The sequence below is a fragment of the Stegostoma tigrinum genome, chromosome 12 (genome assembly GCF_030684315.1).
Source record: "Stegostoma tigrinum isolate sSteTig4 chromosome 12, sSteTig4.hap1, whole genome shotgun sequence".
NCBI classification, from domain to species: Eukaryota; Metazoa; Chordata; class Chondrichthyes; order Orectolobiformes; family Stegostomatidae; genus Stegostoma; species Stegostoma tigrinum.
The window spans coordinates 80931406-81003494 of NC_081365.1; the positions used below are offsets into that span (position 1 = coordinate 80931406).

Here is a 72089-nt window from a genome sequence, read left to right on the forward strand (position 1 = left end):
ACAATAAAGCCATATTTATGAAGATAATAAAATGTGAGGCTGGACGAACACAGCAGGCCAAGCAGCATCTCAGGAGCACAAAAGCTGACGTTTCGGGCCCAGACCCTTCATCAGTTGCTCTGATGAAGGGTCTGGGCCTGAAACGTCAGCTTTTGTGCTCCTGAGATGCTGCTTGGCCTGCTGTGTTCATCCAGCCTCACATTTTATTATCTTGGAATTCTCCAGCATCTGCAGTTCCCTTTATCTCAGCCATATTTATGAAGGTGTTTTTTAATGCAAATTTGTGTGTTGTCAAACTGGTCGTGTTTGATTTCAGCAGAAAGACTGTAACTGAAGCAGGTGAGGAATGTTTGAACTGAAATTCAGCCTGAGGGCAGGCAGGAGCTTTCACACAGAATGTAGAACTCTGACTCTCTCAAAACGAGGAGTCGAGCCAGTCTCAAACTGTAGCTTGCTCAAACAAATCCAGCAACTTCTTTTTAATTGGTTCGAATGAAATAACAAGGAAATAACTTCCACAAGGAAGTTAAGTGGCGAAAAGAAAATCTTTTCCGGGATGATGGTAAAGTTCAAAGTTCGAATTCTGTGTCTAGTTTGATTTCTCTGCTGATGAAGGGTCTAGGCCCGAAACGTCAGCTTTTGTGCTCCTGAGATGCTGCTTGGCCTGCTGTGTTCATCCAGCCTCACATTTTATTATCTTGATTTCTCTGCTGATGTCTCTCCCTAATGATTCTGAAGCCAAGGGCGTGGATAATTTGTGAGCGCGGACTCTGCGGTTTACAAGGTCAGAAATCACACTACACCAGGTTGTAGTCCAACAGGTTTATTTAAAACTCAAGCGTTCTGCATGTTACTCCTTTTTCAGGTATTAGTCGCAACAATCATTTCCAGTATACAGCTGAGCTTCTGTATGCTGTCTGTGCATCAAGCTGAAACAGGCCAAGGTCGACTTTGGGGCAGCAGACAGGATCACAAATTCTAGTATTTCAATAATTCTGGTGTAACTATGTTTTGTCTCCGTGCCAGAGTTTTCAATTTGTTTAAATGGATGAGACTATGTTCTTTGTAACTCAGATCCGATTATTGTTTAATAAACAGCGTACTACACTGCAAATATTAAATTGGCAGATATGACGCAGTGGGCAACAGAACGAAATTGGCAGATATGATGTAGTGAGCATCACTGAGACACATGGCTGCAAGGGGATCAGGATTGGGAGCTGAATATCCAAGGATATACATCCTTTCGAAAAGATAGGAAGGTGGGTGGAGGGGGTGGGGTTGCCTTAACAGTAAGGAATGAAATTAAATCAATAGTATGAAACAAAGTAGGGTCAGATGGTATCGAATCTGTGTGGGTAGAGTTGGAGTTATGTACAGTAGTCAGGAGCTGTGGCGCAGGAGATAGAAAAGGTGTGTAAGAAAGGCAAAGTTACAGTGATCATGGGGGATTTCAATATGAAGGTGGACTGGGAAAATCAGGTTGGTAATTGATCTCAAAACAAAGAATCTGTGGGATGTCTATGAGATGGCTTTTTGGAGCAGCTTGTGGTGGAGCTCACAAGGGGATAGGCAATATTGGATTTAGTCTTGTGTAACAAGGCAGATTTGAAAAGAGGGCTTCAAGTGAAGGAACCCTTAGAAGGCAGTGATCATAATATGATTGAATTTACCGTATAATTTGAGAGGGGGAAGATAAAATCAGAGGTAATGATATTATAACTGAATAAAAGCAACGACAGAGGCATGGGAGTGTAGCTGGGCAGAATTGACTGGGAGAAGACCCCAGCAGGAAAGACAGTGGAACAGCAATGGCAGGATTTTCTAGGAGTAATTCAGGAGACACAGCAAGAATTTATCCCTAGGTAGAAGAAGCATGGTACAAGGACAATGAGGCAACTATGGCTGATTAGGGAATTAGGGACAGGATAAAAGCAAAAGAGACAGCATATAATGTGGTGAAGGGCAGTGGAAAACCATAGGACTGGGAAGCTTACAAAGACCAACAGAAGGCAACAAAAAAAGAAATGAGGGAGGAAATGTATGGGTGGCACAGTGGCTCAGTGGTTAGCACTGCTGCCTCATAGCACCAGGGACCCAGGTTCAATTCCACCCTCAAGCAACTGTCTGTGTGGAGTCTGCACATCCTCTCTGTGCCTGCGTGGGTTTCCTCCAGGTGCTCCGGTTTCCTCCCACAGTCCAAAGATGTGCAGGCTAGGTGGATAGACCACACTAAATTGCCCTAAGTATATGGGTCGGTGTGGACTTGTTTGGCCAAAGGGCCTGTTCCCACACTGTACGTATTCAATGTAAAGAGTCTATTCTATGTAAGGAATTAAATGTGAGGGTAAGCAGCCAATAATATAAAGGAGGATTGTAAGAGCTTCTGTAGATATATATAAAGGGCTAAAGAGAGGCAAAAGTGGACGTTAGACCACTGGAAAATGACACTGGAGAGATAATAGTGGGGAACTAGAAAATGGCTGAGGAAATGAATAATTACTTTGCATCAGTCTTCACAGCGGAAGATACGAGTAATATCCCAAAACTTCAAGACAGTCAGGGGGGAGAGCTGGGTATGGTGGTCATCATCAAGGAGAAGGTGCTAGGAAAAACTGAATGACCTGAAGGTGGATAAATCATCGGGACTTGATTGACCACACCCCAGAACTCTTAAGGAGATAGCTGAAGAGACAGTGGAGGTGTTAGCAGTGATCTTTCAGGATTTGCTAGAGTCAGGGAGGGTCGCAGAAGACAGGCAAATCACTAATGTGACATGCCTCTTTAAAAAGGGAGCAAGGCAAAAGACTGAAAATTACAGGCCTATTAGCCTAACATAAAGTGGGCAAGATTTTAGAGTCCATTACGAAAGATTAGATTTCTGAATACTTGGAAGTGCATGGTAAAATAGGCAAAGTGAGCATGGCTGAACAAAGGGGAGGTCATGCCTGACAAATGTGTTAGAATTCTTTGAGGAAGTAACAAGCAGGGTAGACCAAGGAGAGCCAATGGATGTTATCTACTTGGACTTCCAAAAGGCCTTTGACAAGGTGCTGCACAGAAGGCTACTGAGTAAGATAAGGGCCTATGGTGTTAGAGGCAAGGTGCTAGAAGGTTGGCTGTCTAGCAGAAAGCAGAGAGTGTGGTTAAAAGGGTCTTTCTCAGGATGACAGCCAGTGGCAACTGATGTTCTACAAGAGTCAGTGTTGGGACCGCAACTTTTCACTTTATATATTAATGATCTAGATGAAGGGACTGAGAGAATTCTGGCTAAGTTTGCTGACAATACAAAGATAGGTGGAGGGACAGGTAGTACTGAAAAGGCAGGGAGGCTGCAGAAGGATTTGGACAGTTCAGGAGAATGGGCAAAAAACTGGCAGATGGAATACAACATGGGAAAGTGTGAGGTCATGCACTTTGGCAGGAGGAATAAAACATGGACTACTTTTTAAATGGGGAGAAAATTCAGAAGTATAAAGTGCAAAGAGACTTGCGAGTTCTAATCCACGATTCTCTCAAGGTAAACTTGCAGGTAGAATCGGTAGATAGGGAGGCAACTGCGACTTGAATATAAAAACAGGGATGTACTTCTGAGGCTCTATTTGGCTCTAGTTAGTCCACATTTGGAGTATTGTGTACAGTTTTGGGCCCCATATCTCAGGAGGGATGTACTGCCCCGGTGCTGTTCACAAGAATGGTCCCAGGAATGAAAAGCTTAACATATGAAGAACGTTTGAGGACTCTGGGTCTATACTCAATAGAGTTTAGGAGGATGAGGGGGGATCTAATTGAAACTTAAAGAATACTGAATATCCTGGACAGAGTGGATGTTGGGAAGATTTCCATTGGTAGGAGAGGCACGACCCAAGGGCACAGCCTTAGAGTAAAGGGAAGATTTTTTGGATAAGGAGAAACTTCTTCAGCCAGCGAGTGGTGAATCTATGAGATTCATTGCCAAAGAAGGCTGAGGAGGCCACGTCATTGAGTAATTTTAACATTGAGATAGATAGGTTCTTGACTGTCAAGGGGATCAAGGGTTATGGGGGAAAAAGCAGGAGAATAGGGTTGAGAAATTTATCAGCCATGATTGAATGGCAGAGCAGACTCGATGGGCTGAATGTCCTAATTTCTGCTCCTATGTCTTATGGCATTCTAAATTGAAGGTAGAACCAGCACTGCACTACAAAAAGACATAGGCTAATGTAATTGTGGATGTACAGCATTGGCTGGTCTTCCCTGTTTTTGCAGCAGTTGGAAGTCAGTCTGAAAACCCTAATCCTGTCAGAAAATCAGTTCATCTTCAGACTCAATCTTAGACCCCAATTCATTTTACCAATCATTCCTGATCTCAGCATTGCCAGTCATCACCATGTGAAAACGTATGGAAAACATGAGGTTGAAACGTATGACTTTGTTGTAGTACATTCATGTCTCTCTCTGTCCAGCCAGTAATGATCTCTTGAAATGCTTTTAATTGCAAGTGTCCAAAATGCATTGGAATCGTCTTGATCCCAAAATGTAATCTGCAGAAAGTCAAAATTCAGGTGATTGAGGGCTTTCCATCTCATATTTCCACAAACACTAACTGCTCAGATTATTTTTAGTACATTTTGTAAATGCTGCATGAACTGGAACTATCTAATTCAACTCTCTCTTCAGTTGTAGAGTCATAGATTCATAGAGATTTACAGCTCGGAAACACACCTTCAGTCTAACTCACCCACGCCAACCAGATACCTTAAATTAATCTAGCCCCATCTTCCAACATTTGGCTCATATCCCTCTAAACGCCATACTCTGGGGTAAAGACCTTGAGTTCTTACCTAGTCCATGTCCCTCATGCCTTTATAAACTTGTATAAAGTCACCCTTGAGCCTTGGATGCTACAGGGAAAATAGCCCCAGCCTCTCCCTGTAGCTCAAATCCTACAGCCCTGGCAATATCCTTGTAACTGGAATCTCTACGGTGTGAAAGCAGGCCATTCAGCCCATTGACTCTGCACCAACTCTACGAAGGTCATCTCACCCAGTCCAACCACGCCCCCAATAAACCTGCATTTCTTATGGCTGGTCCACCTAGCCTGCACGTCTTTGAACTGTGGGAGGAAACCGGAGCACCCGGAGGAAACCCACGCAGACATGGGGAGAATGTGCAAACTCCAAACTCTTTTTGAGTGCGAGCAGCAGCGGAGGTAAGACGGACCCGGAAGACTGCAGCTAAGGTAAAGCAGTTTATTTTTAAAATTACTTACCGGTAGTGGGCAGCGGTGTTTTTCCTCTTTCAGAGAAGGAGCGGGAGCAGCAGAGGAAGTGACGAGGACCAGAGGGGCAGCCGGGAAGGAAAGCAGTGACCATATAGCAAGGCGGCTAAACCCGAGACTCTACAACTGTAGAGTCTCCCACCCGCCCTCCTCCTCTAACCTAGTTAATAAGGTAAGGTTCATTCTAAACTTTCTCTATTGAATATAAGTTTGTTATTAATTTGTTATTATTACTTGACGTAAGCTTTCTGCTTTAGTATTGAGTGGGTGTTCAGATAAGTGGGGTATGGATGCTAGGGCAGTTGCTTGCTCCTCCTGCAGAATGTGGCAGCTGGGAGATGTGGCACACGTCTCCGCTGGCTACATCTGCGGGAAGTGCACCCAACTACAGCTCCTTGAAAACCGTGTTAGGGAAATGGAGCTGGAGCTGGATGAACTACGGATCATTCGGGAGGCAGAGGGGGTAATTGAGAGGAGTTATCAGGAGTTGGTCACTCCTAAGGCTCAGGACAAGGATAGATGGGTTACAGTTAGGGGGAGGAAAGGGGACAGACAGACAGTGCAGAGATCCCCTGTGGGCATTCCCCTCAGCAATAAGTATACCGTTTTGGATACTGCTGGGGGGGATGACCTACCAGAGGAAAGCCATAGTAGTCAGTTCTCTGGCACTGAGCCTGACACTGTGGCAAAGAAGGGAAGGGGGCAGAATAGAAAAGTACTCGTGGTAGGGGACTCGATAGTTAGGGGAATCGACAGGAGATTTTGTGGGCAAGATCGGGATTCCTGGAAGGTATGTTGCCTCCCTGGTGCCAAGGTCCGGGACGTCTCCGATCGGGTGTATAAGGTTCTAAAAGGGGAGGGCGAACAGCCAGAAATCGTGTTACATATTGGCACAAATGATATAGCCAGAAATAGGATTGAGGATATAAAAAGTGATTTCAGGGCGTTAGGATGGAAGCTGCAGAGCAGGACGAACAGAGTAGTGTTCTCTGGTTTACTACCGGTGCCACGAGATAGCGAGGTGAGGAACAGGGAGCGGGCGCAGCTGAACACGTGGCTACGCAGCTGGTGTAGGAGGGAGGGCTTCAGATATGTAGATAATTGGGATGCCTTCTGGGGAAGGTGGGACCTGTACAAGAAGGACGGGTTGCATCTGAACTGGAAGGGGACCAATGTCCTGGGTGGAAGGTTTGCTCGAGTAGTTCGAGAGGGTTTAAACTAGTATGGCAGGGGGGTGGGAACCTGAGCTGTATACCAGAGGTGAGCGTTGATGCAGGTGAGGCAGTAGCAAGAGGTAGACCAGCTAGTGGGAAGGATTTTCCTGGGAAGGAACCAAGGGATCGGTTAAAGTGTGTTTGCTTTAATGCAAGGAGTATCAGGAATAAAAGTGATGAACTTAGAGCATGGATCAGTACCTGGTGCTATGATGTTGTGGCCATAACAGAGACATGGGTTTCTCATGGGCAGGAATGGTTGCTGGATCTTCCAGGGTTTAGAACATTTAAAAAGAATAGGGAGGGGGGAAAAAGAGGAGGGGGTGTAGCACTACTAATCAGAGAGGGTATCACAGCTACAGAAGCTTCCATTGTCGAGGAAGATCTGCCTACTGAGTCAGTGTGGGTGGAAATTGGGAACAGCAAGGGAGTAGTCACCTCGTTAGGGGTTTACTACAGGCCCCCCAATAGCAGCAGGGAGATTGAAGAAAGCGTAGGTCGACAGATTTTGGAAAAGTGTGGACGCAGTAGGGTTGTTGTAATGGGTGACTTTAACTTTCCTAATATTGATTGGAACCTCCTTCGAGCAGAAGATTTGAATGGAGCTGTTTTTGTAAGGTGTGTTCAGGAGGGTTTCCTAACGCAGTACGTTGACAGGCCGACGAGGGGAGAGGCCATTCTAGACTTGGTGCTCGGAAACGAGCCGGGGCAGGTATCAGATCTTGTGGTGGGAGAGCATTTTGGTGATAGCGACCATAACTGCCTCACATTCTACATAGCTATGGAGAAGGAGAGGATTAGGCAAAATGGGAGGATATTTAATTGGGGAAGGGGAAACTATGATGCGATTAGACATGAGTTAGGAAGCATGGACTGGGAGCAGTTGTTCCATGGTAAGGGAACTATAGACATGTGGAGACTGTTTAAGGAACAGTTGTTGGGAGTGATGAGTAAATATGTCCCTCTGAGACAGGCAAGAAGGGGTAAGATTAAGGAACCTTGGATGACGAGAGCGGTGGAGCTTCTAGTGAAAAGGAAGAAGGTAGCTTACATAAGGTGGAGGAAGCTAGGGTCAAGTTCAGCTAGAGAGGATTACATGCAGGCAAGGAAGGAGCTCAAAAATGGTCTGAGGAGAGCCAGGAGGGGGCACGAGAAAGGCTTGGCAGAAGGAATCCGGGAAAACACAAAGGCATTTTACACTTACGTGAGGAATAAGAGAATGATCAAAGAAAGAGTAGGGCCGATCAGGGAGAGCATAGGGAACTTGTGTGTGGAGCCTGAGGAGGTAGGGAAAGCCTTAAATGAGTTTTTTGCTTCTGTCTTTACGAAAGAAACGAACTTTGTAGTGAATGAAACCTTTGAAGAGCAGGTGTGCATGCTGGAATGGATAGAGATAGACGAAGCTGATCTGCTGAAAATTTTGTCAAACATTAAGATTGACAAGTCGCCAGGCCCGGACCAGATTTGCCCTCGGCTGCTTTGGGAAGTGAGAAATGCAATTGCTTCGCCACTTGCGAAGATCTTTGCATCCTCGCTCTCCACTGGAGTTCTACCTGAGGACTGGAGAGAGGCAAATGTAATTCCTCTCTTCAAGAAAGGAAATAGGGAAATCCCCGGCAATTATAGACCGGTAAGTCTCACGTCTGTCGTCTGCAAGGTGTTAGAAAGGATTCTGAGGGATAAGATTTATGACCATCTGGAAGAGCATGGCTTGATCAAATACAGTCAACACGGCTTTGTGAGGGGTAGGTCATGCCTTACAAACCTTATCGAGTTTTTTGAGGATGTGACTAGAAAAGTTGATGAGGGTCGAGCTGTGGATGTGGTGTATATGGACTTCAGTAAGGCATTTGATAAGGTTCCCCATGGTAGGCTCATTCAGAAGGTCAGGAGGAATGGGATTCAGGGGAACTTAGCTGCTTGGATACAGAATTGGCTGGCCAACAGAAGACAGCGAGTGGTAGTAGAAGGAAAATATTCTGCCTGGAAGTCAGTGGTGAGTGGAGTTCCACAGGGCTCTGTCCTTGGGCCTCTACTGTTTGTAATTTTTATTAATGACTTGGACGAGGGAATTGAAGGATGGGTCAGCAAGTTTGCAGACGACACAAAGGTCGGAGGTGTCGTTGACAGTGTAGAGGGCTGTTGTAGGCTGCAGCGGGACATTGACAGGATGCAGAGATGGGCTGAGAGGTGGCAGATGGAGTTCAACCTGGATAAATGCGAGGTGATGCATTTTGGAAGGTCGAATTTGAAAGCTGAGTACAGGATTAAGGATAGGATTCTTGGCAGCGTGGAGGAACAGAGGGATCTTGGTGTGCAGATACATAGATCCCTTAAAATGGCCACCCAAGTGGACAGGGTTGTTAAGAAAGCAATATGGTGTTTTGGCTTTCATTAACAGGGGGATTGAGTTTAAGATTCGTGAGATCTTGTTGCAGCTCTATAAAACTTTGGTTAGACCGCACTTGGAATACTGCGTCCAGTTCTGGGCGCCCTATTATAGGAAAGATGTGGATGCTTTGGAGAGGGTTCAGAGGAGGTTTACCAGGATGCTGCCTGGACTGGAGGGCTTATCTTATGAAGAGGGGTTGACTGAGCTCGGTCTCTTCTCATTGGAGAGAAGGAGGAGGAGAGGGGACCTAATTGAGGTATACAAGATAATGAGAGGCATAGATAGAGTTGATAGCCAGAGACTATTTCCCAGGGCAGAAATGGCTAGCACGAGGGGGTCATAGTTTTAAGCTGGTTGGTGGAAAGTGTAGAGGGGATGTCAGAGGCAGGTTCTTTACGCAGAGAGTTGTGAGAGCATGGAATGCGTTGCCAGCAGCAGTTGTGGAAGCAAGGTCATTGGGGTCATTTAAGAGACTGCTGGACATGTATATGGTCACAGAAATTTGAGGGTGCATACATGAGGATCAATGGTCGGCACAACATTGTGGGCTGAAGTGCCTGTTCTGTGCTGTACTGTTCTATGTTCTATGTTCCACACAGGCAGTCGCCTAAGTGTGGATTTAAACTGGGGCCCCTGGCATTGAGGCAGCAGTGCTAACCACTGAGCCACTGTGCCGCCCTCTAGTTTTGGGCTCCTCCGCCCTAAGAAAAAGGCCTCGAATATTCACCCTATCCATGCCTCTCTCAGGATTTTATTAACCTCTATAAGGTCACCCCTCAGCCTCTGACAGTTCAGAGAGCAACTATCTCAATAAGGGGTCCAGCAATCTCTTCTCGAACTTGTCACAAAGTTCTGGGAAAAGTCTGATCAGGTCGCAGGGATTTATGTACCTTTATGCTTTTGAAGGTGTCAGTACCTCCTCTTTGTAATTTGGACTGTTTTCAAGACACCAGTATTTATGTCATCAAGTTACCTAGCTTCAATGTCTTTCACCACAGTAAATGCTGATGTGAAATATTCATTTAGTATCTCACCCATCTCCTGTGGTTCCACACATAGATGACCACGTTGACCTTTAAGGGGCACTATTCTCTCCCTACTTACTATTTTCCCCTAAATGTTTTTATAGAAACTCTTTGGATTCTCCTTAACTCTGTTTGCCAAAGCTATCTCATACCCCTTTTTGTCCTTCTTAAAAGTATAGCCATACTGCCCTTTATACTTCTCTCGGCATTCATTCAACTTCAACTACATATACCTGACATATATCTCCTTCTGTTTCTTGACCAGAGCGTCAATTTCTTGAGTCATCCACCATTCCCTACACTTGCCAACCTTGCCCTTCACATCATTGTATTCTCATTTTTAAATGCTTCCCACTTCCCAACTCCTCCTTCACCTGTAAATAGCCTCCCTCAATCAACTTTTGAAAGTTCCTTTCTAATGCCATCAAAATTGACCTTAATCCAATTTATAACTTTATCTTTTAGATCGGGTCTATTCTTTTCCATAGCTAGTTTAAAACTAATAGAATTATGTTCACTTACCCCAAAGTGCTCGTCTGCTGACACCTCAGTCATTGCCCTGCCTTATTTCCCAACAGAAGGTAAAACATTGCACCTTCTCTAGTAGGTCCATCCACATATTGATTATGAAAGAATTTTTGTGTACATCCTTAACAAATTCCTCTCCATCCAAGCCCTTAACACTATGACAGTCCTAATCTGTGTTTGGAAATTTAAAATCGCCTTACATTACAACGTATTATTCTTACAGATATCTGATATCTCCTTGCATATTTTCTTCTCAATCTCCCGCTGACTGTTGCAGGACCTATATACCGATTCCAACAAGGTGATCATCCCTTTCTTATTTTTCAGTTCTACCAGTACAACTTCAGTGGATAAAATCCCAGGAATATGCTCTAAGTACAGCTGTGATGTTATCTCCGACCAAAAGCGCTACTCCTTATTCCTTCTTGTTTCCCTGTCTATCATTTTCTATCACCCCTATATCCCAGAATATTACACTTCCAGTCTTGTCAACCCCTGAGCCACATTTCTCAAAGTTGTGATATCCCAGTCCCATGTTCTCAACATAGAGTCATAGAGATCTACAACATGGAAACAAACCCTTCAGCCCTCCTACATTAATCCAGTCCCGTTTGCCAGCATTTAGCCATATCCCTTTAAACACCTTCTATTGACTACCCATCCAAACACATTTCGAATGTTGTAAATGTACCAGCCGCCACCATCTCCTTTGGCAGCTCATTCCATTCATGTAACACTCTCTACATGAAAAACTTGCTCCTTGGATCCCTTTCAAATCTTTCTCCTCTCACCTGAAATCTATACCTTCTTGTTGTGGACTCCAATAGTGTAACATGACCTTCCAATACCTACACTCAATGCACTGACCAATAAAGGCAAGCATTCCAAATGCCGCCTTCATTACGTTGTCTACCCATAACTCTGCTTTCAAGAAACTATGAACCTGCATGCCAGAGTCCCCTTTTGTTCGATAACACTCCCCAGGACCTTACAATTACTTGTATAAGTTCTCCCCTGATTTGTCCTACCCAAATACAGCACGTCACATTCATCTAAATTAAACTCCATCTGCCACCCATTGCCCATTTGCCCATCTGATCAAGGTAACCTTCTTCGCCGCCCACTACACCACCAATTTTGGTGTCATCTTCTAACTCTGTAACCATACTTCCTATTTTCACATCCAAATCATTTGTATATAAATGACAAAAAGCGGTGGACCTGCTGGTCACGGGCCTCTGATCCCAAAAGCAACGCTCCACTACCATGTTCTGTCTCCTACCTTCGAGCCAATTTTATATCCAAATGGCTAGATCTCCTTGTATTCCATGTAATCTAACCTTGCTAATCAGCCTACCATGCAGAACCTTGTCAATGCCTTACTGAAGTCCATAGAAACTTCCACTGCTCTGCCTTCATCAATTTTCTTCATTACTTTTTCAAAAAACTCAATCAAGTTAGTGAGACACTATTTCCCATCCACAAAGCCATGTTGATGATCCATAATCAGTCCTTGACTTTCCAAATACATGTAAATCCTGTCCCTCAAAATCCCCTCCAACAGCTTACCCATCACTGATGCTAAGCCCATGGTCTATAGTTCCCTTGCTTTTCCTTACCACCTTTCTTAAATAATGGCACTGTGTTAGCCAACCTCCGGTCTTCTAGTACCCTCCCCCCATTGTGGCTATCGATGATACAGACGTCTCAGCAAGGGGCCTAACAATCCGTTTCCTAGCTTCCACTAAGTTCTAGGTATACCTGATGAGGCCCCAGAGATTTATCCACATTTATGCTTGTTCTAAGTGCATCTGGTTTAGATTAGATTCCCTACAGCATGGAAACAGGCTCTTGAGCCCAACAAGTCAACACCGCCCCTTGAAGCATCCCACGCGGACCACTCCCCCTGTCACCCACACACCCCTGAACACTACGGGCAATTTAGCATGGCCGATCCACCTAGCCTGCACATCTTTGGACTGTGGGAGGAAACCGGAGTACCCGGAGGAAACCCAAGCAGACACGGGGAGAACGTGCAAACTCCACACGGACAGTCGCCTGAGGCTGAAATTGAACCCGGGTCCCTGGCGCTGTGAGGCTGCAGTGTTAACCACTGAGCCACCGTGCCGCCCTGTCGGACCTCTTGCTTTGAAGTAATTGCAGCTTAATTAACCAGTATTACCTTGTTCTCTGCCACGTTGTCGTCTACCTTGACTATTTATGATTTATGACTTGCCTACTGTACTAGCCTCAGTCTAATCTCTTTTTTCACTCTTGCTTTAGTTCCCACCACTACAACCACCAAGAAACTCCCCCCTGACCCCGACCAGGTTTAAAGTCTCCCAAGTGGCTCTAGCAAATCTCCCTGCAAGGTGATTAGCCGCCTTTCAATTCAGGTGGCACCCATCTTTCCTCTACAGGTCATTTCTCCCTCTGAAGAGATTCTAATGATCCAAAAATGTGCAAATCCTTCCAACAAAGAGAGTAGGCTGGGCCGACTGTACTGTCTCTTCATGATAATCAATGTCTTCATTAATCACCGTCTCAACTTCTTTCACAAGGAGAAACCTCCCTCCACGGTTTCCAATCTATGTACATCAATTAAATTCTACTTGGCTGGAACCATTCTCATCAACTGTTTCTGTATCCATTCTAAAACCCTCTTATCCTTTATAAATTGCCAGAATTAGTTGTCACCCCAGATGATGTCAGACAATGTTTTCTAAAGGTTTCTTGCAACAATCTTATTTTTTGCACCTTATGCCCATATTGTCAAGCTTCCTAATTCTTCATCCATGTGCTTTAGAGTGAAACTTGTCTTTTGTTTTAGTTGGAACTAGAAATTAACTGGAGAAATAAATGCAAATCCTAATTTAAAAGTGCTAGCACTTTTAATGGGAGAACAACCTCCAAATAAGACAGATTTAATTTTAAGTCAAGCAATGATTTATGTTTATCGAGAGATGGGGTCATTCTGACTGAAATGATCAGTGGAGAAGAGTAACAATCATAAAACAGGAGGAGGAGCTACAAATTATGGACAAACTAAATCTGGGCCTTTTTGGCAGAGAGTGCAATCTGCAATTCTTGTTGTAAGGGTAGAACAGACAGGTTGACTTGAGTTTGATTTATTGCTGTCACATGTAGCATAACAGAATGAAAAGAGTTGGTTTGTGTGCTGTACAATGACCTTGTACCATACAAGGTGCATTTGGCTAACAGAACAGAGTGCAGAATATAGTGATACAGCTGCAGAGCGAGATCAGAATTAACATTTGAGAGGTCTGTTCAAAAGTCTGATAACAGCATTATTGCACTTGATTGTACTCATTGGAGTTTAGAAGGTTGAGGGGAGATCTAATAGAAACTTACAAGATAATGTATGGTTTAGAAGGGATGGACACTAGGAAGTTGTTTCCATTAGGCGGGGGAGACTAGGATCTGTGGGCACAGCCTTAAAATTCGAGGGGGTGATTTAAAACTGAAATGAGACGACATTTCTTCAGCCAGAGAGTGGCGGGCTTGTGAATTCATTGCCGCAGAGTGCGGTGGAGGCCGGGACGTTGGATGCCTTCAAGGCAGAGATCGACAAATTCTTGATCTCAAAAGGAATCAAGTGGGGAGTGCAGGGAAGTGGAGTTGAAATGCCCATCAGCCATGATTTAAATGGAGGCGTGGACTTGATGGGCCGAATGGCCTTACTTCCACTCCTATGTCTTATAGTCTTAAGTTAAAACTAAATTAATCAAAGTGTTCCATAAAGTGTTGAAAATTACATACTTTTCAGATTAAAAAAGGAATTTTCAATGTTGGAGAATTAAAATGAAGGTATCCAAGAGCGTGCTGCTTCATCAAATGGAGGTAACAAAGGGAAATAATCTGTTTTCAATTTTCACGTGTTGTCACTGAAGGAAATATTTAGGCACAAAATTGCTATTATGTGGTGCAGCTCAGAGACAAAGGGTCGCCAAAGTAAAATATAATTAGTTGGTCAACCATCTTAAGTAGATAAAATGCTAACTTCACGTGTTACCATCATCTACTTCGTATCTTCACAGAAACCCACTGACCAGAAAAGAACATGGCAGATGAGAAACAAACAATTAACAGAATCGAAACAGACACAGGTGGGTGTAAGTACAAAAAAAGATTCTGAGAAATTGATCAGAATTAACTAGCATCCTCTGGATGACCAAGAGATGATATGAAGCTAAATATTTCTTGTAACTAAGTTAAGTGTTAAGCATGGGAAAGTGGCTGTTCTGCATTCAGTACTGATACTGTAGGACATCTCAATTCTATAACTTTTACCTATTTTCAACAATTTTGAGCTTGAAATCATTGAATCTCAATGTATGCAATGCAAATTAAAAGCCATTGCTGTTTGGACCATCCACAAAAATAGGAAGAAGTGGAAGACACTGAATTGTTTGAGATAATAGCCTCTTTCAGATCAGTTTGAGTAGAAAGCTATGGGCGCTAGCTTGTGGGAGAGCAAACCAGGTCTTTGCATTAGTGACAGAGTGCCTGCAGGGTACATAACAGAAGGGTGTAAATGTGGTTATGCATGGTGATTTGTAAATTTTGTGGACAGATGTAGATTTCTGAAATTAGCATCATATTCCAGAGGAGAAAATAAATGAGTCAATTGATATAGTATGTGTTAGAGCAAACGACATGGTCAAGATAAGTATTGAAGCTCTGTGGTAAGATTTTCAGACGGTAGGGTGAAAAGTGGATTGAAGGACCTTGAACGTAGCAAATGACAATATTCTCAGTACAAGGTGCTGGTGAAGGTACAAATAGAACATAGAACTTAACAGCGCAGGACAGGCCCTTCAACCATCGATGTTGCGCCGACCTGTGAAACCAGTCTGAAGCCCATCTAACCTACACTATTCCATTATCATCCATATGTTTATCCAATGACCATTTAAATGCCCTTAAAGTTGGGGAGTCTACCACTGTTGCAGGCAGGGCATTCCACGTCCTTACTACTCTCTGAGTAAAGAACCTATCTCTGACATCTGTCCTATATCTATCACCTCTCAATTTAAACCTATGTCCCCTCATGCTAGCCATCACCATCTGAGGAAAAAGGCTGACTGTCCACACTATCTAATCCTCTGATCATCTTGTATGTTTCTATTAAGTCACCTCTTAACCTTCTCTCTATCGAAAACAGCCTCAAGTCCCTCAGCCTTTCTTCATAAGACCTTCCCTCCATACCAGGCAATGTCCTGGTAAATCTCCTCTGCACCCTTTTCCAATGCTTCCACATCCTTCCTATAATGTGGCGACCAGAACTGTACGCAATACTCCAAGTGCGGCCACACCAGAGTTTTGTATAGCTGCAACATGACCTCGTGGCAACTTTCTGGGATATATGGACACTGAGATCTCTCTGCTCATCCACACTACCAAGAATCTTACCATTTTCCCAGTACTCTCTCTATTCCTGTTACTCCTTCCAAAGTGAATCACCTCACACTTTTTCCGCATTAAACTCCATTTGCCACCTCTCAGCCCAGCACTGCAGCTTATCTATGCCCCTCTGTAACCTGCAACATCCTTCCACACTATCCACAACTCCACCGACTATAGTGTCATCTGCAAATTTACTAACCCATCTTTGTACGCCCTCATCCAGGTCATTTATAAAAATGACAAACAGCGGTGGCCCCAAAACTGATCCTTGCAGCAGACCACAAGTAACTGAACTCCAGGAAGAACACTTCCCATCAACCACCACCCTCTGTCTTCAGAACAATAGCGTATGTTAAGGGAAAGTGTATTCAGGAGGGAGTATTCAGCTTCTTTGGGCCTTTGGACAAATTCTGGGACAGGAGATATCTGCTCAAAGCTCAGGACTGCTTTGTATTATCACTGGAACAAAAGTGTTTACTTTTAGGTAATTTATTATACTTGTGGAAGGTTTGACTACCAGAGTATGGAAGCTAAAAGGAAGGCTGCTTTATATAAAATAGTGGCACTTCACAGTTTACTACAGAAGGAAATGCTCTTAGAAGTCAAAATCATAGCATAGTGTGGAAACAGGCCCTTTGGCCCAACAAGTCCACACTGATCCTCAGAGCAACCCACCCACTAGGTGTCCCTGAACAAGACAGGCAATTTAGCCACTGCACATCTTTGGACTGTGGGAGGAAAACCACACAGACACACTGAAGAAAGGAGAATGTGCAAACTCCACATGAATAGTCGCATGAGGATGAAACTGAACCTGGGTTGTTGACACTGTGAGGCAGCAGTGCTAACCACTGAGCCACCATGAGGGCTAGATGGAAGATAAAATGTTTTAAATCTGAAGGTAATATGAATGGTGAATGTAGTTGCTGACCTAAACCCACAAATTTCAATTTGGGATCACTATGTCGATAAAATTTGACATGTCTAATTCAGAAACTGGTAAGGACATGATCTTTCAGTTTCAAAGGTGTAACATGTCCACTGAAAGAAAAATAGAGAGCTTGAGCAGCATTACTGAAAAGGATTCTGAAGAAAGGTCACTGAACATGAAATATTTATCTTGTTTGCTTCCACTGATGCTGCCATACCTGCTGTGTTTCTCTAGCATTTTCTGTTTTTGTTTCTTTCTGGAAAGGGAATGAGGTGTTATTTGGATAAGCGATGATACCTTTGTGGGATGATTACAGATTTCATTTCCTTCATGTCAAGAAATAATATGTCATGAGCAGGATTAAGGATAGGATTCTTGGCAGCGTGGAGGAACAGAGGGATCTTGGTGTGCAGATACATAGATCCCTTAAAATGGCCACCCAAGTGGACAGGGTTGTTATGAAAGCATATGGTGTTTTGGCTTTCATTAACAGGGGGATTGAGTTTAAGAGTCGTGAGATCTTGTTGCAGCTCTATAAAACTTTGGTTAGACCGCACTTGGAATACTGCGTCCAGTTCTGGGCGCCCTATTATAGGAAAGATGTGGATGCTTTGGAGAGGGTTCAGAGGAGGTTTACCAGGATGCTGCCTGGACTGGAGGGCTTACCTTATGAAGAGAGGTTGACTGAGCTCGGTCTCTTCTCATTGGAGAAAAGGAGGAGGAGAGGGGACCTAATTGAGGTATACAAGATAATGAGAGGCATAGATAGAGTTGATAGCCAGAGACTATTTCCCAGGGCAGAAATGGCTAGCACGAGGGGGTCATAGTTTTAAGCTGGTCGGTGGAAAGTATAGAGGGGATGTCAGAGGCAGGTTCTTTACGCAGAGAGTTGTGAGAGCATGGAATGCGTTGCCAGCAGCAGTTGTGGAAGCAAGGTCATTGGGGTCATTTAAGAGACTGCTGGACATGTATATGGTCACAGAAATTTGAGGGTGCATACATGAGGATCAATGGTCAGCACAACATTGTGGGCTGAAGGGCCTGTTCTGTGCTATACTGTTCTATGTTCTATGTTCATACTATTGGTGACCGGTGACTAAATAATGAAAGAGATGGTAAGGATTGACTTGCTGAAAATTCACAGAAATAAACAGGAATCAAGTTCATGATGAGTAGTTAGCTGCCACCCTGAGTCCTGATAATCCATGTGGTGTCAGAATCCCCATGGTGCTGATAAAGGATTTAAAAAGCTGCACATGGACAGTGAAGGAATAGTGTTTCAGTTCCAAGTCATGGAATGTGTGTGCCTTGGAGGGAGCATGTGTTTGTGGTTTTTTTTACATAGAGCATAGAACAGAGAACAATACAGCGCAGAATAGGCCCTTCGGCCTTTGATGTTGCGCCGACCTGTGACCTAATCTAAGCCCATCCCCCCCATACTATCCCATCATCATCCATATGCTTATCCAAGGACTGTTTAAATGCCCCTAATGTCCCTGAGTTAGCTACATTGGCAGGCAGGGCATTCCACACCCTTACCACTCTTCTGTGTGAAGAACCTGCCTCTGACATCTGTCTTAAATTTGCAGCTACGCCCCCTCATACAAGCCGACGTCATCAAGCTAGGAAAAAGACTCTTACTGTCCACCCTATCTAATCATCTGATCACGTTGTATGTCTCTATTAAATCCCCTCTTAGGTCTGTTCTCATTGGAGAGAAGAAGGCTAAGTCCCTCAGCCTTTCTTCATAGACATTTGCTCCAGAGCAGGCAACATTCTGGTAAATCTTCTCTGTACCTTTTCCAATGCTTTCACATCATTCCTATAATGGGGCAACTAGAACGGTACACAATATTCCGGGTGAGGCCGCACTAACGTTTTGTACAGTTGCAGCATGATGTCACAACTCTGGGACTCAATCCCTCTACCAATAAAACAGACCGTAAGCTGCCTTAACAGCACTACCAACCTTGGTGGCAACTTTCAGGGATCTATGTACATGGACACCAAGATCTCTCTGCACATCCACACTACCAAGAATCTTTACATTGACCCAGTATTCTACCTCCCTGTTATTCTTCCCAAAGTGAATCACCTCACATTTATCTGCATTGAACTCTATTTGCCACCTTTCAGCCGAATTCTGCAGTTTATCCAAGTCTCCCTGCAACCTGCAACATTCTTCCACACTGTCCACCACTCCACCGACTTGTGTCATCTGAAAACTTGCTAACCCATCCACCTACGCCTGCGTCCAAGTCATTTATAAAAATGACAAACAGCAGTAGTCCCAATATAAATTTCGCATTATAAACTGCTCTTTCCCTTCGAGGTGATAGAACTCATGTGTTTGCAGTAATTATTGCTATATATTCAATGTCAATAATCAATATATTCAACATGTACATGTGTTGTAATCCACACTATGATTTGATGAATTAGAAATAGTTTTACAATACAAATTACTGACAGTAATCATATTAAAATCAGCATTGGTATTGTGTAGTGATTGGAGTAAGGGCCAAGAGGATTTCATTGAGTATGTGGGCCTTGATTGGGGCTCTTAACCTGGGCCAATCAGGAAGCCCTGGATGACAGATATAAACAGGAGATTCTGAGAGTCTCCTCACTCTTGGGACTGGCTCTGGGCTAGCCATGTGCAGTGCACATGTTAATAAAAAAAAGGGTGACGTGGTGATGGGATATCGGCCTTGTACAATTATTTCAATGACTAGAGAATCAGTTCTTCTCATTGTACATGTCTTGTAATACATAGAACTATAAATATTGGACATTGAATTTCAAAGACTGGAATTTCTTGAAGTGGTTTTAGCCATTAAAGATTTGTCTGACAGAATTTATCACCTTCATTTGCACTTCCTTCTAACATGTTTGTGTTCTCCTTTGAGTATAGATGAAGCAAATTCATATAATTTGGATGCAGATGGAGTATTCTGCCCTGTTCTGGACGAGGTGATTCAGGGATATTATGAAGTCTTTAGAGAGGGTGCAGAAAATGGACACAAGAATAGCTCCACAGTGAGAAAATTCTGTTATGGGAAGAGAGTGGAGAACGCAAGAATGATTTCTTTGGAGAAGGGGAAATTGACAGGAGATCTAATACACTTATTCAGAGCCATGAGAGTCCAGGCTGACTAGACAGATTGGAACTGTTAATGCTCCTTTTGGCTCGTTATTAATTACATGCTCAAGCTTCGAAAGAATTGGTAAATCTATGAGAACAAAAGCAAAGTGATAAAGTTGAGCAAATCATCCATTTGGTCATCGTGGTGGGTATTCCACCAGCTGAGGAATCATGTGACGTTCAGATGCATTTTCAATATTCTGCACAGACTTCTCTTGTCTGTGCTGTCTGGCAATTTTTCAACATGTTTAACTGATGTTGTAACATAACGGTCTTTTTAGATGTTTCTGACTAGTATGTTTAATTTTTTTTGTATACGTGAACTTTTAGCCTCCTTGAGGACACAAAAATGATGTCCTTCTACTTGCCTTGTAATCACTGTGCCAAGATTGACTGTGGCATGCATTGTGTGTCCCACAACATTGTGAAGGACTTCTGTGGTTAATGTAAGTGAATCATTAAAAAAAGGTCCTATCACCATCAGATGTCACAGGAAATTCCAAGTCCCGTTAGTGATCAGGATGGTTCGATGATGTTTCTTTAATGGATGTGAGTTTGCTTTCTGAGCTGCAAGGTTAGTTTTCAGACGTTTCATCACTTTATTTTTATTTGAAAAAATATACTTTATTCATTAGATGTACAAAAACTAAAACATATTTATACACCTACCCAGTCATGCAAGCCGCTACAGGTTACCCAGGGGGTACGTACGCCAACTAAAGGAAAAAAGAACAAACAAAAAAGAAAAAAAAACAAAACAAAGAAAATACCCTGGCAGTCGTCTCCCCGCGCAATCCCCGTTGGCCCCCTGACCAGTTGGGGAAGGCGCCAGCTGGGCCCAGTTACCAGATAGGACCTTTTTTTCATACCGTGGTCTTTCCCCACCGCGCTGAGGCAGTGGCTGCCCCAAGCTTTAGCGCGTCCCTCAGCACGTAGTCCTGGACCTTGGAGTGCACCAGTCTGCAACACTCGGTCGGGGTCAGTTCTTTCAGCTGGCAGACCAGCAAGTTGCGGGCTGACCAAAGAGCATCTTTCACCGCATTGATGGTCCTCCAGGCGCAGTTGATGTTGGTCTCAGTGTGCGTCCCGGGAAACAGCCTGTAGAGCACGGAGCTGCTCGGGACGAACCTCGACAAATACCACTGCATCCCCCTCCAGACCTCCTGCGCATAGGCACACTCCAGAAGGAGGTGATCAACAGCCTCGTTTTCACCCCCCCCCCCCCCCCCCGGCAGCCGCCTCGAGGGCAGCGTGCGGTGGCGCAGAGATTCCGGGCATGCATAATGGATCTCACTGGCAGAGCCCCTCTCACTGCCAGCCAAGCAATGTCCTTGTGCTTGTTTGAAATTTGTTAGCCATCAGGGCGAGGGTGGCGTTCGGTACGCCCTTTCCCCGATTTTTCCAGGTCTTTGTACATGGTGTCCCGAGGACCCGGTCCATCCTCGACCCCGCCAAATGAAGTGGAAGATGGCCCCGGTGACCGCAGTGGCGCAGGTCCAGGGAATAGGCCAGGCCTGCGCCACATACAACAGTACCGAAAGCCCCTCGCACCTGACAACCAGGTTCTTACCCGTGATGGAGGGGGACCGGAGCGTCCACCTGCCCAGCTTCTGCTTCAGTTTGGTGATATGCTCCTCCCAAGTCTTAGTGCACGCCCCAGCTCCACCGAACCAAACACCCAGCACCTTCAGGCAGTCTGTCCTGACGGTGAAGGGGATGAAGGAGCGGTCGTCCCAGTTCCCGAAGAACATGGCCTCGCTCTTACCCCTATTGACTTTGGCACCCGAGGTCAGTTCAAACTGGCCACAGATGTCCAAAAGCCTATTCACCGACCGACGATCGGTGCAGAAGACGGCAACATCGTCCACTTACAGGGAGGTCTTGAGCTGAAAGCCTCCGCTGCCTGGGATAGTCACGCCCTTCAGACTCACGTCCTTCCTGATGGATGCGGCGAAGGGCTCCACACAGCACACGAACAAGGCAGGAGAGAGCGGGCAGCCCTGCTTGACTCCAGATCTGACGGGAAAACTGTCCGATTCCCAGCCGTTGATCGAGACTGCGCTAACGATGTTGGTGTAGAGCAGCCGGATCCAATTGCGGATGCCCTCCCCGAACCCCAGTTTAGAGAGGACGTCCCTCATGTAAGTATGAGAGACCCTGTCGAAGGCCTTCTCCTGGTCCAGGCTGACGAGGCAGGTGTCCACCCGCCTGTCCTGCACGTAGGCGATCGTATCCCTGATGAGCGCAAGGCTCTCAGCGATCTTCCTGCCCGGCACAGCACAGGTTTGGTCAGGGTGAATCACTGACTCCAGGACAGACCTGACCCGGTTGGCTATGACCTTGGCCAGGATTTTGTAGTCCACGTTCAAAAGTGAAATGGGACGCCAATTCTTAATTTCTTCCCTCTCCCCCTTCCTCTTGTAAATGAGGGTGATGATGCCCTTCCTCATAGACTTGCACATTTCCCCTGCCCAAAGCGCACTATCGTACACCTCCAGCAGGTCCTGGCCGACCAGGTCCCACAGAGCGGAATACAGCTCGACCAGTAAGCCGTGGTTCCCGGGAGTCTCATTCCTCTCAAAGGACTTGAGGGCTCTGGTCAGCTCGTCCAGGGATATCGGCTGGTCCAGCCTATCCCTCGTGCTGTCGTCTAAGACCTCCGTGATAGACCACAGGAACAACTCAGAGGCCGTGCTGTCCGTGGGCTTCACGTCGTACAGTCCGGCATAGAAGGATCTGCTGATCCTCAAAATGTCGGGCCGAGACAACGTCACCGAGCCGTCGTCCTCCTTCAGCCGGCTAAGCACAGAGCTCTCTTTGTGCACCTTCTGAAAGAAGAAACACGAGCACATCTCATCCTGCTCCACGGAGCGGACCCTGGACCGGAAGATTATCCGGGAGGCCTCCGCGGCGAAGAGCAACCTCGCTGGCCCCTCACCTCGCGGAGGTCCTCCGTGACATTGACCCCCATCACCTGCAGAAGGAGTAGGTTCTGCACCCTTTTCTAGAGTCGTGACAGCTTTCCCCGCCTCTCTCTTGCCTTCCGAACACCCTTGAGGACAAAGAACCTCTTGATGTTCTCCTTCACCGTCTCCCACCAGTCGCCCGGAGACTCAAAGAGGGGTTTCACGGTTCTCCAACCGGCGTACTCCCTCTTGAGCTCCTCGACATTCTCTGGGGTCAACAGAGTCGTGTTGAGCTTCCACGTCCCCTTGCCGGCCGGCTGGTCGTCCTGTAAGTGACAGTCCGCCAGCAGGAGGCAGTGGTCAGAGAAGAACACCAGCTCGACGCCGGTGGACCTGACTGAGAACGCCCGTGACACAAACAGGAAGTCTATCCTTGAGTGGATAGACCCGTCTGGCCGTGACCAGGTGTATCTCCGCTGTGCTCCGTCTGCAGGGGTGCTGAAGACGTCGAGCAGCTTGGCGTCCTTCACCGTGCCCATCAGGAATCTGGACCTGACCTCTTGACGACTCTTCCCCCCCCCCACCCCCCCCCACCAGCCGCCGCTGTCCCCACAGTGGATCTTTCGTCTGCGTCGATGATGCAGTTGAAGTCTCCGCCTAGGATGACCGGCCTGGACGTAGCCAGCAGGGGTGGAAGCCACTGCAGGACGGCCATCCGCTACACTCCGTACCGCTGGGGCGTACACGTTGATCAGCCTTCGGGGAGCGTTCTGTAGGTGACGTCAGCCACTAGGAGGCGCCCACCCACCACCTCCTGAACTTGAGAGATGGTGAAGTTGCGCCCCCGCAGCAGAACAGCCAGGCCCGAGGAGCGACAGTCGTTACCCCCCGACCAGATCGAAGGCCCACAGGTCCAGGCGCCGGACCATTTCCCGTACCTGCCGAGGTGCGGTATCCCGCACTCCTGAAGAAACAGGAGGTCCGCCTTGACGGTGGTCAGGTAGGCCAACGTGGACACACATCTTGCGGTGGACTTGACGCTGCGCACATTAATGCTCGCAACTCGTACCCCCATTGTGGGCAGTGACCGCAGTACCCTTCCCAAGTCCAAGGTCCAACCCCTCCATCTGTCCCTTCATGCCCATTGCCCGGGCTAACTGCTGGACACTCTCCGGGCTCAGGAAACTGTCCGTGCTGCCTTCCGGTTGGCATCCCCGCGTCGGGGGTACGGAGGCAGGAGAGTCCGGCTGTGCATAAGGCTGGCGACGCGCTGTTTCCTCCTTCCCGCCTGAAAGTTCTGGGGGGCCCTCCAGGGCCCCAGCGGCACGTGGCTGGGTGTTGGAGGGAGCCTCAGGATGCCTCCCGTCACCTGGGAGCGGGGTGCTGCTTTCCTTCTCTCTTGAGATCTTTAGCTTCTGCTTTGGGCGGGCCTCCTCCGAATCTCCCTCATCAGAGGAGCTCTTCTAGCCACCCTGTAGCTGCCTCTTCCAGCTTGATGGTTGCGGTGCCTGGGCCCGCCGGCGCGCCTTCCTCCTCGCTTCCCGGACTGTCGTCCACTCCCCTGTCGCCTCCTCCATTGACTCCGGGTTGTCGGGGGGGACCGGAGCCTGCAGGGGTGCTTTGCTAGCATCGGGTCCATCCTGCGGGGCCCGGCCCTCATGCACTACCTGGCCCTCCTGCACATTAGTGGGGGTCCTTGCAGGGCCCTGGTGCCTTCCTCTCCTCTGGGGGGGGCTTGTCCCACATTGCCCCTGCCCGCGACCTGGGCATAGGTGGTCCTCCGCCGCGGGCATGCCCTATAGAGGTGGCCCGCTTCCCCGCAAAGGTTACAGCTTTTTTCTTGTGGGCAATCCTTTGCAAGGTGTCCCTCCTCCCTGCAGTTCCTGCAGATGGTGGCTTTGCAGTCGGCCTCCACGTGACCTGACCTACCACAGGCATGGCAGACTTTAGGTTGCCCTGCGTAGGTCAGGTAGCCCTTGCTCACGCCAATCGCGAAGCTGGATGGTGGGTGTACGATGTTCCTGTCCAAGCCCGTCCTCAGCGTCACCTTGACCTGCCTCTTACTGGTCCAGATCCCGAAGGGGTCCATGATGTTGGTTAAGTCCCCTTCCACCTTCACGTACCTTCCAAGGAAGGTCAGGACATCAACTGCTGGCACATGCAGATTGTACATGCGTACAGTCACCATTAAGCTCCTCTGCACCGTCATCACGAACAGCGGTCAATACAGAGAGGGGGCCCCTCACCTCCTTTCTCCTTGAAAGCCTCCAGGAAGCGCTCGCAAAGCGTGGCACTCCTGAAGGTTGCATCGTAAAAACCTCCGGGGAAATCCTGCAGGCAGTAAATGTCCGCAGCAGCGAACCCACAACAGTCCAACAGGACCCTCTTCACGAAGAAGGTGCGGTCCACAGGTGCACCTTCATCCACCTTCTTCACGGAAACGCAGATGGTGTTCTGGACCCCCTGAACCAGGGCACGAGCACTTGCCGCAGCCATCGTTGCAGGTTGACTGCTCCCCTAAACCAGCGTTAGGCCGAAGCCAGCTTTAAGATTGCAAGGTTGCAGTTGCAAGGGTGCAAAGCCAACCCGGCGTCTTCATTCCACCTCCAACACAGTTGTGCTCTCCTCTTCTCAGTCCACAGAAGAGTGGGTCTTTATTTTGTTCCGGATGTAAGCTGGTTCACTGAGCCGGAAGGTTTGTTCCCAGATGTTTTGTCACCATTCTAGGTAACATCATCAGTGAGCCTCCAACGAAGCACTGGTGTTATATCCCGCTTTCTATTTATCTGTTTTGGTTTCCTTGGGTTGGTGATGTCATTTCCTGTTCTTTTTTTCCAGAGGATCGTAGATTGATTTGGAACCAACGTGTTTGTTGATGGAGTTCCGGTTGGAATGCCATGCTTCTAGGAATTCTCGTGCATGTCTCTGTTTGGCTTGTCCTAGGATAGATGTGTTGTCCCAATCAAAGTGGTGTCCTTCCTCATCTGTATGTAAGGATACTAGTGATAGTGGGTCATGTCTTCTTGTGGCTAGTTGATGTTCATGTATCCTGGTGGCTAGCTTTCTGCCTGTTTGTCCAATGTAGTGTTTGTCACAGTTCTTGCAAGGTATTTTGTAGATGACGTTCATTTTGCTTGTTGTCTGTATAGGGTCTTTTAAGTTCATTAGCTGCTGTTTTAGTGTGTTGGTGGGTTTGTGGGCTATCCTGATGCCAAGAGGTCCGAGTAGTCTGGCAGTCATTTCGGAAATGTCTTTGATGTCGGGGAGAGTGGTTATGGTTTCTGAGCCCGTTTTGTCTGTTTGTTTGGGTTTGTTGCTGTGGAATCGGCGGACTGTGTTCATAGGGTAACCATTCTTTTTGAATATGCTGTGTAGGTGATTTTCTTCTGCTCTGCGTAGTTCCTCTGTGCTGCAGTGTGTGGTGGCTCGTTGGAATAATGTTCTAATGCAGCTTCGTTTGTGGGTGTTGGGATGGTTGCTCCTGTAGTTCAGTATTTGGTCTGTACATGTGGTTTTTCTGTAGACGCTGGTTTGAAGTTCCCCATTGGCTGTTCGCTCTACTGTTACATCTAGGAATGGCAGTTTGCTGTTGTTTTCCTCCTCGTTTGTGAATGTTATGCCAGTAAGGGTATTATTAATGGTCTTGAAGGTTTCCTCTAATTTGTTTTGTTTAGTGATGACAAAGGTGTCATCCACATAGCGGACCCAAAGTTTGGGTTGGATGATTGGCAGAGCTGTTTGTTCGAGTCTCTGCATTACTGCCTCTGATAAGAACCCTGATATCGGAGATCCCATGGGTGTACCGTTAGTTTGTCTGTGGGTTTTGTTATTCAAAGTGAAGTGGCTGGTGAGGCATAGGTCCACTAGCTTGATGATGTTGTCCTTGCTGATGAGGTTGGTGGTGTCTGGTGTATGTGTCTTCTGTTCTTCTAATAGTGTCGTCAGTGTTTCTTTGGCCAGGTTGATGTTGATGGATGTGAACAGGGCTGTTATGTCAAAGGAGACCATTATTTCATCCTCTTCTATCTTGGTGTCTTTGGTGTTCAGGAATTCTTGGGTGGAGTGAATGGAGTGGCATGAGTCTTCTACTAGGTGTTTTAGTCTTTGGTGTAGTTCCAGGTAGCGAGATTATGGGTCTGAGGGGTCTCCTGGTTTATCGCAGCCCCCCTCAGAACCATAGTCTCACTACCTGGAACACCAACCTACAGATTAGCAAAAGGAACTACATCAAAGACTCATGCCACTCCATTCACCTATGCCTCACCAGCCACTTCACTTTCAATAACAAAACCCATGGGATCTCCGATATCAGGGTTCTTATCAGAGGCAGTAATGCAGAGACTCGAACAAACAGCTCTGCCAATCATCCAACCCAAACTTTGGGTCCGCTACTTGGATGACACCTTTGCCATCACTAAACAAAACAAATTAGAGGAAACATTCAAGACCATCAATAATACCCTTACTGGCATAACATTCACAAAAGAGGAGGAAAACAACAGCAAACTGCCATTCCTAGATGTCACAGTAGAGCGAACAGCCAATGGGGAACTTCAAACCAGCGTCTACAGGAAAACAACACATACGGACCAAATACTGAACTACAGGAGCAACCATCCCAACACCCACAAACGAAGCTGCATTAGAACATTATTCCAACGAGCCACCACACACTGCAGCACAGAGGAACTACACAGAGCAGAAGAAAATCACCTATACAGCGTATTCAAAAAGAATGGTTACCCTATGAACACAGTCCGCCGATTTCTCGGCAACAAACCCAAACAAACAGACAAAACGGGCCCAGAAACCATAACCACTCTCCCCTACATCAAAGACATTTCCGAAATGACTGCCAGACTACTCGGACCTCTTGGCATCAGGATAGCCCACAAACCCACCAACACACTAAAACTGCAGCTAATGAACTTAAAAGACCCTATACAGCCATCAAGCAAAACAAATGTCATCTACAAAATACCTTGCAAGAACTGTGACAAACACTACATTGGACAAACAGGCAGAAAGCTAGCCACCAGGATACACGAACATCAACTAGCCACAAAACGACATGACCCACTATCACTAGTATCCTTACATATAGATGAGGAAGGACACCACTTTGATTGGGACAACACATCCACCCTAGGACAAGCCAAACAGAGACACACACGAGAATTCCTAGAAGCATGGCATTCCAACAAGAACTCCATCAACCAACACATTGATTTGGAGCCAATCTACCATCCTCTGAGAAAAAGAACAGGAAATGACAGCACCAACCCAAGGAAACCAAAACAGATAAATAGAAAGCGGGACATAACACCAGCGCTTCACCGGATGCTCACTGATGATGTTACCTAGAATGGTGATGAAATGTCTGAAAGCTAACCTTCCAGCTCAGCGAGCAAACTCTCACATCCAGAAACTCAACCTGAGCTACAAATCTTCTCAAAACTTAGAACATAGATAGAACAGTACAGCACAGAACAGGCCCTTCAGCCCACAATGTTGTGCCGACCATTGATCCTCATGGATGCACCCTCAAATTTCTGTGACCATATGCATGTCCAGCAGTCTCTTAAATGACCCCAATGACCTTGCTTCCACAACTGCTGCTGGCAACGCATTCCATGCTCTCACAACTCTCTGCGTAAAGAACCTGCCTCTGACATCCCCTCTATACTTTCCACCAACCAGCTTAAAACTATGACCCCTCGTGCTAGCCATTTCTGCCCTGGGAAATAGTCTCTGGCTATCGACTCTATCTATGCCTCTCATTATCTTGTATACCTCAATTAGGTCCCCTCTCCTCCTCCTTTTCTCCAATGAAAAGAGACCGAGCTCAGTCAACCTCTCTTCATAAGATAAGCCCTCCAGTCCAGGCAGCATCCTGGTAAACCTCCTCTGAACCCTCTCCAAAGCATCCACATCTTTCCTATAATAGGGCGCCCAGAACTGGACGCAGTAGTCCAAGTGCGGTCTAACCAAAGTTTTATAGAGCTGCAACAAGATCTCACGACTCTTAAACTCAATCCCCCTGTTAATGAAAGCCAAAACACCATATGCTTTCTTAACAACCCTGTCCACTTGGGTGGCCATTTTAAGGGATCTATGTATCTGCACACCAAGATCCCTCTGTTCCTCCACGCTGCCAAGAATCCTATCCTTAATCCTGTACTCAGCTTTCAAATTCGACCTTCCAAAATGCATCACCTCGCATTTATCCAGGTTGAACTCCATCTGCCACCTCTCAGCCCATCTCTGCATCCTGTCAATGTCCCGCTGCAGCCTACAACAGCCCTCTACACTGTCAACGACACCTCCGACCTTTGTGTCGTCTGCAAACTTGCTGACCCATCCTTCAATTCCCTCGTCCAAGTCATTAATAAAAATTACAAACAGTAGAGGCCCAAGGACAGAGCCCTGTGGAACCCCACTCACCACTGACTTCCAGGCAGAATATTTTCCTTCTACTACCACTCGCTGTCTTCTGTTGGCCAGCCAATTCTGTATCCAAGCAGCTAAGTTCCCCTGTATCCCATTCCTCCTGACCTTCTGAATGAGCCTTCCATGGGGAACCTTATCAAATGCCTTACTGAAGTCCATATACACCACATCCACAGCTTGACCCTCATCAACCTTACTAGTCACATCCTCAAAAAACTCGATAAAACTTGCTATGTTTCTTTAATGTTGTCACTAATTATATCATAATTTACATTGATCAACATCTGGAAAAGTTTACTGTACTTTTCTGAAATGAACTTTACCCAATGATGGGAGAAAACTCTGCATGATAGCGTAAAGATGCCATAATCATTTGTGCCCATGTTACTATTTCCAAATGTTGTGTTCCATGAAAATTAAGTGAATATGATGGGGGAGGTTAAACAAAGACTGTGCCAGTGGAATAAATACTCTAACATCTATGATACAATAAAAATATTTATACATTTTATACTCTCAGATCCTATTTCTCAGTGCCTTGAAAACTTCAGTGATGGGAGCCTTTATAAGGTGACAATATTCTATCGGATGAGATTGGAGCAGGCAATTGAAGAAGCGGTGAAAGGTGTCAGCTTGGTGTTAACGTATGAGGGATATTTCAATGGGCAGGAACATCAGGTAAGTGGGGAAACCCACTGTTAGTTTGAATTGCTTCAACAGCAAAAGAACTTTCACGAGATCACATATGAAGAATTATTTTGGAGACTTAGATCCAGTCAACATGAGAACATGTCTATCAATGTGTTGAATTTACAGATTGTGAATGATACCTCTTTTGGAATGATGAATAGATAGAAATAATTGGAACACAGACTGCAGTCATTTGGACCATTGACTGCTCCCAGACATAATCGTACATTCAATGTCTTGGTTCGTAACCGTGAATGTTGTGATACCTCCATGTACAGATCTGTTCCCGCTTTAATATGATGCAATCTTTTTGTCAGTACCAACTTTTCAGGCACTATCCTCCATGTATATTAGGCACGGTTGATGAAATCAACACACCTTAGCTCCTCTTTAGTTCTATAAACCGCTTGTTAACCACTGCTCAACAAAATATGTCTGCTCTCTCCACATGCTTCTCGCATCTTACATACACTCAAAATGTAGGCGACACTGTGGCTCAGAGTGCCAGGGGCCCAGTTCAATTCCACCCTCTGGAGACTGTCTATGTGGAATTTGTATGTTCTCCCCGTGTCTGCATTGGTTTCCTCTGGGTGCTCTGGTTTCCTCCCACAGTCCAAAGATGTGCAGGCTAGGTGGATTGACCATGCTAAATTGCCCATAGTGTTCAGGGATGTGGAGATGAGGTGGGTAATAGGGGGATGGGTCTGGGTGGGATACTCTGAGGGTTGCTGTGGACTTGTTGGGCCGAAGGGCCTGTTTCCACATTGTAGGGATTCTATGATATCTCTACTCACCCTCATCTGTACAACTGACATTATTCAAAAAAATCCTTGTCCAGTTCATTGTTATTATTAAAATTCCAATCCTCAACAAAATGCTGAAAACTATCCTCCTAAACTTAATGAATTTCTCCTTATAATACAGCCAACAAAATCATCCGCAGAGGTTCCAGCCACAGGTCAACTGGTGTGTACATATGGCTAAACATAAAATCTCATCCCCTGATCCTGTATGCCTCTGCTCCTGAAAATATGATTCATTTTCCTGCTTAACCACATCATTTGCCTGCCCCATTCTCTTCACCAATCTGTGCATTAATGTTTCTTAGTCCTTGTACTTCTTATGCCATTTCTATGATTTATTCTTGATTTTAAAGTCATTCTGAGGTACATTTGATCATTCATCTCCAGCTTAAATTTTATTTGCAAAACTCCACTCATACAGAATATTCTTTCCAAATGGCAAACACCTGAACATTGTCCATGTCAACTGGAGGCTTCTTAATCCTGGTCCCTAAATGAAATTCATGTATATATGCCAGGAGCTACATGGCATGCTGTCCTCAATCCATAAGCCTAATAAAAATGACCTTACTTTTGCAAAACAGTCGTGAACCATGTGAACGTTTCATGTTACTATGGAGACAATTTTGCTTCCAATGTATGTAAATGAGGATCGAAAAAATACTGATAAATTGTTTTTGAAAGACTCACTGGCAGTTTTGACAACATCGGTGCAGAGAGAATATGATTCTGCAGTAAGGCTATCTTGAGCAGTGAACTTGGCAGTGGAAAAGATATTAAGAAAATACCAAATGGAGAATGGTAAAAGCAAAAGACCCAAGCTGGATGTTAGTGAAAGATTGGATGCTCCAAAAGGAAATAACAGAGAAATTAAGTGAGCACTTTGCAAACTGTCAAACGTTTTTGTTAAGTTCAACAATTTCAGATAACATTCTCTAGTATAGTTTTCTTTATTGGTTGTGTTATAGACTTTCATGTCTTTTTTTATTTACTCTCACATCACTTCTGGACTATCCCTTTAACAGGGCTTCAAAGAATTAGTTAATCAATGTGTCGTTTAATCTCCTTTACTTTTTGTCATTTAATACACCTTATATTTATTAGATTTTTCATCTCAGCTCTCTTTCATTTGATCAAAATCTATGATATTTCCCAGCTCTTCTTTCAAAATGTTGCAGAGCTGAAATTTCAATGGACTTTTTTCTTTCTCCACATTATACTCAGATTCGGCCAATCCTGATTGGTATATCTAAAATTTTATTTTTATTTTCAGCTTTATAACATTAACAGCATTAAATAGTTTCTGTTGCATCAGTCCAGCCACCCTCATTTGGATTGCGTGATATTTTGATATTCTGAACATTCTGCATGTGGTGATTTGTAAATGAATTTGCCAATACTCATGTAGATTCTTGTAATACGTCACCCTCATCAGCCATCATGGATATCTCCTGAAGTAATTTACAGGAAGTTGCCAGGCACAATCTCCACTGAAGAAGTACGTGATTGTTTACCTTGATCAATAATAAACATCTTAGAACATCTCTTCAACTGTTAGATGTCAGTTTCTGACTGAAAACAACACCTGATAGATAGATCCCTACAGTGTGGAAGCAGGCCATTTGGTCCATTTGTACACATCGACCCTCCCACCCAGACCTATCCTATCCCTGTGACTCTACATTTCCCATAGCTAATCCAAGTAGTCTGCACATCCCTGGTCACTATGGACAATTTTAGCGTGACCAATCCAACTAACCCGCACATCTTTGGATTGTGGGAGGAAACTGAAGCACCCAGAGGAAACCCACGCAGATAGGGAGACAATGTACAAACTCCACACAGGCAGTTGCCTGAGGGTAGAATGGAACCCAGGTCCCAGGTCCTGTGAGATTATAGTGCTAAACACTGAGAGCTGTGCTGCCCCTTCTTGTCTATTTCATAGCTTTGGTTTCTAAAACTTCTGTACTCACCCAAATTTTAAAATTTCTAGATACAGCTTGCTTTCTTTCCTTCGAGATTTTTGCTCCGGCCACAAACTCACTTACGAGCTAACTTAAAGAGCTCCTATTGCATGCAACAGTATCCCAACCAAGATATTAATTCTGTGCCATGAAGGCGCAGCAATTATTTCATTTTAAAAGGAGTTTATTGGCTGTAAACGATTTTTGGAATGTCTTGAAATCTGCAAGATAAAGGAAACTTTTTTTTTGACATTGAGTGAGAATTCTAACTAACATTCCTTAAAAAGAAGTCACCAATAGGTGGGACATATTCAAAATTGTGTCATCATATACATTATATTATTAATACAGGAAAAGTAGATATCTTCTCATTATTCCACCCTGGCTGTCGAATGAGAGCTCACTCTGGTTTTATGCAGGCTACGAGAGAATGCAAGAACACATATGGGAAATTGTAAGCAACATCAGAGGGTGTACTGTTAGATGTAAAAAAAAGCTAAAAAATGTACTGCACAGTTGGAACTCGAAATAAGCATACTATTTTAGTGTTTACAGTGGCATACCCATATCCATAAATTTTCAAGATGTGTGTTAGATTTCCCATATGCAGGCAAAAAATAGTGATATTTTATTTGTTGAGAACTGTGCTGAAAAGAGAACATAAATGGATAATGAACAACCATGTCAAGTACAGCAAAGTTGGGAGCAGGGAGATGTTCAGATAATTCTTAAATAATTCCCAAGTAGAATATTCATTGTGTTTGATTACTTTTCCACGTTATTCAAGAGTTGTGATTGTTTGTTTGTTTTTCCATGCACAATGAATGAAGACAACGTATTATTAGAGAACTGATTTTTAAAAAAAATATAAAACATCAGTACTCAGTTATCCTAATGTTTTTAGAGCAGTAAGACCGAGTTATTTTCTGGATCTGTTGATGGTTAAGATGCAAAGATGGCCTTTAGTAGAGTATTGTGCTCTTTCTGTCAGATGTGGGGAATTAGGGAGAATTTCAATGTTCCTGATGATTATGTCTGCAAGAAGTGTGTTTGGTTGCAATTCCCATCGTACCACGTGGATTGGTTGGAGCAGCAGTAAGAGGCAATGAGGAAGTTACAGGAGCTGGGGGTGTGATGGATGGCAGTTGCAGGAAGGGAGAAAAATTGTAGAAACAGTCAGGTAGATGGGTTACCTCTGAGAAAGGTAGGAGGAGTAGGCAGGTGGCATAGGATTCCATCACTATCTCAAACAAGCGTGCTATTATGGAAAACGTAGGGAGTAATGGATTGTCAGGTTTCTGGTACCAAGGCTGGCGCTAATGTAATGAGGAGTATGTCAGGTTCCGAGCCACTGATTGTGATAGGGGACTACCTGGTCAGAGGCACAGACAGAATGAGACATTAGAATAGCACGTTGTCTCCCTGGTGCCACGATCTAGGATATCTCGGAGTGCAGAATATCCTCAAAGGGAGAGGGACCAGCGGGAGGTTGTTTACATATTGTAATGATATAGGAAGAGAAAAGAACAAGGCTCTAATGAGAGAATTTAGGAAATTAGGCAGGAGATTAAAAAGTAGGTCCTCGAGGCCAGTCATATTTGGATTACTCGCAGTGCCATCTGAAATGATGCTGTCACTTTAAAAAAGTTATTTTGTCCTTGGTTTTGTTGAAGAGAAATCCAATAAGGTAGAGATGCAGAGGAGTCTATGGAGTTTCACAGTTTAACTATGGAAGGGGAGTGGCCAGTTCTCCCAGTTCAGGTTTTTCTAGTTTTTTTAGCTGCAGCTGCCGAGACATGTGTGAGTCCAGAACAGTTGCAAGCTTCCGCAAAGGATTCCTCTGACTTTCTTTGAAATGTCTGTCTGGATGTTGTTCTGTCCTGTGTGTAAGAATCTGTGTTCAAATTTACCTTTTTGCCAAGGGGTGTGCTTGTGGGATGTTACTGTTTTGGAACAGTTAATTAGTTAAGTTGCTGTATCGAGTATTTGATTATGTTTTCCAATACTGCAGTTGTTATTCTAAATTCCACTTCCTTTTGTTTGTGTTTCAACTTCAATGTTTAAATAAATCCTGTTTTGCTTAAAGCTGAGTAGTTTGGTCAGTTGCATCACACCTGGAGGATTGAGCAGATGAATGTGTAGCTGAGGAGCTGGTGCAGGGGAGAAGGATTCACATTTTTGAATTATTGGGATCTCTTCTGGAGTAGAACTGTCCTGTTTTAAGAAAGTCAGATTGCAACTGAATTGGAAGTGGACTAATATACGGATGCGGGGACTTGCTAGAGTTACTTGGGAGGATTTAAATTGGCAAGTGGGAGGGAGGGTTCCGAAGACAATGTGAGAAAAGGGATGAGACTGAAGCTGTTGCATTTGGGAGAAGGAGCAAGTCAAACAGTCGAGGCAGGAAGGATCAAAGTGGAAAAGAGGTAGGACTGACAAATTAAAGAGTGTTTATTTCAACGTGAAAGGCCTGGCATGTAAATGAATGAACTCATGGCATTGTTGGGTAAATGGGCCTGGGATATCATAGCTCTTACAGAGATGCGACTCAGGGATGGACAGGACTGGCAGCTTAATGTTCCAGGGTATAGCTGCTATGGGAAGAATAGAAAGGGTAACAAGAGAGGAGAGGGAGTGGCATTTTTGGTTTGTGACAATTTTACAGCTGTACTCGGGGAGGATATTCCTGGGAGTACAATGAGTGATGAGGTTTGGGTGGAACTGAGAAATGAAAAAGGGACAATCTCCTTATTAGGATTGTTCTATAGACCCCAAATAGTCAGTGTGAAATTGAGAAGCAGATTTGTATGGGGATCTCAGTTGCCTGTAAGAATAATAAGGCTGTAATGGAAAGGGTTTTAAATTTCTAAGCACAGATCGTGACTGCCATAATATCAAGGGCTTGGATGGAGAGGAATTTGTTAAGTGTGTACAAGCAAGTTTTCTGAATCAGTATGTGGATGTACCTTCTAGAGAAGGAGAAAAACCTGACCTTCTCTTGGGAAATAAAGCAGAGCGAGTGACTGGGGTGTCAGTGGGGGAAACTTTGGGGCCAGTGATCATAATTCTATAAGTTTTTTTTTAAAATAGTTTTGGAAAAAGATTGACATGATCTAAAAGTTAAAGTTCTAAATTGGAAGAAGGCCAATGACTAGAAAGTCAGAATCCTTCAAAAATGAGATAGAGTTTCCAGAGACTTTGTTCCTGTTAGTGTGAAGGGGGAGGTTTGTTGGTGCATGGAATGTTGGAGAACTAGAGCAATGGAGGCTCTGGTCAAGATAAAAAAGGGACACCTGTGTCAGGTATAGACAGCTGGAATTGAGTGAATCCCCAGTAGAGTATAAGGGTAGTAGGCGTATGTTCAATAGGGACATCAGAAGGGCAAAAATAGGATATGAGATTGCTTTGGCAAAATGGATTAAGGAGAATACAAAGGGTTTCTACAAATTCAGGAGAGAAGAGTAAGTAAGGAGAGAACAGGGCCCATTAAAGATCAATAAGACCATCTACGTGTGGAACCACAGGAGATGGATGAGATACTAAACAAGTATCTCCTGTCAGTTTTTTATTGTGAAGAAGAGTATGGAAGCCAGAGAACTTTGAGAAATAAATAGTGATATCTTGAAAAGTGTCTGTACTACAGAGGAGGAGGTGCTGACATCTCAAAATGCACGAAGGTGAATAAATCCCTCGGATCTGATCAGATCTATCTCAGACCTTTGTGGGGAGCTAGGAAAGTGATTGCAGGGCTGTTTGCTGAGATATTTTATCATTAATAGCCATGGGTGAGGTGCTAGAAGACTGCAGTTTAGCTAACGTGGTGACATTATTTTAGAAAGGTGGTAAAGAAAAGCCAGGGAACAATAGACCGGTGAGCCTGACCTCAATGGTGGGAGAGGTTGTTGGAAGGAATTCTGAGGGACAGGATCTGCATGTATTTGGAAAGGTAAGGACTGATTAGGGATAGTCAACAAAGCTTTATGCATGGTACATCGTGTCTCATTATCTCATATCTTTTGAGGAAGTGAGGAAGAAGATTCATGAAAGCAGAATTGTGTACATTGTATGGACTTCACCAAGGTGTTAGACAAAGTTTTGCATGATGGACTAGTTAACAAGGTTCAATCACAAGGAATTCAGGGAGACTGTCCACTTGGACACATGGCTTGAAGGTAGGAAACAGAAGATGGTAGTGGAGGGATGCTTTTTGGACTGGAGGCCTGTGACCTCAAGGATTGATGCTGGGACCACTGCATTTTGCCATTTATATAAATTACTTGGATTTGAGCACAGATGGTATGGTTAGTAAGTTTGCTTAGGAAACCAAAATCGGAGGTGGAGCGGATGGCGAAGAAAGTTACCTCAGGGTATAACAGGATCTCAATCAGGTGGGCCACTGGGCAGAGGAGACAGATGGAGTTTAATTGAGATAAGTGTGAGGTGTTGCATGTTGGCAGGGCAAATCAGGGCAGGGCTTATGCAGTTAATGATAGGATCCTGGGGAGCGTTGCTGAGCAAAGAGACCTTGGGGAGCAGATTCATCATTCCTTGAAATTAGAGTAGTAGGTAGGCTGGGCCATGAAGATTACATTTTGTATGCTTGCTTTTGTTGACCAGCACATTGAGTGTAGAGTTGAGAGGTTATGTTGTGGATGTACAGGACATTGGTTATGTCACCGTTGCAAAACTGCATTCAATTCTAGCCTCCCTGCTATAGGATTGATGTTGTGAAACTTGAAAGGTTTCAGAAAAGATTCAGAAGGACGTTGCCAGGGTTGGAGGCCTTGAGCTATAGGGAAAGGCTGAATAGGCTAGGATGATTTTCCTTGGAGCATTGAGGCTGAGACATGGCTTTATAAAATCATGAGGAACATGGATAGGATGAATAGTCAAGGTCTTTATCCCAGGGTAGTAAAGTCCAAAACTAGAGACCCATAGGCTTAAGGTGGGAAGGGAAAGATTTAAAAGGATCCTAAGGAGAAACTTTTTCACACAGAAGGTGGTGCCAGAGGAGTTAAGACCATAAGACATAGGATGGGAAGTAAGGCCATTCGGCCCATCACGTCCACTCTGCCATTTAAATCATGGCTGATGGGCATTTCAACTCCACTTCCCTGCACTCTCCCCGTAGCCCTTGATTCCTTCTGAGATCAAGAATTTGTTGGTGAATGCTGGTACAGTTACAACATTTAAAAGACATCTGGATGGGTACGATGGAAGGATTTGGAGGGATATAGGCCAAATGCTGGCAACGATTAATTTAGGATAACTAGTCAGCACGGACGTGTTGAACTGAGGGGTCTGTCTCTGTCCCGTACATCTCTGTAAGTCTATGAATCTGTGACTTGAAAGTATGCTATTCCACTGTGGGAGCCACACATCCCTTTGGGCAATTAATGATAAAGTGTTTTGTCTCAATAATAAAGAGACTTAGCTGCTGTCTGTTGTCATTTTTAATTCTTTCGTAAAATATGTATGCACTGCTTTTGTCAGCGCTATTGACTAATTGTAGTTGCGCTTGCTAGGTTATTCCAGAGGACCGGTAACGATAAAACACATTCCTGAAAATATGGAGACTTATGTAGGCAGCAGCAAGTAAAACCTGGCAGATTTGATTTTCAACCTTAAAAGACATGAGTTTTTGTTTTTACAACATTCAACTGTAATCACATTTTCACAATTCTGGCAGCTAATTCCTGATGTTTTTTGTTATTGAAATCCATTTTCACCATACACCCATAGTAGGACTCTAACCCATGTCCCCATGTCTTAGCATTAGTCTCCAGACTACTAGCCCAGTGACTTTAGCAGTATGTCGCCCCAAGGAAGTTTTAGCATGTTAATATCCTGGAATGTAACTTGATTTTTAATTAAGGCCAAAAATCACATGATGCAGTGTAATTTCTTCTTCTGTTATACATTTGATTCCTTTTACTAACTGAAGTAACGCATTTATTGAATATTCACTCTTTATAAAAACATGTTGTTTCTTGTTATTTCTAGAAAGTCACTGAACTGGCCGACAATGGAGAAGAGGCAGAAAGCACCAAACTTCTTCTGAACCTGGTGATAGAAAAAGATGCTGGAGCCCGAAGGATGATGTGGAAATCCTTTGTGAAAATGCGTAATGGTGTCCCAAAGTTGGACAAAATACTGGCAGAAATAGAGCAAATTGGTACTGTGTAATTCCGCATTGATCTGGCATTCAATCTCAAAACATGTACTGTGCTCCAATTACTCTTATCTGATTTTACAGAAAGCTATTTGTTTCAAATAGGTCCTTCTGTGGTGCATTATGCAGACTGCAGGGAAGAGATAACAGAGGTGCCCAAATACTTGAAGGGTAGGTCAAGATATTGAAACCAATGACACCTTTTGACATGTTTGTTTGACTGAAGGTTTGGTGCTAACCACTTTGTTGCACATTTCTAGATGTGGAATTTTGTAGCTGGCAAAGATACCAAGTAATGAGAAACCTATTGCCAATGGCCTGATGCCAACTTGATTTACAGCTCCATTTGGTTAAGCAGCATTGAATATAACATGCACTGCATTTTAATCTTAAAAATATGATTCAGCTTGCTTTACTTTGAGGATCACACCCAGTTTCCACCTCATACACAATACCAAATCCCACTCCATCCTGCTGTTCACTTATGAAATTATCAAGGGATAATGTGACAGAATTGAGCTAATTTTATATTTCATGCTCATTTGCAATCATGTGTCCAAAAAATATAATTTTGTGTTAATGTTGGTCAGCTTGTTCATATTGCGATTACACAGGCACCTCTGTGATTAAATACTTGTTGCCAAAAACAATCTGGCAACATGCAGTAATCCAAAAATTTAGGTTTGTTGTTTTTCAAGAATAGATGTTCTATGATCTAATGGATTAGTTTGCACTATTTTCACAATTCATTAGTCAATGATATAAGACAAAAATGCTGTTCACCCTTTGTTCTCTTCCTAGGTCTTCCAAATATCTGGAAAATCACTTCTATTCCTCTATTCTATCACCTTTTCCCTTCAACTATACATTAAAAGAAAAGTAGTTGCTACTTCCATGTGATTCTATAAAGAGCTAAGAAGTGAAATCCAGATTCAAAACTACTGAGTAAAACAGACAAGTTACTGAAGATTTTGGCAATCTGAAGTAGAGGAAAAAAAAATGCTGGAAATGCCCAGATCCAGGAACATTGTGGCAGCAGAGAGATTGTTTCAGGTTGAGATGGGATTTTTGACTTGCCTCTGGACTTGCTGAGTCTTTCTAGTTATTGTACGTACAGTACGTTGTCTTCACGATCTCTTTTTACTTGCCCCCAATACGTTAAACTTGGAATTAATAATCACAGAAATCAGAGGGGAGAATTGACCCCATTGTGCTTGCACTGGCTCTTCAAATGAATGTTATTTTAGTTTGTGTTTAGTTTCAATAACAAAAAACATCAGGAATTAGCTGCCAGAATTGTGAAAATGTGATTACAGTTGAATGTTGTAAAAACAAAAACTCATGTCTTTTAAGGTTGAAAATCAAATCTGCCAGGTTTTATTTTACTTTTCTCCATACACTTGCAAACTATTTCCATCAACGGAAATCAAACAAAACATTTCTATCTTAATGACATTTGTCTTCATTACTCGAGGCGTAGATTATAAGAACAGGAAGATGATGTTGAAGCTGTACATGACTTTGCTGAGACCACAGCTGAAGTACTGTGTGCAGTTCTGGTCACCACACTCGAGGAAAGATGGGATTGCACTGGAAGGGCTGCAGAAGAGATTCACCAGTTATTGCCTGGGATGGAGCATTTTGGCTGCGAAGAGAGGCTGGGTAGGTTTGGGTTTGTTTTCTGTCAAGCAGAGGTGGCCAAGGAGTGACCACATTGAGGTTTTTCAAATTATGGACAGAATGGATTGGAAGCAGCTATTCCCCTCAGTTAAAGGGTTCATAACAGGGGGGGAGGCACTGTTACAGTGAAAGGCAGGAGGTTCAGAGGGGATTTGAGTACTTATTTCATGCAGAGAATGGTGAGGTCTAGAATGCACTGTCTGGGGTGTAATAGAAGTGGGCAACTTCACAATGTATTAAAAAGTACTTGGACTATCTCTTAAAATGTCCTAACATTCAAGGCCACAGCCTAGTGGGGCAAAGTGAGATTAGTGCTGATTGGTCAGTACAGACTTAATAGCTCTGTCTGTGCTTCAAGACTGTGAGTTCCCAATCATTCAATGTCCTCTTGAATTCATCAGTAGAACCTGCCTCCAACATATTTTCAGTCAGTGCATTCCAGCCCCCCTAACAGCTCTCTTTGTGAAGTAATGTATTTGTTCCCACATCATCTGTACTACTTTAGCACATCTCTTTAAATCTGTGCCCTCTTGCTTCTTTTATGAAAAGGAACAGCTTCTCCCTATCTAACATCTCCAGCACATTCCTGATTTTGCAACCCCTTTTAAACCACCTCTTGGACTTTTCTCTTCAAGGAGAACAAGTCCAACCTAGAATCATGGAGTCATAATCCAGCACGGAAACAGACCCTTTGGTCCAACCAGTCAATGCTGACCATAATCCCAACTAAACTAATCCCACCTGCCTGGGCTTGACCCATATGCCTCTCAACATTTCTTATTCATATACTTATCCAGATGTCTTTTAAATATTGTAACTGTGCCCGCACCTACCACTTTCTTTGGAAGTTCATTGCACAAGCAAACCACTTTCTGTATAAAAACATTGCCCCTCACATCTTTTCTAAATCTTGTCATCTCATCTTAAAAATATGCACCCTTGTCTTGAAATCCCCCATCCTAGGGAAAAGACACTATCCATTCACTTTATACCTCATTATTTTATAAACCTTGAGAATGTCATCTCTCAATCACCTCTGCTCTTCTGAAAAAAAGCCCCAGCCTATGGGTGGCACGGTGGCTCAGTGGTTAGCGCTGCTGCCTCACAGCACCAGGGACCTGGGTAGATTTCACCCTCGGACAACTGTCTGTGTGGGGTTTACACATTCTCCCTGTGTCTGCGTGGATTTCTTCCACATGCTCCGGTTTACTCCCACCATCCAAACATGTGCAGGTTAGGTAACTTGCCCATAGTGTTCAGGGATGTGTTGATTAGGTGGGTTACAGAGGAATGGGTTTGAGTGTGATGCTCTGAGGTTCAGTGTGGCCTTGTTGGGCTGAACGCCTTGTTGCCACACTGTAGGGATTCTGTGCATCCTCTGCTTTAACTCGAACTGTCCATCTTGGTAAATGTCTCCTGAACCTTCTCTAACTTAACAATATCCTTCTCATAATGGGGAAACCAGTTCAATCTATCCACAAAACTGAAGTTTCTCATTATTGGAGCCAGTCTTGTAAATCACTTGTGCCCTATTTTCAATACATTGACACCCTCCCCATTATATGGCACCATAACTATGCACAATACTCCAGTTGAGCTGTAACAAGTGTCAACACCACCTCCGCACTCTTTAAAAAATGATGGCAAACTTATAATCTTTATGATCGGCAGTAACGCTTTATCCTTAATTATTACAGCTGTCCTGTCCATAAGATTCTTGCTTGCCTGATCATGAGAAAACATTTTCTTTCTTTTTCACTTCCAATAGTGCTCCATTTTGAAGGTTACATTTTTGACGGTTGTACGTATGAAACAATTGACCACTATTTCAACTCATCATTTATTCAACTAGACATTTATTCAATTTTCAGCCCAACTAGATGACAGGATCATATTTTCATACATGAAAAAAAATGAGCAACATCATTTCATTTTCTGCAGTGAATCATATTTAAAGTATTAACCAATTTATGATGTGGTTAATCATCTGTCCAAATGGTACCGTAACTGCCAGTCCTCATTGCAGATGCTCAAGAACAACACAAAGAGATACTGCGACAGAGAAATGAAACACTTTATTTGAACACTATTCTAATCAAGGAGAAAGTTAAAATTTCTCACTTGAATGCACGGTACACTGAGCTGACAATCATTTCTCCTGTTCGTCATCGAAAACTGATAGAGCATGAACTTATTGCACGTGGAAGGGATCATGAAGAATGGAGAGAGATGCATCTCCGGAGGGAACTGGAAAAAATACGCATCGATCAATTGTTCCGAAGTAGCTTTTCACAAGACTATCAGTGCCATACTGGAAAGGGACAAGTTGTACAAATTCATTCAGGTTGTTCCGTTGTTGTCAGTGGAGTCCCAGGAATTGGGAAAACAACACTACTACAAAAGATAGTTTACGACTGGGCCAGTGGGAACATTTACCCACATTTTCAATTTGTCTTCAGTTTTAAGTTCCGTGAGCTGAATGCTATTAACTGGAAATCAACTTTAAAGGAAATGATTCTGTTGTTCTATCCTTGGAGAAATTTGTGGAAGATCTCTGGAAAAATCCAGCCAGTTTGCTGTTTATATTTGATGGTTTAGATGAATTCAAGGACAGCATTGAATTTCCCGACAGTCAGTCAGATGCAGCACCTCAATCAATATGCATGGACCCAGAGATCCCCTGCAAAGTGTCTGATATTGTCAGCAGTTTAATACAAAAGCAACTCCTCCCAGGTTGTTCAGTATTATTGACCAGCCGACCAAGTGAACTGCAATTATTGGAAAAAGCTGACATTAGTGTGTGGGCTGAAATACTTGGATTTGTGGGGGAAGAACGGAAAGAATATTTCCAAAAGTGCTTTGGAGATCAGATGGTGGCAGCAGCTGTTTTCAAACATGTGGAAGAGAATGAGATCCTGTACACCATGTGCTACAATCCTTCCTACTGCTGGATTCTCTGTCTCTCACTGGGTCCCTTCTATACACAAGGAAATAGGGACCAGCAGCAAGTACCCAGGACCATTACCCAACTATATTCCTACTATATTTACAACATTCTGAAAAACCACGGCCGAGAGATTGAAAACCCCCGTGATGTGTTACTGAAGATCGGTGAGATGGCCTTGACAGGTGTCTTTGAGAAACAGATTGTCTTTAGAAATGAGGATCTGATCAAATATAATCTTCAACCTTCACAGTTCCTGTCTGGGTTCATGTTGGAAATCTTTGAGAGGAATGATTCTGCCCAGTGTGTGGTCTACACATTTCTCCATCTCACCATCCAAGAGTTTGTAGCTGCACTCGCACAATTCCTGACTCCCAATCTCGAGGACATCCAGAAACTGCTCAATAATGTTCGGAGCAAGGACGATGGGAGATTCGAGATATTCCTTCGCTTTGCCGCTGGACTGTCCTCCCCTCAGGCAGCTCGGCCCTTGGAGGAACTTGTTGGCCCATTTCTTCATCAAACAACCTGTCAAGTTATTGACTGGGTGCAGGAGAAGGTTGAAAAACAGATTGGTAACACTGGAAGCAAAAGTGGGAAAAGGGATCTTCTGAATACTCTACACTATTTGTTTGAGTCACAGAATAAAGCCCTGGCACAGACCACATTGGGGTCTGTGGAAAGACTTCAATTTGGGAATTCGGACTCACAGAAAGCTTTGCAACTGAGCCCAATTGATTGTGCCGTATTATCTCATGCCATTGGACTTTGTCATACAATAAAACAGCTCGATCTACGGAATTGCTATATTCAGTGTGAAGGGCTCCAAAGGCTGGAACCTTCACTGCACAAATGCCAAGTGTTGAGGTAACTCATTACTTTCATGAGATAAATTGTTAAATCGGTTTCTGCTTTTTTAGTTACATAAATATGCACCATGAAAAAGAATTAGAAAATGCCAAATGCAACAGTGCTAATCAAGTATCAGTTGAATCAGGGCTTCATTCCGGGGAAACAAATAAGATCAGAGATTTTCCCAAAACAAGTGTACAATGAACAAAGGTTCACAGATGGCAGGATTTGATTATGTAAAAATGATCTAAAATTGGAAAAAAATTTCCAGATTGATCAGAAATAGATGATTAATGATGCTAAAAAGGTGCCCCTGTGGAATCATGGCTAATATTTTGTTTGATTTATTACATGTAACATGGAGTTGTGACCTGATTTATCCTATCTATGGGAAATCTTCCTTGGTTCAGAAAGAATAGTTTGTAAACTATTCCCAAATCAGCACACTAAATAATGACAATCTGGTCAGGCTGTACTGTAGGCACTTTCAAAAACACCTTGGTCAATGCACAGAGAATATAAATGAAAAGGACCCTGTTATGTGTCTAACACAGGAAGAGAATTTTAATGAAACTGATCAAAATAATTGATTGACCAGACTGAAATCAGAGAGGTCAATTCAAAGTGAAAGTATGAAATCATCTGCACTCTATGCATGGTCTTTCAATGCATTCAGATTGCATCTAAATCTCATAATCTGGTTGATGTTTTATTAAATGAGGATAATGTGGCATCTGCTGTCTGTTTCAAATTTTACCTCATTTGAAAGTGTTTTTCAGATTGACATGATATACAAAGTACACACACATGAAGTTGTGAATGGGAAGAGCAAGTGTATTGAAATCAATAATAGAAATTACAATTTGTTTCTCTCTTGATGGTACTCCATGGAGCAGGAGCTTGCTGACTGACCTTTAATGTTTTGACGTATTTCTTATAACTCCTCAGGCTTGAAATAGCCCAGTCTTATTGGCAAAGACTGCAAAACCGGCTTATCAATCTTTTAGAGCATAGCACATAGAACAGTACAGCACAGGACAGGCCCTTAGCCCACGATGTTGTGCTGAGCTTTTACCTGAAACCTAAGGTCTATCTAACCTCTGCCACTACCTTATACTATCATCCATGTGCCTATCTAATAGCCGCTTAAATGCCCTGAATGAGGCTGACTCCACTACCCTCTCCGGCAATGCATTCCACGCCCCTACCAGTCTGAGTAAAGAACCTACCTCTGATGTCTCCCTGATGTCTACCTCCTTTCACTTTAAAACTATGTCCCCTTGTAAAAGCGACCTCCACCTCCACTTTATGTCTCCACTCTACCTGCACTTTTATTGTTGTAATGTTTTTATAACAATTGTTAGAAATAGTTGAATAAAACCAGTATATCTAAGACATGTTTCAGCACATTTTTACCTACTTTATGTTTATGTGAAGGTTGGAAGGAAATGATCTTGGTGACTCGGGAATACAATTGCTGTGCTTGGTCCTGAAGCACCCAGAATGTAAAATTGAGGCACTTGGGTGAGTATAAGACAGTGCACTATCAACTGTATAATTGACTACTACCATTTTAAATCATTATTACTATCAGCAATAGTTTAATTTGTACCTACTATAACTATAATGATGCTCATCATTGCTTATCTGCTACATAAATCCCGATCAACCTTACCAACTTTCACTGTCACTATCATTCTCAGGTTAGCTGACAATGGTCTCACAGCTTCTTGTACTGAGAATCTCAGCTTTGTTCTCAGCACAAACCGGTCACTGAAGGGCCTGTACCTGGGTTATAATAATCTGGGATGTTCTGGAGTAAAACACTTATCTGTGGCTCTGAAGCACTTAGACTGTGAAATACAGGAACTTGCGTGAGTATGAGTGATTCATCATCATGAGATGTCCTAACACAACTTGAGCGGAGTAAACCATAAACAAGACAGACTAATAGGCTCTGATCTCTGTATTTTGAAGATTAGTATTGTTTGCAGGAACAATCTTCCTTTTATTCATTGTTTTTTTTTGCTTTCTTACTGATTGATAGTCTGAATGATAATGAGCTTACAGATTCTTGTGTCAAAGATCTCGCTTCTGCTCTGAGTACAAACCAGTCCCTCATGGAGCTGAACCTGAACAATAATAAACTTGGAGACTCAGGAGTAATATTGTTATCTGATAGCCTGAGGAAGCCAGACTGTAAAATACAGGAATTGAGGTATGTAGCAGACTTAGCCTAGTTTCATTCTTATTTTGATTTTCTACTTTTAAAACTGTTCACTGGCATTAATATTAACGAGAGAACTGTAAATATACATTTGTTCATACACAGACCATTGTCATTACTTTCTGTTTCTTGAATTCTCTGTTCAGATTAGCCGATAATGCGCTCACAGATTCATGTATCAAGGTTCTGTCATCTGCTCTTAGTACAAGCCAGTCACTGAAAGTTTTGTCGCTGTGGTCAAACTCCTTAACTGACAAATCCATTCCTGCTCTCAGCCACCTCATACTGAATTGTGAGAGTCTGCAGTGTATCTGGTGAGTATTGTTTCTTTTCAATGTAATTCCATGGCTTACAATAGAACCAGGTTGTATCTAATACTTATGTTCCATATGAACCTCTACCTTCATCTAACATTATCTGAAGAGTCGTCCCTTATAAACCCCTTGCTATGACTGCTCAGATTTCTATCACAATTATTTTCTACTGGGTACAGATTCCACATTTCTTTTATATATAGAATCCCCACAGTGTGGAAACAGGTCATTCAGCCCAACAAGTCTACACTGACCCTCCAAGCAGCTCGCCAGCCAGATCTCTCCCTCTTTCCCATGACTAACACATCTCTGAACACTGTGGACAATATGTGGGAGGAAACTGGAGCGCCTGGCAGAAAACCACGCAGACACAGAGAACATGGGTAGAATTGAACTCAGGTCTCTGGTACTGTGCAGCAGTGATGCTAACCACTGAGCCAGCATGCTGCCATTCTAGTGCATTAATTGTGAAGATTAGTTTCTTCTGAATTTCCAATTGTACTTATTGGCGACTCTTATGTTTGTGGCCACTAGATTTGTCAGAACTTCAAATTAGATATTTTCTATGTCTTTACAATACTGGCTGTTTGCACACTGTTCAGTTTCTCTTTGATCCTTCAAGAGAAGTAGTCTTCAATCTGTTCAGCCTTTCCTGATTAATATCAGTTTTGGAGATTAATTTAATCTGGACCTTCAATCTATGATAAAACATATTCTGAACAACAAACAATGTTGAATGTCTGAAGGCCTGGTACATAATGCTCAACAAATATAATTTTCTTAAAGGCTCAGGCACCCACTGAAAAGATCATCCACCTGGAGCCAACAAAAAAAAGTAGAAATCAAACCAATTGCAGATGCTGAAGAATTAAGATGAATATGTTCATTCTACTATTTCAATAATCATTTGGAGTTGTAGAAAATTATATGATTTGATTCAAACATCAATAACCTTTCAGGAGATTGACGTGGTAAATTTGGAGAAAATGCTCCCATTGACCAAGTTATAGAGCATATGTCATATTCCCAAAATATGAGGTCACTAATTTTGAACAGTGGTAAAGAGGCATTTCAGTGCTCAAGAAGTATTGTCCACAAAATCTACCTGAGACAGACATAGATGGTCAGTCATTGATTCCAATCAAAACAAAGGTCAATTGGCTTGATTCCGAAGGAATTGAAGGTGTATGCTGAAATTTCAAGAAGCTGGATCTGCCATAGTAGACCAAGAAGAACCAAGAATAGAGCAACTAGATCAGGTCCCAAAGACCATACACTCTGTCTCACCTTTCATCTCCTGTGTTCTTTTGTACTTCACTTAGCTTCCAGTATTTTCCTTGCACTTAATATTTTCTTCTTGTTGTATTTTGCGAAATCTCATGCTCATCTTACCCTGGCATTTCTTTATTTTGGCATGACTATTCATTTTGTTAATTCTGTTCGTAATGATTTGTAACTAGTATTGCTGCACAGTGTCCATTCCTGAATTTTTTTTCTTTCATAATGCAATGCATCTTCAACTTTGGGTGTCACCATGATTCCACTCCTAGCACGCTATGGAGCTAATAGATAGGTCTTAAGTCCTGAATGGATTGTAAAAACTCCACTCCATAAACCTTTGCTTCCTTCCTTTGTCAGTTGATTCAGAGGTGCATTTAATTTTGAATGATTCTTAATCTGTGTATCGTGTCATTGACTGTTCCTTGTGATTTTTCCCTGCATCTATTTGCACAAATTCCCAACATGGCCACTTACTAGATTCTTGTATTTTCTCGTTATCTATGTTTTCATTAAACCACAATAATATGCTTTCTCATGGTCTTAGTTAATGGTATAGCAGGGTCATAGAAATGAATAGCCTCCTCATATTCTTGTTTCTATTACGTTATATCACACTACATCATCAATATTTATTACAGACATGTCAGCTCTTTCCTGCCTTGTTATTTTTGGAATGTCGCAAATTCATCAGTTCATCTTTAATCCTCTTCTTTGTTTTGGCATATTTAAGTTTTTTTATTGTAAAAGCTAAGCTTACTTCTGAAAATTGCAGTATCTCCCCGGGTTCCTCATTTCTTTCTATGTGATCAGTTTGAGGCCAAGACCGATCACAACCCCTTTTGTTATATCGATTGCTGCTTGTTGTGGAAGTTACCTCAGCTGTACTTCTCTCAAGTTGACCCTGGCTTCTTGTACAATTCAGGCAGTACAAATATGAATGGAATTTGGGCATTGTATTTTTTTTGTATCTCTATTTGTCATTGAAATGTTATTTCCCTAGCACTTATATTTTGTGCATTCTGTTCATTTTCTATGCGAGTAGGATCGGAGAGAATTCATTTACTTCCAATGGAGAAGAACAGCTGCACATGCTGCAGAAATCCAGAAGTGGCTTAAGAGTGGAAATGTGATGTGTTTATTCTTTTGAGTAGTGTTGGCCTTCTCGTTAAAGGTTAAAGATCTAATGACACCAACAGTATTTTATTTCTGACTATACGCATACTATTTGTGTCATTTTGTCTGTTTTGATAATGCAAGTATGGTATCAATGCGGACTTCACAAGCTTCAAAATCTCCCCTCCCCCAACCACATCCCAAAACCAGGCCAGCTCATCCCCGGCTCCCTAACCTGCCCGTCCTTCCTCCCACCTATCCACCCCTCCGACCTCAAGCCCCACCCATTTCTCTTACACACTCGCTTCATCCCGCCTCCTTGACCTGGACCGACCTATCCTCTCCCTAACTCCCCATCTACACTCACCTTTACTGGCTTCAACTCCACCTCTTTGACCTGTCTGTCCTCTATCCGCCTCTCACTCTCTCTCCCTATTTAATTCAGAATCCCCTTCCCCCTCCCCCATTTCTGAGGAAGGGTCTAGACCCAAAACGTCAGCTTTCCTGCTCCTCTGCTCCTCTGATGCTGCTTAGCCTGCTGGTTCATCCAGCTCTACACCTTGTCCTTATTCATAACATATTTGATTGTGAATTGTTGTATTCGTCTTAAAACTAAGTAACAACTCAACTAAGAGATTTTATTTGTGTTCTTTTGTAAGTGTTGGCATTATCGTCTGTACATAAATCCATGAGATGAGTTCTCTTAAGCAAACACTTTGGAAAATTGAGGAATTTTCAAAGGAAGAACACTTTTTGGTTTCCGTATTGGCATTTACTTCTCTCGCTATCTCATGACAATAATATTCAGTTCAGTAAAAGAAAAGATTATCTTTTTGTATTTTCTTCAGAACTGCACAAACTAATGATCAGAAGATCTCACTGAGCATAAATGTTTGTAGTGTTGACTCTCCTCTATGGCTACATTACAGCAGGCCAGACTAATGCTGGAAGTTGAGGATCTTTAAGTCTTCCCTCCTGAAGAAGGGAAGATGGGGATAAGATCAGAGAATGCCCTGGAGCATGGTATAAGGGAAACAGCAAACAGCTTAGATAGGTAGTTTAAGAGACATATCCATTAAGGAAGTTGTGAAGTTCAGGTAATTTAAATCCCGTGGTCATATATCCATGAGAGTGAACAAGTAGCAGTTTACTGAAGGAACAGCTGTTATTTGTGTTGGATAAGAAGGTTGTGCTAGATGACCATGAGGTTACAGGTCATAGCCAAATCACTGGTCAGACCTCCTACAATCATGCTTCATACATTCAAGTCTGAAAGCGACAGATTTTTAATCAGGATTGGATTCAAGGGTTCTAAGGAAAGGCAGGAAAGCTAAGCTAAGGATCATAATATCAGCCAGAATCTCATTGAGTGGGCTAATGGCTCCTTCTGCTATGACATTCTCATGGTCTTAATCTATGCTGGCTCCTCGAGCTGAACAGCTCCCTGAATATTGGTATAACATTCAGAGAGCGATCTCAGGTCTGCAGTCACTGTGACAGTGTGATTGGATTTGAACCCTATCCCTCCTAAGACATATTGCAAAAGTCTCCTTCAAGGCATTGGGGCCAGTGTGTTAACATTTTCTCTTAAACAGAAGGATGTTCAGGTCCATTGATACAGTGAAACCATTGGGACCATTCAAGCCTTCAGGAAAGAGGGAGAGTGAAAGAGAAGTTACAAGTATACAAAGTGAGAAGAGAGATACAGATCAACAGGTGACCAGAAGCAGAGAGTGAGAGAAGATGTTGGTCACTGCACAATGTCTCTTTATTCTGTGTCTAATCTCGCGATGTATCTGCCCTGGGGACAGTGTAAAGAGGGAAGTTCACTTTGCATTTAACTTCATATTTTTTCCTGTCTTGCGAGTGTTTGATGGGAACAACGTAGAGAGAGCTTTACACTATCTAACCCCATGCTATACATGTCCTGGGAGCGTTTGGTGTGAGCAGCATAATGTGAGTTTACTCTGTATTTATTCCATGCTGTACCTGCCCTGTGAGTGTTTAATAGGGGCAGTATTGAGGAAAGTTTACTTTCAGATTTTGGAAGTAACCCCCTCCCTCTTTACATCTGTGAATATTATTGATTGTATGAATTTTAAAGCTTATTTCCATTTCCTAGTCTTTGATATTGTACATGAGAGTGAGATTCAATTAACACGCAGGATCTCTTATTCTTTGTATGTCTGATGGATTATGTACATATAATTGCAAACACATATGTAAATACGAATTTAATATCTTTCATTTTGTAATGTACAAATCATTTTCTAAAACGGTATAGCAATAAAAAACCCAATCTCTTTGAGAATATCTGCTTTAATTAAATTACTTACTTATGCGTCTTCTAAACATGGACCAAATCTATATGATGTAAAACAGAAAGTGCTGCAAATACTCAGCAGGCCAGACAGCATTTGTAGAGAGAAAAACAGAATGAATGTTTCCAGCCAATAACGTTCATCAGAGGAAATGACTGAGTATTTCGAGCAGCCATTGCTGTTATTTAATGTTCACAGCATTTGAAGTAAGCAGCTCCTCCAATTATAAATTGGTGCGGCACAGTGGTCCCACAGCACCAGGGACCCAGGTTCGATTCCAACTTCAGGTGACTCTCTGTCTGTGTGGGTTTCCTCCGGGTGCTCCAGTTTCCTCCCACAGGCCAAGGATGTGCAGGCTAGGTGGATCAGCCATGCAAAATTGCCTGTAGTGTTAGATTAGATTCCCTACAGTGTGGAAACAGGCCTTGGGCCCAACAAGTCCATACCGCCCCCAGCATCCACCCAGACCCATCCCCCCCTATAACCCACACGCCCCTGAACACTACGGGCAATTTAGCATGGCCGATCCACCTAGCCTGCACATCTTTGGACTGTGGGAGGAAACTGGAGCACCCGGAGAAAACCCACTCAGACACGGGGAGAATGTGCAAACTCCACACAGACAGTTGCCTGAGGCTGGAATCGAACCTGGGTCCCTGGCGCTGTGAGGCTGGAGGCTGCAGTGCTAACCACTGAACCACCGTGCTGCCCCTAAACGATTACTGTCTCTGTCATTGTCTGCTATTCTGACCACTTCATCTCACCCCATTATCCTCTTTTCTCTGTGATAATACCTGAAATAGCACCACAGAGGCCAGTATGCCGTCACCAAATCATCTTTATTTACTCATGCATATAGTTCGGCTATCAGAGTGAACAGAGCCTCTGACACTCCTGTTTGTATCTGTCAGCCAGGGTTCCCTGAATAGACCACATTGACAGATCTAATAAGGGAACTCATATTCTATGAGATCCACCCAGCTGACTTTGTTACAATCTCTTGAATGAATACAAAGTGCACAATGGGAAACATGCGCCAGTCAATGTGTCAAATTTAGAAGTTTGCTCCTTAATGTAAAACTAATAAAAATAATGATGCGGCCCCTGTCCCATTGAATACATTGGCCCTGATCTTATGGTCAGCATTGAAGCTAAGCATACTGCCATTGCCGACAGAGACTTCTACTATCCCACATTTTAATGCTTTATTTCTGCCAGGACTTCTGATCCTGGCTACGTTCCAGATATGAGGCCAGACGGCGGAATCTGATGACCATGTTACGAACTCTCTGACGTCACAAAGGAACCAGGGCCAGTAGAACCAATCTAGACATGGCTGATTATTTCACTGAATGTACAAAGAGAGTTTCCAATTTTTTTTTAAAATCGAAAATTAATATATTCTCCTCCATTTTAGTGAACGTTTTGTTAGATTAACAACATGCATACCAGCTATTGCATGACGCCAGTGAGCCACAATTCCTTGGAAACTGTAGTCAGCACTGACACCTTATACATCCTCCTAGAATGCCACATCTTTGAATTGTGTAGACTAGCCAGACCACTCAATACAAAAGAGCAACAGAAAAAAAATTCTCTTTTTCACCCAGGACAGAACAAATGAAACCATTGAAAACAGTGATGCATGAACTGGCACTGATAACCTCTACAGTTATCTCCTACAATATTCAATGGTTTTTGACTGGGGATATCCAAACACTTCATTAGCCACCCTGTCCCAATTAGGAGATCTGGTCTCACAAATGCAACTGCTGCTGCATTTGAATAATCTTTAATTGTACAGTTTGGACTGTAATCCTCAGTCTGCTGTTTTACATCCGACAGACAAATGTACATATGCTACTAGCTCAATTAACATCCTGCATTCCACTCAACCGCTTTGAAATCCAAAAAGAATAATGTTTTCAACAGAAAAGTGGACAAACTTACAAATATATCAGAAATATTGTTGCATTTTCAATTGCAGCTGCCAAAGAAAAACCATGGATAGTGCCTCAATGACTACCAACTGGTGGCTCTGACCTCCAAAATTATGGAGGTTCATCATGGCTCACTTAAACTTCTACCTACCAAATTTCTTTGATCCTTTGCAATTCGCCTACCAATGCAACAGGACCGTGGCAGAAGCCATCTCCCTGGGCCTACACTCATCCTTGGAAGATCTGGATATTGATATTGACTACAGCACTGCCTTCAACACCATAATTCCAAACAAACTCACCTTTAACTCCAAGACTTAGGCATCGGCTCTCTCCTTCGTTACTGGATCCTTAACTTCTTGACCCATGGCCCCCAAAAGTAAAACTAGGCAACTACATAATTCTTAACTCTGGTACCCCACAATGGTGTGTACTCGCACCCTGCTGTACTTCTCACACACTTGCAACTGTGAAGCCAAATTCCACTCCAGACCCATTTACAAGTTTGCTGATGACACCACCGTTGTAGGATGATACCAAACAACAATGAGACAGAGTACAGGAAGGAGATTGAGCACTTCATGACATGGTGTAAAGACCACAATCTTTCTTTCAACATCAATGAAACAAAAGAGCTGGTCATTGACTTCAGGGAGCCAAGTAGAGGGCATGCCCCTGTCTGCATCGATGATGCTGAGGTGGAGATCATCAAGAACCTCACATTCCTGGGAATGATAAACTCTAACAATCTGTCCTGGTCCACCTATGTCAATGTGATGGTCAAGAAAGCACAACAATACCCATACTTTCTTGGAAGGCTTGGGAAATTCAATGTGTCCACAAAGACTTTTAGCAATTTTTATAGAAAGCATCCTATCTGGATGCAACACGGCATTTGCTCTTCCTAAGACTGCAAGAAACTACAGAGTCATGAACGCAGCCCAGTCTATCACACAAATCAGTCTTCGTCCATTGACTCCATCTAAACCTCCCACTGCCTCAGGAATGCAAACAATACACTCAAAATCCTCCTACTCGAGTTATATTCTTTTTCATCCACTTCATCTGACAGTAGATCTAGAAGTTTGAATTCATCTATGAACAGATTCAAGAACAACTTTTTCCAGCTGTTATCAGACCTTTGAATGGACCTCTCAACTGTTATGTCAATCCTGCTCTATGCACCTTCTCTGTAGATATAATGGTATATTATGCACTCTGTTCTGTTACATTGATGCACCGTGATCTGCCTGTGTAACTCGCAAAACAACACTTTTCACAGTAGCTTGGTACATGTGACAATAATAAATCAACTCAAATGCAACCTGTGGATGCCCAGGGATCAGCGCCAGGGTCACAATTATTTACAATAGCCGTGAGGACATGCTATACCTGTATAAAACATTAGAGCGGCTTCATTTGGAATATTGCATGCAGTTCTGGTCGCCCCATTACAGGAAGGATGTGGAAGCATTGGAAAAGGTGCAGAGGAGATTTACCTGGATGTTGCCTGGTCTGGAGCGCAGGCCCTATGAAGAAAAGCTGAGGGATTTGGGTCTGTTATCATTGGAGAGAAGGAGGCTAAGAGGGGATTTAATAGAGACATACAAGATGATCAGAGGATTAGATACGGTAGACAGTGAGAGTCTTTTTCTGAGGATGACGACTTCAGCTTGTACAAGGGGGCACAGCTACAAATTGAGGGGTGATAGATTTAAGACAGATGTCAGGGGCAGGTCCTTTACTCAGAGAGTGGTAAGGGCATGGAACGCCCTGCCTGCCAATGTAGTTAACTCAGCCACATTAGGGGCATTTAAACATTCCTTGGATAAGCATATGGATAATGATGGGATAGTGTAGGGGGAGTTGCATAGATTAATTCACAGTTCGGTGCAACATCGAGGGCCGAAGGGCCTGTTCTGCGCTGTATTGTTCTATGTTCAATATATATGACTGACAAGGATAAGGAACTCCTTTCAAGACTGAAATGAAGCAACTAACAACCATTCACTTTGCTATATTTTTATGTAGAGACAATTTCTTGTCTGGTTACTCACAGAACCTGCCCAACACCTTTTTCAGTCTTTCTATGTTCTCCTTGCATTTTGGCATCCCACTGACCTTTGTATTATCAGCAGACGTAACACATGATCCCATCTGCTAAGTTATTGATGGAGATTATGGATAGCTATGCATTGAGCAATGGTCTCTGAGGCACCTGCCCATTGTCACTGGCTCTAAATTCTGGCATTCACTCCTTAACAACATTATGGGTCGACTTACAGCACGTGGACTGCAGAGATTCATGAAGGTAGCTCTCCACCTCCTTCTCAAGAGCAATTAGTGACAAGTAATAAATGCTGGCCCAGCCAGCAACATCCACTACCCATGAATAAAGAAGGAAAAAAAGCTCATTTGGAAAATGTGACTTGTTGCTCTTGATGTCAGGGAAGGTATTGCTTGAGTTCTGATCAGATTCTTATAGATTTCTCACTGTCATCCAAGTCATCCAGCCCTGGGAACATTCCACCTGATGTTGTCTTCATTTTGCTGTGACAGAATATCCCGTATTTCACATTTGTATCAGTGTCAGTGATACTGTCAGCCGGACTCGAAACATTAATTTGCTTTCTCTCCACGGACACTACGAGACATACTGTGACCTCCAGCATTTTTTTCTCTTCAGTTCTGTTATTAATAAACCTTGACTCTCATTGAATCTTTTCATCTCCCCCAGGCTACCTACTGCCAGCTTCTCTGATCTTTGAGCTAAGGAACATCCCCCGTTCAGTATACACGGACTGAGAAGGACACAAATTCGACTGGGACAACACCATCCATAATGGCATCAACCAAACAGACACATGCCAAGGAATTTCTGGAGGCCTGGCATTCTAACCAGAACTCCATCAACAAACACACTGAACTGTCCCTGATAAACAAACCACTGAAAAACAGAACTGGAAGTAATTCCAACCACCCCAGCAAACCGAGACATAGAAATAACGAGCAGGACCGAACACCGACACTTCACTGGAGGCGCACTGATGATGTTACCTCGCAGGGTGATGAAACGTCTGTAATCAAACATATTGGCTTTGAGGGAAAGTCTATAACCTCATCCATAGTCCAAGCTACAAATCTTCTCAAAAGCGTTAAATGGTTTGGTTAGCCTGTCAGTTCAAAGGAAATTAAAGATGGGCAATACATTTTTGCCTCGAAAGTGACATCCCATTAAAGAAAAAAGATTTTGAGTAGCCCAATATGATAGGAAGCCAATAAACTTCATTAGAGTGTATGGTTTGGGAGTAAGTGAATTTAATAAATATTTCAAAAACAATAAACCTATTGTTTAAATTGATGATTTACAAATAAAAGATTGACTGCTACAATGTAATGAGCAGCAGAGTTAACCAAAAGAAGTCTTCTTTTGCCTTTTCAGATGAGGAACATAACTAGATCAAGAGAGATTGAGGCCGAAGTCCCGATGTATCTAGTGCCAAGCTAATGCACTGAGTTTTACAAATAGAGAAGCAAAAACAGAATTTGCTGGTGAAGCTCAACAAGTCTGGTAGTATCTGTGGGAAGAAAACAGATTTAACACATAATACTTTGAAATTAATGACTCTTCATCAAAGCTGATAGTGGCTAGGAGCAAAAAGTATTTGTGCTGAAGCTGAGCATGGGGTGGTGTTAAGGTGAGAATGGGTGGGGATGGAGCGCAAAGAGAGAGATGAAAGTGGCAAGTGTATGAACGGATCATTGATAGTGGATCAGGTCAGAATGGATACTGAGTAAGTGTAATGAGAGCTGAGAGAAGGATGGAATGGGTAGGAAGACTTGAAAGTAGCCCGTATCATATGACAATACAACTAAGAGTAGGGAGAATGATAGGCTGTGCTGAAAGCAATTCATATGATGACAGGACATGTGTGAAAAATGTCAAAATCTTGAAATGGAATTGTCACATTCTAAATGTGTTGAACTCAAAGTTGAATTCCAGGGTCTGCTTTGTGGGCCAGAACCCTGCAGCAGGCTAGAGACAGAAATATTGTTGTGAGAAAATGCTGGGGTGTTAAAGTGAAGGGCAGAACCGAGGTTTTCTGCAAAGCTGTCACACAGACTATGTTTTGTCACTGCATTGTAGAAGAGACAACGATGTGACCAGTGAATACAATAGCCTCGATTAAACAAACTGCAGGCAAATCACAGCTCTACTGAGGAGAGCACATCAGAGAGCGCATCCAATGAGGCCATTTGGGGAGAGCTCAGGAATACGATGGGGGCACTCACAATTATGGGTTGCATTATAAATCTTCCAACAGTCATCGGAAAATAGAAGAACAGACGTGAGACAAGATCATGGAAAAATGCAAAATCAAAAGCTTTGCTGTGATCAGTGATTTTAACTTCCCCTATATTTATTCTGACTCTGATAATGCCAGGAGATTGGATATGGGTGGGGGAGTGGATACTTGCTTGGGGCGTCCAGAGTGTTTCTTGAAACAATATGTGTGTTTTTCAACGAGAGAAGAGGTCATACTACACATGGTATGAAGGAATGCGCCCAGCCAGGTGTTTGAAGTTTTGAGGTGGGGAGGGAGTATTTCAGAAACAGTGATCATAATTCCATAAGATTTAAGTTACATTTGGATATGGAAAGCAGTAGTCTTTGGGTGAATGTACTAAATTGGAGAAGGCTAATTACGACGACATTACGGGGGAATGTAGATTGGGAACAATTGTTTGTGGGTAATTCCACATCTTTTAAAGGTCAGTTAGTTAGAGTTTAGGTCCAGCATGTCATGATGAAAATGGAAGATAAACTTGGTAAGATATGGGAACATTGGATGACAAGAGAATTTGTGAGTTTAGTCAAAAAGAAGAAGGAGGAATATGTAAGGTTTGGGCTTGAAAAATATCATTAAAGGAGGAAAGAATGAAACAAGGAGTTAGGTGCGTTTAAAGGGATAAGGAAATGCCCTTGGCAAAGAAAATGAAGGAAATGCCCAAGGCATTTTGTATGTATATAAAGAGTAAAAGAGTCACTAAGGAAAATGTAGCTTCACTGGAGGACAAAGGAGGGAATTTAAATTTGGACCTGGAGGAACGGAAGAATACTTTGCATTGATATTCACAAAGGAAAAGGACATGGTGATGGTGAGTGTAAAGGGGGAAACATTAATATTGTAGGGCATGTTGATATTAAAAAAGGTGTTGTGAGATTTGTAAAACATTAAAGTCATCAATACCTGGGGGAGGTGAGGGAGAAAATTACCCTGAGCCTTATATGAAACCTTTATATTGCCTCTAGTCACAGTTGCGGTCCCAGAGAACTGGAAAACAGCCAATGTTGTTCCTTTGTTTAAGAAGGGCAACAGGAGTAATCTAGGAAATTACAGGCCTTATGTCAGTGCTAGGGAAATTATTGGAAAGGAATTTTAGGGACAGGATTTACTCACATTTGGAAAAATAATATGGTTTTCTTAGTTCCAGGCATGGTTTTGTCCAATGAAGTCATGTCTCACACACTTGTTTGAGTATTTAAAGGAGCTAAGATAATTGATGAGGTCAGGGCAGTGAATGTTGTTTATATGGAACTGTGCTGGGCTTTTGACAACATCCCTCACAGTAGACTGATGTAGAAGTCACATAGGATCCATGGTGAGCTGGGAAGGTGGATACAGATGGTCTAGTATTGAAGATAGTGAGGCATAGTGAGGAAGTGTTTCTCATTGAAGATCTGAGACCAGTGTTCAGGATCAGTTTATAACATATACAAATGATTTGGAGGAGAATACAGCTAGTCTCATTGGTAAGCTTGTGGATGACACAAAGATTGGGGAATTGTGGATAGTGGGGAGGATTGCCAGAGGACAAGTGGAAGACTGAATTTAATCTGGACATATATAAGGTGCTCAATTATTGCAAGATGGAAGTATACAATGTGATATTATAAGCAGCAGAGCTTTATGAACTGGTCATGGATTGAAAATACTAGCAAAAACTCTGCAATAAACTGTTAAAGGACAAGGACAAACTGTGATGCAGGAATTGAGAGCAATTAGCCATGCCTGAGAAAAGGAGTCAAAGCTATATGAACAAAACTGTTTGAACAACTGTTTGATGACAGACTGCCTTATGCCTCAAAGGCAAATCATTGCCCTGCAGAAGAATTTAAGGAGCTAATGGCAGGAAATTTGTGTCTTCAGTCAATGCAAAATGCAACAAGGAACAGATAAGCTACCCCTGATAAGTAGGGCAGACTGTGGACATGATCATTTCAGAGGAGAAATCAACATTATGGATTACGAAATCATATTATGGATTAGAGGATCATCGATAATGTCACACCATAAACTGGAAGGACACAAAACACAGAAGAATTTAACTCCAGAATTCCTTGGAAACAGAATTGTGGAGAACAACACTGCACAAATAAGGATCAAACATTGGGCACAGCCAGAGGCAGACACTGTTGCTTGGAATCACAGATAAATTCCACACTAAATTAGATATTCCCAATTCCTCCGCCTCCGCCGCATCTGCTCCCACGATAAGACATTCCACTCCCGCACATCCCAGATGTCCAAGTTCTTTAAGGACCGCAACTTCCCCCCCACGGTGATTGAGAACGCCCTTGACCGCGTCTCCCGCATTTCCCACGACACATCCCTCACACCCCGCCCCCGCCACAACCGCCCCAAGAGGATCCCCCTCGTTCTCACACACCACCCTACCAACCTCCGGATACAACGCATTATCCTCCGACACTTCCGCCATTTACAATCCGACCCCACCACCCAAGACATTTTTCCATCCCCACCCCTGTCTGCTTTCCGGAGAGACCACTCTCTCCGTGACTCCCTTGTTCGCTCCACACTGCCCTCCAACCCCACCACACCCGGCACCTTCCCCTGCAACCGCAGGAAATGCTACACTTGTCCCCACACCTCCTCCCTCACCCCCATCCCAGGCCCCAAGATGACATTCCACATTAAGCAGAGGTTCACCTGCACATCTGCCAATGTGGTATACTGCATCCACTGTACCCGGTGCGGCTTCCTCTACATTGGGGAAACCAAGCGGAGGCTTGGGGACCGCTTTGCAGAACACCTCCGCTCAGTTCGCAACAAACAACTGCACCTCCCAGTCGCAAACCATTTCCACTCCCCCTCCCATTCTCTTAATGACATGTCCATCATGGGCCTCCTGCACTGCCACAATGATGCCACCCGAAGGTTGCAGGAACAGCAACTCATATTCCGCCTGGGAACCCTGCAGCCATATGGTATCAATGTGGACTTCACCAGTTTCAAAATCTCCCCTTCCCCCACTGCATCCCTAAACCAGCCCAGTTCATCCCCTCCCCCCACTGCACCACACAACCAGCCCAGCTCTTCCCCCCCACCCACTGCATCCCAAAACCAGCCCAACCTGTCTCTGCCTCCCGAACCGGTTCTTCCTCTCACCCATCCCTTCCTCCCACCCCAAGCCGCACCCCCAGCTACCTACTAACCTCATCCCACCTGCTTGACCTGTCCGTCTTCCCTGGACTGACCTATCCCCTCCCTACCTCCCCACCCACACCTTCTCCACCTATCTTCTTTACTCTCCATCTTCGGTCCGCCTCCCCCTCTCTCCCTATTTATTCCAGTTCCCTCCCCCCATCCCCCTCTCTGATGAAGGGTCTAGGCCCGAAACGTCAGCTTTTGTGCTCCTGAGATGCTGCTTGGCCTGCTGTGTTCATCCAGCCTCACATTTTATTATCTTAGATTGCAGTCAAGTCTTATTTTGAGGTTTGGCTTGCTTCCTTGATGTTGCTACATGCAAATAAAGTTTAAGGAATTGATTCATTATTGGATTGCCTGTGAGTCTGGGAGATTCTTCAGGTAAGTAACTGAATTGATAGTGGCTTGTGGTGGTTTATCCAAACAATTGGCATTGTCTGGATGGCTTTGATAAGAGGTGACTTGAAGTTGCTCCAAAGTTGAATCTGTCAGCTTTGTATTCTCAAAAGTGCAGCCTGAGCCTGATTTAAAAGGGTTAGCTGTTCCACATGATGGCAAAGATTCAAGTGTGTCACTGAGAATAGAAGCAATCAAACCAAAATCATTTCTTCAGATTCAATTGGTGCATTTTAGTACTGTATTATTTAATTTGGCATTGAGACTTGACTCTAAAATCATGGAATACAATCAATCTGAACAGGATAACTTAGTTAAGGAATATTGAAGAACAAATTGTCAAAGTAAAGAAGCTAGTGACGTCATGAATTCTGGTGCATGCGATCATTTGAGAGAGCCATTTTGGGATATCAAGCACCCAAGGACGACTGACCTGATGGGAGTTTATTATCCTTTTTGTGGAAGCTTGGGATGTGAAGTAAGTTATAAAGCAGAGAAATGTTGAGATAAGTGAGTTGAAGTCAGAAAATACAGAGCTAAAACAGTAACTTGATGCCCCTGAACTTGGCAATCATGAAATGGCAGTTTTCCAGTTGGGAGTATTAAAGAGAAATATTAAATCCCAACGGATAGTCAATCAGGGGAGAATCAAATTATAGAATTCCTTTTGAGACTGAACAGGAATGCTGGGAAGGCACAAAGGCAGGTTCAGGAGTCATAAATGAAACTTCAGCAACTTGAAAGTAAATGTAAAAATCTCCAGTAAGCACTTAAAGTATTGCATCCAGTACAGACTGAGCAACAAGGGAAGAATGCTAGAGATAATGGGAACTGCAGATGCTGGAGATTCCAAGATAATAAAATGTGAGGCTGGATGAACACAGCAGGCCAAGCAGCATCTCAGGAGCACAAAAGCTGACGTTTCGGGCCTAGACCCTTCATCAGAGAGGGGGATGGGGGGAGGGAACTGGAATAAATAGGGAGAGAGGGGGAGGCGGACCGAAGATGGAGAGCAAAGAAGATAGGTGGAGAGGGTGTAGGTGGGGAGGTAGGGAGGGGATAGGTCAGTCCAGGGAAGACGGACAGGTCAAGGAGGTGGGATGAGGTTAGTAGGTAGCTGGGGGTGCGGCTGGGCTTGGGAGGAAGGGATGGGTGAGAGGAAGAACCGGTTAGGGAGGCAGAGACAGGTTGGACTGGTTTTGGGATGCAGTGGGTGGGGGGGAAGAGCTGGGCTGGTTGTGTGGTGCAGTGGGGGGAGGGGATGAACTGGGCTGGTTTAGGGATGCAGTGGGGGAAGGGGAGATTTTGAAACTGGTGAAGTCCACATTGATACCATATGGCTGCAGGGTTCCCAGGCGGAATTGAGGGAAGAATGCTGACTATTTTAGATGCTGATGAGAGATTGATGCCTCAAAGGCACAGCTTTCCTGCCAGAAAGGCCTGTGATTTGGGACCTGGACAGAATTTAGGGAATGAAAGAAGCAATGCTGATTGGGAATGGGTTGAGGGTGAAGTTGTATACATCGAGGTAGGAAACATGATTAAAATCCCAATCCTGGCACACCTCCAACACACTCAGCTAGCTGTATCCACGGACACTAGTCTGGTACAAGTCCAAAGTAATGGTAAAGATTTAATAAAAATCCAACAACATAAATGAGAGTGAAGGCATTTGACCAGTAATTGGGCCATTAACCAGGGATTTTGAGAAGTGTGATGTTCAAACAGCAGAATTTGAAACTGTGTTAGTTAAGGGTCTGGGTAAACTCAGTCATGAGAAAGGCTAAGACATATGGAGTTTCAGAGGGATGTCGTGTGCCTTTCTGATATGCCTATGCCTTAGAGGGACTGGAGAAAGAATTTAGCAAAAGCCAGACCCCAACCCCTACTGATTCCCATATCTCTGTCATGAGCCTTAGGGAGGAGAGGTGGGGATGAAGACAGACAGACAGAGAGAGAGAGAGCGAGAGCGAGAGAGAAAAAGAGAGGAAGAGAGATAGTATAAAGAGGAATAAAATTTAAGTTTGGAAGAAGGATCCAGACCCGCAAGGTCAGCTTCTCTATTGCTGCTTGGCCTGCTGTGTTCATTCAGCTCTCTACCTTGTTATCTCAGAGTCTCCAGCATCTGCAGTTCCCACTATCTCTAAGTTTGAACTGCAGTCCTTTGTTTGATAAAGTAAAGGACCACAGTAAATGTGTTTTTGGAGAAATAAATTTGTTGAAGTGTCTGTACATAATATTTCACAGGCAACAAACCTGATGAGTATAAGTTTTTTTAAAAATTCATTCATGGGATGTGGGCATCACTGGTTGGGCCAGTATTTATTACCCATCCCTAATTGCCCAGGGGATGCTGAAGTGGCAAACACATTGTGGGTCTGGAGTCACATGTAGGACAGACCAGGTAAGGATGGCAGATTCCCTTCCCTAAAGAACATTAGTGAACGAGATGGGTCTTTCGAACAATTGACTAAGGTTTCTTGGTCATCATTAGACTCTCAATTCCAGATTTTGTTTTATTGGATTCAACTTCCACTATCCGCCATGGTAGGATTCAAACCTGTGTTCACAGCACGTTATCTAGGTCTGGGTTAATACTCCAGTAAAAATGCCACAAGGCTATCAATTTCCATTTGGAAGTGCAAAATTCATATTAAGAGCCTGTGTAAACCGATAAATTGTAAATAATAGCAGAAATGACCTTGATCCATTGTTTTTGAGCTTAAGATAAATGAAGACACATACAGTAGAATCTCTACAGTGTGGAAGCAAGCCATTTGGTCCATTGAGTCCATACTGACCCTCTGAAGAGCATCCTACACAGACTCACCCCCTATCCTGTAACGCTGCTTTTCCCACGGCTAATCCACACAGCCTGCGCATCCCTTGATACTATGGTCAATTAAGAATGGCCCATCCACCTAACTGCCGATCTTTGGACTGTGGGATGAAACCTCAGCACTTGGAGAAAACCCACACAGACACAGGGAGAGTGAGCAAACTGCACATATACAGTCACTCAAGAGTGGAATCAAACCCAGGTCCCTGGTGCTGTGAGGAATCAGTGCTAACCATTGAGCCACTGTGCTGCCCCGGCTGGTTTTTGGAATTTTATTGCTGACTTAGTTTTCACAAATGAAGGACAGATTCAACATTCAGAATTCAGTGTGCAGAGGAAATGGACAGTGTGTGCAATGTAACAATATACTTCTATAGGGCTCAGTGGAGCTATGATCCTATTATGGTCACCACCTCCTTGGTCAGAGACAGCGAAGTCTACATATTCCGGAGAAGTAGTCAATATTATGGATGAAAGAATCTGGAGGATCATCAATAATGTCACACCATAAACTGGAAGGTCAGAAAATACAAAGAAGAATTCCACTCAAGGATTCTTCAGGAGCAGAACTCCGGAGAACAACACTGAATGACATTCGAATGTTGGACACATACAGAAGAGAAATATTGTTTGAATCACAGCTTATTTCCATTATTAATTGAATAATCACCAAGTTACATTGTGACGTACAACATACTTACTCGAGGAGTCTTATTTTGGTTGCTACATAGAATTAAGTTTAAGTGTATGTTTCAGTATTTGATTATCGATGACATTTTCTAATGTCACCGAATTAAAGGTAACTTGTGGCAATTTACCTATCAACAACACGAAATGCCAGAAACATTACAAGCTTTAACATACATAGGCATCTATGTATACAGGTTTAAACTTCCCTGAAAGTGGCAACATAGTGAATAAGGTGGTCAAGGAGGCAAATGTAATACTTGCCTTTAGCAGTTGGGACAGAGGATATAAAAGTTTCCAAGCCATGTTGCGACTGTATTGAACTTTGGCAAGGCCACAGGGAGAATGTTGTGTGCAGCTCTTGCCACCACATGACCAGAAGGATGTGAAGGTTTGGAGAGGGCACAGAAAAGGTTTACCAGGATGTTGCTTGATTTGGAGGATATTACCTCATAGAAGACATTAGAAAAAATTCATTTGTTTTGATCTGAACTTTAAAGGCTGAGGGAAGACCTGATACAATTATCATTATGAGAGGTATGGACAGAATGGATAGTTGGAGCCTTTTTATTCCTAGTATATTAATGTAAATTACTACAGGTATTAGTTTTGTGTAAAAGGGGCAAGGTTTGAAGGAGATGTGAGAGACAACTTTTTTATTTAGACACAGAGTGGTAAATGCCTGGAATGCGCTTTCAGAGGAGACTGCAGAAACCAATATGATTGCAATATTTATGAGGGGTCTTGGCTGATGCATGACTAGTCAGGGAATATAGGGGTATGGGCCGAATAGCGGTAATAGGTTTCTTGCTTAGAAAAGTGTCGTGTGTCAGTGTGGGCCGGAAGTCTTGTTCCTGACTTGGCACTGTTTTTTTTTGTTTTTAGACAAATAATCACACTTGTGTGAAGGAAAAGAAGTGGGGAAAGAAGAAGTGGGGGAAATACTTCTTTCACAGCTAAGGCAGGGAATCCTCAATTGTGCATAAAGATGGACATTTTTGAGGTACCCTGCAGAAAATGGCATCTTTAGTATAAATGTGATGGAGTCGGAGATACTGGCAAGTTGCAATGGAATCAATACAGCAAGCAGAGTGTAAAAATGTATATTCAAGGTGCCCGTGAGAATCATGGATTGAAATGGATTTTAGTAACCAGCCTACCACCAGAAATGGAAACAAAGATATTGAGGAAGGGGAAAATGAGGAGACAGAAGTGGACAGCAGGGTGGAACATGGAAGAAAATTGATATTGTTTTTCCTAATTTTGAATGAGAGAAGGAAGCAATCTTTGCCATGACTTTAAAGAAAGGTTCTGCACCAAGGGATTTGCAACAACAGTTATGGTAACATCTTCTGTCCGGACTTGTTTAAAGGGTGTTCCTATGTTCTTTTTATATGAAGCTGAACAGATAATTAACAATGTGCAATGGGGGTGCAGGACAAAAGCAGCTGTTTATACAATACCCACATGGTCAGTGTACAGTTGGTTGCAGTCAACATCAGTAGTTTTGCTTCCTTTAGCCCTCATGACCTCATTTAATTCTTTGACCATCAGACGTATTTTATTGGCTAACAGAACACGCAAGGGACTCCGAACTAAAGGCAATGAAGTTCAGAGCGATCCAGAGGTGAAGAGTCGGAGGAAATCCATCATATTACTCTACGTCAGGCAGCTTTATGCTGCTGTGATTAACATCTGTTGGAAGTTTTGCAGCCACTCGACTATCAAGCAGTGTTTATTATCAAGGTGATTACTCAAATCCTGGATATATAGCCACGGAAACTGGATATCTGCTCTCTGATGAAGGGTCTAGGCCCGAAACGTCAGCTTTTGTGCTCCTGAGATGCTGCTGGGCCTGCTGTGTTCATCCAGCTTCACACTTTATTATCTTGGATTCTCCAACATCTGCAGCTCCCATTATCACATCTGCTCATGTATTTGAGTTCCCGCACAAACACATGTATTTATGCAGCACCCCAGGGGAAATTCAGAGGAGAGCTGAGAAATGTTCTGAAGTCTCCTTGGAATCAATTTCTTGATTTTTTAAAAAAAAAGACAATGAACACAAAACTCCCCAAAAAATGTCACCTCATAACTAAAACAAGGTTTCATCAATTTTGCTGAGTAAGAATGTCAATCGTCCTGAGAATCTGGCAATGGGGCATTTTGGAAATGACACAAATGATCTTCAATAAAAGCTGATGAAAGCAAATGAATTCAATCTGTTCACCATGTCAGGACAGCACTTGCTGCAAGCTATCAGTAGGATCAAAGTAGGCCAATAGAAATTCATTAATGTCGAACTGTTAAAGTGTAGTCCTGTTGAAATGAACATATGGCCCTGAAGCCCATCACATTACTTCCATCTGGAAGCATGCCAGAAGCAAGAATCTTGATTGTAGTTTTGTTTAAGGAAGTCTCCGAGTAAATGAGATATTAAAACATATGCAAAGTTCTCTGGTATTTTCTTGATTCAAATGGCTATCAATATGAGAGTTGCACGGTAAACAGAAGTCTAATAACCTATTAATAATCAGGGAAAGCTGATTAGATTTGTAAAGTCCCAATGGGAAATAGCTGATTGATGGCATGAAAATATGTGCTAGACTAAAAGGGAAAAATACAATTGTTGGGATGATGAGAATGGGTCTGAAATGTTAGATTGCAGAAAGAGAAATTGCTACTTTTACAGAGTGTGGGAATCCTTTTTCCCCCTAGAATGGAATGATGACATAATGGTAATGATACTGGATGAATGCTTTTATCTACTTCCATTAATAATAGAAATAAAACTTTGTAACTCCAGCTAAAATCACAGAATGGTGAATGGGAAAGTAAATCTCAGTTACATAGAAAGTGCAGTATTAAATTCTGAACAAAACAAAACTCGCAGAAAAAAGACAGAAGTTATATGTACACTTTGCTCTGCTCTGTCATACTTTATCTAACTGGTAGAAGGCTCCTCTTCACTACAGTTCACTGAATGGTGGTTAATGAGAGAAAAGCGAATCAAAATATCTAAAAAGAATCTAGCCGACTGGTGGGAGAAATGGAAGTATTCAGATGGTTCCTAATTCAGGTCACTTCATCTTTTTGTCTCCCCAAGTAACAGGTATTGCTCTCTTTCTCTACCCTACATGTTTCCAAATGTTGGAAAGCTTTTGCAATTTAACTCCCCTCAGTTTTAAGACTATAAAACCATAAGACATAGGAACAGAAATTATGCCATTTGGCCCATGGAGTCTGATCTGCCATTCAATCATGGCTGATAAACTCCTCAATCACATTCTCCCACTTTCTCCCCGCAGCCCTTGATCCCTGTGAGAATCATGAACCTATCTATCTCAGTCTTAAATGTACTCAATGATCTGGCTGGCACAGCCTTCTGTGGCAGTGAATTCCATCGATTCACCACTCTCTGGCTGAAGAAGTTTCTCCTTATCCCCGTTCTAAAAGGTCTTCCCTTTACTGAGGCTGTGCCCTCAAGGTCCTAGTCTCTCCTACAAATGAAAACATCTTCCCAACACCCACGTTGTACTCCATGCAGTATTCCGTAAGTTTCAATTCAATCCTCCCTCATCCTTCTAAACTCCAATAAGTATCATCCCAGAGTCCTCAAAAGTTCCTCCTATGTTAAGCTTTTCATTCCTGGCACCATTCTTGTGAACCTCCTTTGAATCTGCTCCAGATATTCTTCCTGAGATATGTGTCACAAAACAGCACTCAATGCTCCAAATGTGGCCTGACCAGAGCCTTATAAAGCCTCAGTAGTACATCCTTGCTGTGATGTTCAAGTCCTCTCAAAATAAATGCCAACATTGCATTTGTTTTCCTGACTGCTGACTCAATCTGCAGGTTTACCTTGAGAGAAACCTGAACTAGAACTCCCAAGCCTCTTTGTACTTCAGACTTCTGAATTTTCTCCCCATTTAGAATATAGTCCATGCTTTTATTCTTCTTACCAAAGGGCATTATCTCTCACTTTTCCACGTTGTACTCCATCTGTCACTCCTTTGCCCACTTTCCTACCTTGTCCAAATCCTTCTGCACACTCCTTACCTCCTCAATGCTACCTGTCCCTCCACCTATCTCTGTTTCATCTGCAAACTTAGCCAGAATGCTCACAGTTCCTTCATCTAGATCATTAATGAATAAAGTGAAAAGTTATGGCCCCAATACTGACACTTGCGGAACACCACTTGACAATGGCTGCCCTCCTGAGAAAGACTCTTTTATCCTCACTCTTTGCTTTCTGCCGGACAACCAATCTTCTATCCATGCTAGCAGCTTGCCTCTAACAACATGGGCCCTTATCTTACTCAGAAACCTCCTTGATAAGGTTCCCCATGGAAGGCTCATTCAGAAGGTCAGGAGGAATGGGATACAGGGGAACTTAGCTGCTTGGATACAGAATTGGCTGGCCAACAGAAGACAGCGAGTGGTAGTAGAAGGAAAATATTCTGCCTGGAAGTCAGTGGTGAGTGGGGTTCCACAGGGCTCTGTCCTTGGGCCTCTACTGTTTGTAGTTTTTATTAATGACTTGGACGAGGGAATTGAAGGATGGGTCAGCAAGTTTGCAGACGACACAAAGGTCGGAGGTGTCGTTGACAGTGTAGAGGGCTGTTGTAGGCTGCAGCGGGACATTGACAGGATGCAGAGATGGGCTGAGAGGTGGCAGATGGAGTTCAACCTGGATAAATGCGAGGTGATGCATTTTGGAAGGTCGAATTTGAAAGCTGAGTACAGGATTAAGGATAGGATTCTTGGCAGCGTGGAGGAACAGAGGGATCTTGGTGTGCAGATACATAGATCCCTTAAAATGGCCACCCAAGTGGACAGGGTTGTTAAGAAAGCATATGGTGTTTTGGCTTTCATTAACAGGGGGATTGAGTTTAAGAGTCGTGAGATCTTGTTGCAGCTCTATAAAACTTTGGTTAGACCGCACTTGGAATACTGCGTCCAGTTCTGGGCGCCCTATTATAGGAAAGATGTGGATGCTTTGGAGAGGGTTCAGAGGAGGTTTACCAGGATGCTGCCTGGACTGGAGGGCTTATCTTATGAAGAGAGGTTGACTGAGCTCGGTCTCTTTTCATTGGAGAAAAGGAGGAGGAGAGGGGACCTAATTGAGGTATACAAGATAATGAGAGGCATAGATAGAGTTGATAGCCAGAGACTATTTCCCAGGGCAGAAATGGCTAGCACGAGGGGTCATAGTTTTAAGCTGGTTGGTGGAAAGTATAGAGGGGATGTCAGAGGCAGGTTCTTTACGCAGAGAGTTGTGAGAGCATGGAATGCGTTGCCAGCAGCAGTTGTGGAAGCAAGGTCATTGGGGTCATTTAAGAGACTGCTGGACATGCATATGGTCACAGAAATTTGAGGGTGCATCCATGAGGATCAATGGTCGGCACAACATTGTGGGCTGAAGGGCCTGTTCTGTGCTGTACTGTTCTATGTTCTATGTTCTATGTTCTATGTGTGGCACCTTGTCAATGGTTTTCTTGAAGATAGTATCCATTGGGTGTCCTTGGTCTACTCTGCTTGTTACTTCCTCATCGAATTCTAGCAGATTTGTCAGGCATGTCGTCCCCTTGATGAAACTGTGCTGGTTTTGCCCTACTTTCCCATACACTTCCAAATATTCAGAAATCTCATCCTTTACAGAATCTTACCCACGACCGAGGTTAGGCTAATCGACTCTTTTGCCTTACTCCCTTTTTTAACAGTAGTGTCACATTAGCAATTTTCCAGTCTTCTGAGAACCTCGGGAATAACTAGAGCCAGGGAAAGATCACCACTAACACTTTTACTATCTCTTCAGCTATCTCCTTTAGAACTTTGGGGTGTAGTCCGTCTGGTCCAGGTGGTTTTTCCAGCTTCAGGCCAATCAGTTTTACTAGCACCTTTCCCATGGAGACTCCAGCTATAGTTTTTTTTACCTTTGCGGTTCCTCAATTCTATCCACACAGATTCTACATCATCTGACCCTACTTCATTTCTTCCTGTTAATTTAATTTCATTTCTTACTAATAAGGCAACATAACCTCCTTTGCCTATCTTTTTGATAGGATATATATCTTTGGATGTTCAGTTCCCAATCCTGATACCCTTGCAGCCGTGTCTCTGTGATGCCCATCACGTCATACCTGCCAATTTCGATCTGCACCTGAAGCTCATATACCTTATTCCCTACACTGCATGTATTCAGATATAACACCTTCAGTCATGTATTAACCATCCCTCTTCTAATTGTAATTCATTTTTCCAGTGTTTGATTACTAGCCTTTTCCAAACACTCTGCCCTATTTGCATCTGTGCTGGAGACTTTAATAACCTCTCCTGAATTCTCCTTCCCCATCATTCTCTTTCATATTTTTCCACGTACATAAATCCACCATTATAGATGTTAACCTGTGGCTTTGTTTCCCACTGGGGCAAGTTTCACCATTCCCTTTCCCTCCACCTTCTTGTTTAAAGTTCTGTTGACCGGCTAGTTACCCTTTTCGCTACAACATTGGTCCCAGCTCGATTCAGGTGGAAACCATCCCAAAGGTACAGATCCCTCCTGTTCCAATACTGATGCCAGTGCCCCCTGAAAAGGTAGCCCTCTTTCCAGCACCACTCTTTTAGACACATGCTTGCTTCCCTTTTTCTCATGTCTCCATGCTAATTAATTTGTTTCCTGGCTTCTGATAATTTCTGAACAGGTCCTCTTTCCTAGTCTTGCTTATGTGGTTTGTTCCAGCGTGGACCAGAACAATTAGATCCTCCCCCTCCCACTCCAATATCCTTTCAAGCCGGTTGGGGAGATCCCTTACCCTGGCACTGCACAGGTAACACACCATGTGGGACTATCGATCCTGCTTACAAAGGATACCAGCTATCCCCTGAATTATAGAATCCCCTACAACTACCACCTTTCTTTTTGCTCTCCCCTTGTGAATGACCACCAGTACCACGGTGCAGTGGTCAGTTAACTCATCCTCCCTGCAGCCCTTCTCCTCATCCATACAGGGAGCAATTACCTCATACCTGTTGAACAAGGTCAAGATCTGAGGCTCCTCTGTTCCTGACTGCAGG

The 72089-nt window shown here is 43.4% G+C and overlaps 1 pseudogene; it reads left to right on the forward strand.

The window, feature by feature from the left end:
* The first annotated feature begins 435 nt into the window (after window positions 1-435).
* On the forward strand, window positions 436-51607 carry LOC125456765 (NACHT, LRR and PYD domains-containing protein 3-like; annotated as a pseudogene).
* Window positions 51608-72089: the final 20482 nt, after the last annotated feature.